At 39.7% G+C, this 72,089-nt stretch overlaps 1 protein-coding gene, 1 long non-coding RNA gene and 3 other non-coding genes across 10 annotated transcripts; 2 read left to right on the top strand and 3 right to left on the bottom strand.

Annotated features, from left to right (window-relative positions):
• The first annotated feature begins 44,477 nt into the window (after window positions 1–44,477).
• On the top strand, window positions 44,478–55,861 carry ZNF311 (zinc finger protein 311). 6 transcript variants are annotated; one of them, XM_063665946.1, is made up of 8 exons: window positions 44,478–44,550; window positions 44,880–45,129; window positions 45,820–46,089; window positions 46,441–46,522; window positions 49,967–50,058; window positions 50,377–50,527; window positions 51,158–51,262; window positions 53,428–55,833. In XM_063665946.1, the coding sequence occupies exons 3-8, from the start codon at window positions 46,081–46,083 to the stop codon at window positions 55,011–55,013; spliced, it is 2,025 nt and encodes a 674-aa protein (XP_063522016.1). In that variant the 5' UTR covers window positions 44,478–44,550; window positions 44,880–45,129; window positions 45,820–46,080; the 3' UTR covers window positions 55,014–55,833. The 6 variants fall into 6 exon arrangements, with proteins under 6 accessions (XP_063522016.1, XP_063522014.1, XP_063522013.1 ...); XM_063665944.1 differs by having other exon boundaries at window positions 44,490–44,550; window positions 45,970–46,137; window positions 53,428–55,861; XM_063665943.1 differs by having other exon boundaries at window positions 44,490–44,550; window positions 45,820–46,137.
• Window positions 55,862–60,937: 5,076 nt separating this feature from the next.
• On the bottom strand, window positions 60,938–61,019 carry TRNAL-AAG (transfer RNA leucine (anticodon AAG)). Its single transcript has one exon. It is a non-coding gene; the product is annotated as a tRNA-Leu (tRNA).
• A 436-nt stretch (window positions 61,020–61,455) lies between these two features.
• LOC129039154 (uncharacterized) lies at window positions 61,456–64,234 on the bottom strand. The gene is made up of 5 exons (XR_008503273.2): window positions 64,194–64,234; window positions 63,846–64,036; window positions 63,552–63,745; window positions 63,179–63,381; window positions 61,456–61,722 (listed from the first exon to the last, which is right to left on the bottom strand). It is a non-coding gene; the product is annotated as an uncharacterized LOC129039154 (long non-coding RNA).
• A 3,573-nt stretch (window positions 64,235–67,807) lies between these two features.
• TRNAE-CUC (transfer RNA glutamic acid (anticodon CUC)) lies at window positions 67,808–67,879 on the bottom strand. Its single transcript has one exon. It is a non-coding gene; the product is annotated as a tRNA-Glu (tRNA).
• A 465-nt stretch (window positions 67,880–68,344) lies between these two features.
• TRNAF-GAA (transfer RNA phenylalanine (anticodon GAA)) lies at window positions 68,345–68,417 on the top strand. The gene has a single exon. It is a non-coding gene; the product is annotated as a tRNA-Phe (tRNA).
• The last annotated feature ends 3,672 nt before the right edge of the window (window positions 68,418–72,089 follow it).

Raw genomic sequence — 72,089 nt, 5'->3', positions numbered from 1 at the left:
GTATATGAAATAATACACAAACAATGTTCATTCTATTGGAGCTTGAGAAAAAATATACATATACATAATAATGATTTTGTACACCCAATCTTTTGTAATGCCACCCAAATATTTATTTGCGTTTGATGCAAACAGTGCAGTTTATAAGACAGTAATTGTCATAAGCCCCATTTAAAACAATTCACTCTTTTTTCAATGAAATTTCAAATCGGTATCTTGAGTAAACGGTCTTTGCTATTTAAGTCTATTACTACTGTATCGTAATATAAAGAAGCCACAAATTAAAGGGTTTTAAAGGTAATGACACAGTCTTATCAATTTCTCTTTCATTCATAAAATGTTTATTCCATGATTGTCTCAACTTAATGGAAAGATAATATGACTAGTTTGAAACCAGTTAGGCTTTTGACATACATCTGTGGAACTGGGGAGTTTACGTGAATTTTTAGAAATGTGGTAATGTTTATATGTAGTGGAAATTCATAACAGAATAAATCTTTTTATTTCTATTTATCATAATATAATATTTAGCTTTTATGGGACAATGTGATTACTTTTTAATTAAACTTTTATTTTTGCCATTATCTGATACCTTTCTCTAAAAGTGCTCATTATTTAATAATAATAGTCAATCTAGACAGATCTAGAAAGATACACTGCTAGAATCTAAAAACACATATTTTCTCTTCCATCATGTCATCTTTAATGATGAGCAGCTGAGCACCAGCATTTTGAGTTGTCCCTTTCTTTGGTGTACCACTGGTTTTCACAACGTGGATGATACATTACAGTAAGATCAGTAGAGATGGTAATTATGCCTTTCTTTTGTGAAGGAGGAGAAGGGATCTTTGAAAGTGAAGGCTGTAAAGAGAACCTGTCTAACTCCTCAACCTGGCATTTCCTCAAGAAAATGTTAGGGAAGAAAACAAAAGAACAAGGAGGATCTGGAAGTTATTTCCTTAAAACTAACTTTATAACCCTACAAAAGTCTCTGCATCCCAGAGTGTGTCCCCCCATTGAAGCCCATTATCTGAGACTATGGTTCTCTTAACAAGCCATACAAATCTCTATGAAGGTTAGAACTGCATTGTTTTGTAAATACTATTTATAGAACTGATAAGCCTCTAGCCAATGTAAATATAAGTTTCTTGAAAGCATAATTTTGTATAGTTCTTTCTCAATTCACCATCATATAATAGGGTTCCATGACTCTTAGTAGGCATTGAATATTTTTAATGATTTGGATGAATTTTTCAGTGTTCATTCAAATGTTTGTAAACAGAGCAAAAATCATCTTGTTATCATTTTTAACTAAAAAACAATACATAAATATGAGCTAAGCAGAATATCCCAAGCCTTCAAAAACATGTCCTAGAAAATTTCGGAAATGTCTTACCTTGACCTGCATCATAATGATGTTTAATTACTGTCGTGGAGCACCAGTCTCAAGCGTTTAACAATATCCAGAAACTAAGTCAGCTCTCTTAGATTTTATATCCATAAATCATCTCTTACCCATCACATTTATCTTTTTCTAAGGTTAGCCCTTGGCCAGGGCAGGAAAATGTTTCTGCCACTCACAAAACACCCAGTAAAAAGGTAATTTTCAAAACCACATATGCCTAGTGTCGGAAAAATGCAATATAATACAATCTAGTTTATTGCCTATTTTCCTTTCATATGGACATCTCCAGATTCTTCCACAAGAAGTTCAACTCTGATTGGTCCCAATTAACCACAGCATGGCAGATGTTGACTAGTTCAGACAAGGAAATTCATAATGATTTATGATTAAAGATAAAAGCAACCCTTCTAAGTGAGTCAACCATCATAACTTGAGGGGTGGTGGACTAAGAAAACCATAGTAGAAAATGGACATAATGACTCCCCTCAGTGCAAATAAATGGCTAATTCTTTCAATATTTCTCTTCTTTAGAAGACTATAATCTAAAAAACACATTATTCAAATTCAGAGAATCCCGAATATCTAGAGAAAATGAAATGCCATTTTTACTGTAACTGTTTATATTCATAACAATTATTAATTTTCTCTCACTTCTTAAACAAAAACTTATCATAAATGGATTCAAGCTGAAGATGCTATGATACTCAATTGTCATATAGTGATGAATTTTGAAGTACAGGAACCTCTAGGGGTCAAATACATATACATGCACTTATTAACCAATTCTAATCCCATTATTTTAATTGATGTGTTTGGGTATCTTTGCAAGTACATACATTTACCTACTTTACAATGAATATTTATATTTTTAAGAAATTTACTGACATGTATTATTGAAGTATGTTGCATAAAAATGATATGGCATATCAAATTTTCAAACATGCTATAAAAATTAAGCTAATTATTAATTGGTAACATTTTTCAAGCAATACCTGGGTATAGATGCTGATAATTTATAAGTCTAAATATGTATCCAACTTACTGAAGTACATTGATTCATTTTATCACTTTTATAGATACCAGTTCATCCAGGTCTCTGGCATTTCTGATATTGTTTTTTGTATTAATACATAAGTTAATTTTTTTTTTTTTTTTTTGAGATGGAGTCTCACTCTGTCGCCCAGGCTGGAGTGCAGTGGCACAATCTCGGCTCACTGCAACCTCCGCCTCCCGGGTTCATGCCATCCTCCTGCCTCAGCCTCCCGAGTAGCTGGGACTACAGGCACCCGCCACCATGCCCAGCTAATTTTTGTATTTTTAGTAGAGACGGGGTTTCACCATATTGGCCAGGCTGGTCTTGAACTCCTGACCACAGGTAATCCACCTGCCTCAGCCTCCCAAAGTGCTGGGATTACAGGCATGAGCCACCGTGCCCAGCCTGCATAAATTAAATTTTAAAACTCTTTCTACTTTCTGAAGAAATTCTGATACTCTCCATTGTATTTCTGAAAATTATTTTCTATGGGAGAAGGATTCTATTATTTTTGAGGATTTTTGTTTAAAATACTGCTCCTGATAAATTTTTAACCTTCTCTCACAGTTGAGTCCCTGTGGCCACTGTCCTTACCAATTTCTACTGTACAAAACAGCTTCTTGTCCACTTAAAGACTATTTCTTGTCCTCTTACCAGTGAACCAAGCCTATTTTCTTTTACTCTCTAAAGTACCACTAACCAAGTGGGGGATGCAGTTAGTAGGATTTTCATAAAGAACTGGGAATAATAAAGGAGGATTATACTGCAGGATAAAATGGAAAACATTGCCTAATGAATATTTGACTTCTTAAAATTCCTTAGCAATCCCTACCACAGAGCTTTGCTCTCTGGATGTCTGTTTTTTTAGGTCCCCCTTGCTCCATGTTTTGGAAGATCTTATTTACTTTAGGTCCCAACTTCTATTCCAATCTGTCTTTGTCTCTGATCTAGGACCTCCAATTCTTTCAATTGTAGTGTCTGTGAAGGAATAATGTCACTATTACTTAGAGAGAAATATTTGTCTGGCTCTAACTATCTTCTATAAACACTAGAATAAGGGGTAAAGATACACTCACCTTGCATTAGAAAACAGAATTTGTTGTTTTAAGTAAAAGAACACCTTTCCTCTGCTGCTGTTGCTCCATTCCTCAGAACACAGATGCAATTAAAACAATTCCAATCTTCTATTTCTCCCCATTACACCCCTTAACTAAAGAGTGTACAATTTTGATCCATGTGATTATAAGGAGCACATATTTGGTATTATTACTAAGAAGCTTTCTGTATTAATAATGCATATTTTTAGCTCACACTTTTAGAATTTAATTTATACAAACCTTTCTACAATTCAGTGATTTCTCTTTATACTGATGTCTTGAATAGAACTGAAAAAGTTTATGTTTCAATGAATAAAATTTTGAAATCGAAAAATAATACACTTTTTGAAACTATCTAGGTGGAGAAGTAACATGGAAAGGATTTTTTAAAAAGAAGCTACTTCCATGTCCTGAAAACCTGGAGTAATATTTAATGTAAAGTAATTGTGTAGAAAATTTTCTAGTACCAATAAGTACCCATTTATGAATATGTGGGTCCGTTCCCAACACTGGAGCAATTCCAGTACCTGTTTTCACTATTTGTACTCCCGAATTCCAAATCACTGTGTAGAAATTAATTCTACTAGGTAATTAACTCCAGGTCAATTTTATTCTCTTTAAAATTAGTTGGATGGAAATGTTCCTTGGTAGTTCTTTTTATTTATGTTTTATTACCAACCTCATTATTCTTCATAGACAAGTGTCTTCAGAGAAACACTTTGTCATGGTAACTGTAGTATACTTTAAAACACTTTGTCAGGCTATTGATATAAGTGCAATTATTCATTCAAATATTACATTCTATGGGCCGGGCGCAGTGGCTCACGCCTGTAATCCCAGCTCTTTGGGAGGCCGAGGCGGCAGATCACGAGGTCAGGAGATCGAGACCATCCCGGCTAACATGATGAAACCCCGTCTCTACTAAAAATATAAAAAATTAGCCGGGCGTGGTGGCGGGCGCCTGTAGTCCCAGCTACTCAGGAGGCTGAGGCAGGAGAATGGCATGAACCTGAGAGGTGGAGCTTGCAGTGAGCCCAGTGAGCCAAGATCATGCCACTGCCCTCCAGCCTGGGAGACAGCGAGACTCTGTCTCAAAAATATATATATATATATATGTTACATTTTATGGACATGAGTGGCTCTAATCAGTAAATGTACACTATCAGATGGGGAGGTCAACTAGTATTTAGCCAGAAAGGCTGCCCTCCAAGGCAGCTACCACAAGCCCTTCAGTTATCCACCTCTTGGTCAACATCTGATGCCTAGCCAACTCACATAATAATTGAGGTTTAAATCAGTTATCATCCTGAAATTAGTGGTACCAAATATGAGGGTCATCTAACATATTTTAGAAACATTCCCTATTCTTCTATGAAGGGCATAAGAACCTAGCAAGATGTGTAGCCTAAACTTTAGAGGTAGTGCCCAAGACTTGTTCCCTAAATGGGCCTGTGTCCAGCCATGGATAAGTTCCACTTTCTCAGTGTTGACATGAAAGTAAAACCCTACCTCTGTTGTCTTATCTTCTTCAAATACACCTTTCTACAAGGTACTTTGGAGTATCTTAAAGGGCAGAGAGCTGAGGATTTATTAAATTTACAGAGCAGATGACATAAACTGTCTTATGCTAATGTCTGGTTAACTAATCTCTATATTCGTGGCAGAATTTGATCAGAGTCATTTTCATCATAACTGGGACATAGGATTGTGGTGGTAAATGCTAACCATACGCCCACCTCGCCTTTTTCAGCCACTATGATTAACTAACAAAAATGACCCTGTTGCTGAGCATGACCAAACTGGGTTAGGCTAGTTCAAAACACACTCTATTTTTCTCATTAGACACTATTCATTACTTCTTAATTTGTTGCACCTTGCTTTTAGTCCCTCTGAACTAAAATGTTTAAGAGCAAATATCAACTAGAGTTTCTACTCTGTTGTTTTACATTAGCTGAAAGATACAGGTATATCCCCCCAAAAATAAGAAGAAAGAAAACTATCGCTATTTTAAGATAACAGAATCCACTCAATTTTTAATACAAAAAAATTATGTTATTAGAAATCCCTATAGATTCAGTGAAAAAGAAATATACAAAATAAATATTTAAAATCTTCTGCACAGCAAAAGAAACTACCAACAGATTAAACAGACAACCTACAAAATGGGAGAAAATATTTGCAAATTAAGCATCCAACAAAGGTCTAACATCCAGAATCTATAAGAAATTTAAACAAATCAACAAGCAAAAACAACCCCATTTAAAAATGAGCAGAGGACATGAACCAACACTTCACAAAAAAAGACACACGCATGTCCAACAAGCATATGAAAACATGCTCAATATCACTAATTGTCACTAATTGTTAGGGAAATGCAAGTCAAAACCACAGTGAAATACCATCTCACACCAGTCAGAATGGACATTATTAAAAAGTCAAAAAATAACAGATGTTAGTGAGGTTGTAGAGAAAATGGAATACTTATACACGGCTGGTGGGAACTGAAATTAGTTTAGCCACTGTGGAAAACAGTTTAGAGATATCTCAAAGAACTCAGAACTGCCATTTGACCTAACAATCCCATTACTGGGTATATACCCAAAGAAATAAAAATTGTTCTACCAAGAAGACACATTCACTCACATGTTCATCACAGCACTATTCACAGTAGCAAAGACACAGAATCAATCTAGATGCCCATCAGCGGTGGACTGGATAAAGAAAATGTGACATATATACACCACAGAATACTATGCAACCATAAAAAGAATGAAATCATGTCCCTTGCAACAGCATGGATGGCAGCTGGAGGCCATTATCCTAAGTGAATTAATGCAAAAACAGAAAACCAAATACCACATGTTCTCACTTATAAGTATGAGCTAAACACTGAGTACACATGGACACAAAGAGGGGAACAACAGACACTTGGGCCTACCTGAGGGTGGCAGGAGGAAGGAGGGTGAGGGTTGAAAAACTACTTACTGGGTACCATGCTATTTGGGTGACAAAATGATTTGAACACCAAACCTTAGCAACACACAATTTACTCAAGTAACAAACCTGCATATGCACCCCAAACCTAAAATAAAAGTTAAAAAAGAAAAAAAAAATTAATTTAAAAATACATATATAGCTCTCCTAACAACAATAAGCAATGAGCAATTAAATAAAATGATATCAATAAAGATGAACTTAACACATGTTGAACATTTTTAAAGTATTATTAATCTTTAGCAAGAAAAAGGGAAAAACAAAATAAGACATGCCACATTCTTCAAAAAATAACTTTTAAATATAAATTTAAATGCAGGCATGTCAAATAATTGTCCGCATTGTGTTTGGATTGTAACAAATTTATTTCAAGACTTATTTGGTCAAATTACAGCTTAGAAGAGTCAAGCCATTTTCATAAACGAATAATAAGCAAGGATTTGCTCTGGCCAGCATTGAAATACTATCAAATATTACTAAGTGTTTGATTTGGGGTCAAGAGCAGTGGCTCCTGCCTGTAATCCCAGCACTTTGGGAGGCCTAGGCAGGAGGATAGCTTGAACTCAGTAGTTGGAGACCAGCCTGGGCAACAGAGACCCCTGTCTCCACAAAAAAACAAAAAAATAGCCGGGCGTGGTGGCCTGTGCCTGTAGTCCCAGCTACTCAGGAGGCTGTAGTGGGAGGATTACGTGAGCCCGGGAGGTCGAGGCTGCAGTGAACAGAGATTGTGCCACTGCACTCCAGTCCGGGTGACAGAGTGAGGCTCTGTCTCAAAAAAGAAAAAGAGTTTGATTTGCAGATGATTGAAACAACATTGCCTCAAAACAGACCCTAGTGCGTTTTACATTAGAATAGTAAATATGAAAAGAATGACATTACAAATTAGTGTGTGATGAAGGCCTATTTGTTGACAGCATGGGAAAACTGATGAAAGATCTAGAAATAAAATTTGTCAGTAAAAACAATACCTAAAAAACATACATTATTATAAATGTTAAATTGATTAAAAAATGTGGAGAGTTCCAGCAGAGATCCCAGGCCTGAAGCAGCGGCGAACCTGTCTTCCCCACCCCACCTCAGTGACCTGGTGGCCGCCGGGACACAGCGCCTTTGGATGGCCGCGGGTGTGCCGGGCGGGAAAAACCACGCAGAGGCTGCTGGGGTGCAGGGCCCGCGAAGGCGAAGCTAGGGACTGGCCTGGCCTCCTCTTTAGGCCACGGCGCCGCGCAGATCGGGTCCTCGGGAGACCTCTCTGTCCCAATTGGGCGAGACCTGCCTGGTCCTGATGACAACAGACAACAGCCTTAACGGCCGGAAGGTCAGCGAAGTCCCGGATGAGGACGGGTAGAATGGTAGCGGCCATGGGGCAGTTGGCCTTCCTTCTACCAGACCTTGATGTGGGAAAAGAGAAATGGAGTAACAGGACACATTTAGCGCTTTGGAGATTCCCATCACTTTGGGAAGGATATACCGGCGTTTATAGGAGGCCTGCGTGTATAATGTGAGAAAGCTGCTCTCAACTTCCCCCAAAACTTTTACAAGGAAACATTTGCCACATCTAGCCCTTCCAGATGTATAGAGGTTACCGACCTATGATAGAGTTAGAAAATCACACATCGTGTAAATTCCCATTTGTTTAAAAAAAAAAAATCACAGAAAATAGATGTCTTCTGGAAATGACTTTGAAATTGAGTTGTTGGACCAGCTCTGCAGTAACAGGAGCGAACACATCCACGTTTGTTCAGTGTGTTAGAGGACATGGAGCAGAACAACTGAGAAGGAAGAGAAGAAGGTTCTATATCAGACTCGTCAGATTTAGAAGACATTTTTACATTCTTTCCATTGTTTTGTGTGCGTTTTATTCCTCGCTACTGTATATGGTTGACAATGCTAAACTTTCTTGAAATGTCTAGTCTTTCTAGATGCTCTGAAGTGCCTGATATATGTTAAAATTAGAGATAGTAAAATAACACATTTATTAAATATCTTTTTGTGAAAATTCATACGAAATGTTGGTGGGGTGGGATAGCCAAACCACCAGTTGAGTAGCAATACATTGTGTTTGTGCACTGCTTCAGGGGAGGAGGAGAAGGAGGCTGTGCAGAAAGCTCTATGCCACCAGTGTGCTTCCAGTGAGGCAAGATTAACCATTATATCTTATGTCCATGCATTTGGCTTATCTGTGTATACAGTGTATATAGAGGAAAAGAAGTCCTAATTTACATCTAGTCTTTCTAGATGTTATAGAGATTGCCAGAATATGACAAAAGTAGAGTTAGTAAACTAATATTTTTATACATTTTGTTTTAAAATTACTAGGAAGATTGTCTTCTGAAAACCTGAGCATTCTTGCCCACTGGGTTGTTGGAGACAGAAAGATTTCAAGGCCAGAATGCTCATATTTGGAAAACTCCTTCAAATTATAACGATTGTTACATGTGTGCAGTTTACTCAAGACTGCTGTGTGCATAGTGGACAAATTAACTCCTTACCTGAAACATCTAGTCTATCCAGATGTTTAGAACGATGTATATTAAATATAGAGGTAGCAAAATATCACTTTGTAAATACCTTTTGGCTCGGATTCGTAGGTAATATTGTCTTTTGGAAATTGAATTGTTAAGCCACCTTTGTGAGCAATATAGTACTGTCTATACTTGTTTGATAGTTTAGAGGAGGTGGAGGGAAGAAATTGCAAAAGGTACTATGCTAGGGTGTTTATACTTGGACATTTTCAGACAGCATTTTTCTGTATGTTTTGTGCATTTAGTTTTGCTCTGTATATAGTGTATAGAATGAACAAATGAGTCCTAATTTTGCAATATCTAGTCCATAGATGTTAAAGAGGTTGCCAGTATATAAGTACTTAATAAAATTAGCACATTTTGTACACTCCGTGTTGAAATTCATAGGAAGCCTTGTCTTCTGTAAATGACTTTTGGATAGATTTGTCCAACATCTGTAAGCATGGCATGTGCCTTTACTGGTCCACTGGATTGAACGCAGAGAGAAAGAAATGAGGGGAATGGTTCAAGGCAAAAATGGTCGTATTTAAAAGTTACCACAGATTATAACCATGTTATGCGTACAATTTTATTTAACAGTGCTCTGTACATAGTGGACAAGTTATATGAAATATCTAGTCTTTCTAGATATTTAGAAGTGCTTGATGTATTTAAAAGTAGAAGTACTAGAATAACACTTTTTGTAAATAGCTTTTAAAAACTAATGGGAAATACTATTTGGAACTGGAATTGTTGAACCACCTCTGTAAACGGTGTACTCTCTCTGTACTTGTTCATTTGGTTGAGGGAGGTGAAATTGCAAAAACTGTTTTGCTAGTGTTTACTAGAAATTTTCAGCTTAATCCACTGCCTATGTGTTACATGAATTTCATTTAACTTTGCTATACTGTATAAATTTTGTATATACTAACAAAGGAGTCCTAATTTTATATCTAGTCTAGTCTCTAGATATTAAAGAGGTTGTCAATGTATGACTGAAGTAGAGTTACGAACTCTACTTATGCAGACTTTGTTAAAATTCATAGAAAGGCTGTCTTTTGAAAAGGACTTTTGGAGGTGAAATGATAACATCAGCTCTAAGTGACATGTGCCTATATTCACCAGGTTGGTGGTGGAGAGACTAGACCAGAATATTCCTATTTAGAAGACACTTTCAGATATAACCATTGTTACATGCGTGTAGTTTATTTGACACTGCTGTGTATATGGTGGACAGACTTAAGTCCTTATTTGAAACACCTTGTCTTTCTAGATGTTTAGAAATGCACAAAGTATGTTAAAAGTAGAGGTAGTAAATAACACATTTTGTAGATATCTTTTTAATTCTTATGAAATACTGTCTTTTGGAAATTGATCAAACCACTTCCCTGAGCAGTACACATTTATTATATTTGTGCTGGTTCGGGAAGGAAGAAGGAGCAGAAAGTGCAAAGGGTAATTGAGATACCAGTATGTTTATGGTGAGGCACACTTGACGATTGTCCCTTGTCTGCATTTTCTTTTACTGTGCTGTATGTAGTGTATATAAGTGGACAAACGAGTCCTAATTTACATTAGAGATTGCAAGTGCATGACAGAAGTGGAGTTAGTAAACTAATACGTTAAGTACACTGTGTTAAAATTCACAGGGAAGACTGTTCTTAAAAACACAAAAATGAAATTGCTAAAATCCTCTGCAAGCATTATGGATGCTTATACCTGTCCACGGGGTTGATTTAGAGATCGGAAGGGGAAGGGTTCTAGGCCAGAACGTTCCTATTCAGAAGACACTTTCAAATTATAGTTTGTGTTATACGTATGCATGATTTATTCAATGCTACTGTGTATATAGTGAAAAACTTACATCCTATTTGAAACATCTAGTCTTTCTAAAACATCTACATATTTGAAAGTGTACAACATAGGTTAAAAGTAGAGGGATAAAGTAACACCCTTTAAGCACTTTTTTTTTTGTTATTTCCTGAGAATGGTTGCATTTTTGAGTGGAATTGTTAAACGATGTTTTGCAGAGTATGCTGATTGTTCATTGGGTGGCAGTGGGTTGAGGGAAGAGGAAGTATGCAGGGAGAAGGATTCTGTGCCCATGCCCATGAGTTAGATTCATTCAATGGTCTAATCATTGTTCTACATGTGAATTTTAGTTAATATTGCTGTGTATTAAAGGATAAACAGGTCCTAATGCTCAAGATATGTTAAAAATAGATATAGAGGTTTGGGGGTACATGTGAAGATTTGTTACATAGGTAAACATTTGTCACAGGGGTTTGTTATACATGTTATTTCATCACCCAGGTATTCAGCCCAGTACCCACTAGTTACTGTTTCTGCTCCTCTCCCTCCTCCCAACGTCCACCCTCAAGTAGACTCCAGAGTCTGTTGCTTCCTTTTTTGTGTTCGTAAGTTCTTATCATTTAGCTCCCACTTATAAGGGAGAACATGCGGTATTTGGCATGTTTTCTGCTCCTGCATTAGTTTGCTAAGGATAACAGCTTTCCAGCTCCATCCATGCTCCTGCAAAAGATATGATCTTGTTCTTTTTTATGGCTGCATAGCATTCCATGGTGTACATGTACCATATTTTCTTTATCCAGTCTGTCACTAATGGGCATTTAGGTTGACTCCATGTCTGCTACTGTGAATAGTTGCTGTAATGAACATAGGCATGCATGCGTGACATGGTATCTCATTGTGGTTTTGATTTGCTTTTCTCTAATAATCAGTGATATTGATCTCTTTTTCATAAGCTTGTGGACCACATGTATGTCTTTTGAGAAGTGCCTGTTCATGTCATTTGCCCACTTTTTAATGGGATTTTTTGTTTTTCTCTTGTAAATTTAAGTTCCTTATAGATGCTAGATATTGGACCTTTGCCAGACGCATAATTTGCAAAAATCCTCCCATTCTGTAGGTTTCCTGTTTACTCTGCTGATAATTTCTTTTGCCATGCAAAAGGTCTTAAGTTTAATTAGATCCCATTTGTCAACTTTTGCTTTTGTTGCGATTGCTTTTGGTGTGTTTGTCATGACATCTTTGCCTGTTCCTAAGTGCAGAATGGTATTGCCTAGGTTGTCTTCCAGGGTTTTTATAATTTTGAGTTTTACATTTAAATCTTTAATCAATCTTGAGTTGATTTTTGAATATGGTGTAAGGAAGGGGTCCAGTTTCAATCTTCTGCATGTAGCTAGCCAGTTACCCTGGCACTACTTATTGAATAGGGAGTGTTTTTACCATTGCTTGTTTTTTCAGCTTTGTCGAAGATCAGATGGTCATAGATGTGCAAGCTTATTTCTGGGCTCTGTAATCTGTTCCATTGGTCTATGTGCCTGTTCTTGTACCAGTACCAAGCTGTTTTGGTTACTGTGGTCTTGTAGTATAGTTTGAAGTTGGGTAGCGTGATGCCTCCAGCTTTGCTCTTTTTGCTTAGGATTGTCTTGGCTATACGGGCTCTTTTTTGGTTCCATATGAATTTTAAAGTAGTTTTTTTCTAGTTCTGTGAAGAATGTCATTAGTAGTTTGATAGAAATAGCATTGAATCTATAAATTGCTTTGGGCAGTATAGCCATTTTAATGATATTTATTCTTCTTATACATGAGCATGGGGTGTTTTTCCATTTGTTTGTGTCTTCTCTGATTTCTTTGAGCAGTGTTTTGTAATCTCATTGTAAAGATCCCTCACCTCCCTGGTTAGCTGCATTCCTAGGTGTTTTATTCTTTTCTGTGGCAGTGGTGAATGGGATTGCCTTTCTGATTTGACTCTCAGTTTGGCTGTTATTGGTGTATAGGAATACTAGTTATTTTTGTAAATTGATTTTGTGTCCTGCAACATTGCTGGAGTTGTTTATCAGCTGAAGGAGCTTTTGGGTTGAGACTACGGAGCTTTTTAGATATAGAATCATGTCATCTGCAAACAGAGATAATTTGACTTCCTCTCTTCCTACTTGGATGCCCTTTCTTTCTTTCTCTTGCCCCATTGCTTTGGCTAGGACTTCAAACAATCCCTTTGTAAATGTCCCTTTGTTCGTTTTTAGGAAGGCCTGTCTCCTGGGAGTGACCTTTGCTAATCCACCTCTTAATTAATTAATCTATGTATAGACATGGTCCTATACTTAGTCACTAGGATGGTGGAAGAGGGAAAACAGTAAAGGTGAAGAGAAGAGCTTTTAGCCAACATCTCCATATCTAGAAGATGGTTTTAGGTGATAATCATAGGTCTATATGAGCATTTTTAGTAAAGTACCTGTGTTTTTGTTGACAGAATTCATACTTTACAACATTTAAGCTTTATGAATGCCTTGAGGTAACAATGTCTGATAAAAAGTAGAGCTAGTAAATTAGCCAATTTTTAAATATCTTTTTGTTATGATTGATGGAAAAGATGCATCTTGGACATGGAATTGTTAAACCGCCTTTGAGCAGTGTATGTCAGGACTTACTTGTTCATCAGGCTGGCAGCAGAGGGGCAGAAGAAAGTAAAAAGGGAGAGGTGAAGGCAGATGTGTTTGTATTTACATTTTGACGATAGCCATTGATGTATGTGTGTCTTTTTTGGCTATACTATAGGAATACATTACGTAATCCAAAGCAAATATACCTTCTTGCTAATATTTTCATGGTACAGATCTGCTAATGAATTCTGTTAGAAACATTATACTTAGTATATTCTGTTGCTTTATGTTTCATTTTAGATTGAGCGTTAAGGGAATGCAGTATTTTAATCAGAATTCTGTCCATACTTTTATTTAGAGGTGTGTTGCCATTTTTGTCTTCTATGAAATTTTTGTCTCAAGAAAGGCAGATACTTTTTTTTCTAACAGGTTGAGTCTGTGTTGTGTATTCTTGGTTATCAAAATACTCACATAGCTTTGGGATTTTAAATTGGTAAATATTCATGATGTGTGGAAAGGCATTATACATACTGTATAATCTCAATCCCATAAAACTGGATGTTTTTTCTACGCACACACAGGACCTAGAAGGACATGTCAAACTGTAAACTGCTTGTGATTGTGGATGACTGTTTTTTCTTCTTGTGTTTTTCAGCTTCCTATAATGCACATATTAACTTTTTTAAAATAAAGGTTATTTTAAAAAAAAACAAAACTAATATATTCATGACGAGTTTTAGCAGAATTGATTTTAATATTAGAAAGTATGGAATTATAGTGTTTAACAAACATTAAATGAATACCTGCTATGTGCCAGTTACTATAACAGATGCTGGAAAGCCTACAGGGAACAAAAGATAATTCCTGCACACAGATCTTTCAGAAAGTATCATTAGATGATTCAACAGACAATTTCATCTAACTTAGTTGAAAGAAACTTTTTAAATTCCATAGTACAGAGTAGGTAATCAGTATGTGATTGTATCAGTGGATTACAAAATCTGGAGATTATATTCTGAGAATCTATTTTTGCCAACACAGTAAGAGCCATATATTACAAGTCCACAGCTAACATCATAATGGTAAAAAGTTGAAAGCTTTCCCTCTAAGATCCAGAACAAGACAAAGATGCCCGCACTCACCACTTCTGTTCAACATAGTGTTGAATGTCCTAGCCAGAGCAGTTAGGCATGAAAAAGAAAAGAAGGCATACAAACTGGAAATGAAGAAGTGAAATTGTCTCTTCTGATGACATGATCCTTTATTTGGAAAACCCTAAGAACTCCAACAACGACAAAAAAACTATTCAAATAAATTCAGTAAAGTTACAGGTTACAAAATCAATATACAAAAATCAGTAGTGTTTCTATGCACTAACAATCATCTGAAAAGAAATTAAGTAAATAATCATTTATAATTAAAAAATAAATTAATTAAAATAACTAGTTGCAAATTTAACCAAGGAGGTGAAAGATTTGTACACTTGAAAACTATAAAACACTGATATTTAAAATTACAAAAGACACAAAAATTGAAAAATACCTCATGCTCATGGATTGGGAAAATTAATATTTTTAAAATACCTGTACTACCCCAAATAATGATTCAATGCAATCTCTATCCAAGTACCAATTTCATTCTTTAGAGAAATAGAAAAAACAATTCTAAAATTTGTATGGATCCACAAAAATCCATAGCCAAAGTAACCCTGAACCAAAAAAAAAAAAAAAAAACAAAATGGGAGGCATCATAATACCTGACTTCAAAATCTACTGTGAACCTATAGTAATCAAAACAGCAGGATACTGGCATAAAAACAGACACAAAAACCAATGGAACAAAATAACCTAAAAATCAATCCATACATTACAATCAATTGATTTTCAACAAAGGTGCCAAGAACACACAATGGGGACAGGGCAGTCTCTTCAATAAATGGTGTTGAAAAATTGAATATCCACATGTAGAAGAACAAAATCACACGCATACCTCAAACCATATACAAAAATCAACTCAAAATGCATTAAAGACTTAAACATAAGACTATAAAACTACTAAAAGAAATCATAGAAATGCTCCATGACATTGATCTGGTCAATGATTTTTTGGATATGACCCCAAAAGCACAGTCAACAAAAGCAAATATAAATAAATGAGATTATATCAAATTAAAGAGCTTCTGCACAGTCAGGGAAACAAACAAAATAATGAAAAAACAACCTATGGAGTGGGAGAAAATATTTGCAAATGATAAGTATCTAATAAGGGGCTAATATCTAAAATATATAAGAAACTCAAACAAGAAAACATAATTCTATTTTAAAATGGAGCTGGCTGTGTTGGCTCACACCTGTAATCTCAGCACTTTGTGAGAGGCCAAGATGGGTGGATCACTTGAGGTCAGGAGTTCGAGACCGGCCTGGCCAACACGGTGAAATGCCATCTCTACTAAAAATAGAAAAATTAGCCAGGCATGGTGGTACATGCCTCTAGTCCCAGCTACTCAGGAGGCTGAGGCACAAGAATCACTTGAACCTGGAAGGTGGAGGCTGCAGTGAGCTGAGATTGTGTCACTGCACTCCAGCCTGGGAGACAGAGAGAGACTCCATCTCAAAAATAAAAATAAAAAATAAAATAAAATAATTTAAAAATTTTAAAAATGAAAATCAAAATGGGCAAAAGACCCAAATACACATTTCTCAAAAGAAGACCTACAAATGGCCAACAGGTATATGAAAAATGCTCAACATCACTAATCAATGGGGAGATGTAAATTAAATGCACAATGAGATATCACTTCATACTCTTAGAATGGCTATTGTCATAAAAAGCAAAGATAACAACTCGGTGAGAATGTGGGGAAAAAAAGGAAACCTTGCACACTGTTAGTGGGAATGTACATTAATACAGCCACTATAGAAAACAGTGTGGAGGTTACTCCAAAAATTAAAAACAGAACTACCATATGATCCAGCCATCCCACCACTGGGTATATATCCAAGGAATTGAAATCAGTATGTTAAAGAGATGTCTGCACTCCCATGTTTACGGCAGCATTATTCACAATAGCAAAGATATGGAATCAAACTTAGTGTTCATCAATGAATGAATAAATCAAGAAAATGTGGTGTACTATTCACTCGTAACAAAAAAAGGAAACCCTGTCATTTCCAACATGGATGAACCTAGAAGCTATGATGTTAAGTTAAATGAGTCAGTTACAGAAAGGCAAATACTACACGATCTCATTTAAATGAGGATCTGAAAAACTTAAAACTCATAGAAGCAGAGAGTGGAATGGTAATTACCAGAAGCTGGGGGTGGTGGTAAGTTTCCAGACCATAAACTGAGGGATAAGCTCCAGAGTGTTCATACTATTTTTAATTTGCTGAAAATAGAATGATGATAATATGGTTCATAAACCTAGAATTAAGATTATCCCACAAATTTTTTAAAACTAAATATTTTCTGTTCTATAGACACAACACCTAATTTATCCAATTTTCATCTTACCAATTGAATAAACCAAATTTCAAGTAAATGTGTTCATTTTTATATAGTTTACATCATATATTCATTTTTCAGTGTAAATTTAATATATAATTAATCTCCAAATTTTTAAATTTAAAAACTTAAAAAGAAAAGATGAGACCCAACGTCTTTTTTTTTTTTTTTTTGAGACAGAGTTTCGCTCGTTTCATAGGATGGAGTGCAATGGCGCAATCTCGGCTCACTGCAACCTTTGTCTCCCAGGTTCAAGTGATTCTCCTGCCTCAGCCTCCTGAGTAGCTGGGATTACAGGCATGTGCCACCATGCCAGGCTAATTTTTTGTGTTTTTAGTAGAGATGGGGTTTCTCCACGTTGGTCAGGCTGGTCTTGAACTCCTGACCTCAGGTGATCCACCTGCTTTGGCCTCCCAAAGTGCTGGGATTACAGGCATGAACCACCGCGCCCGGCCGAAACCTAATGTCTTAAGAGAACTTTTCATAAAATTATTATTTGGATATGCCTCTGACCACAGTCACAGCTTTACTTAATCACCTCTGTGGGGCATCAGTCCCCAAGGTCTAAACCATATTAACAAAGGTAGCCTTTAGAGCTGTAAATAAATACATCCCTGCTACATGTTAATGATTCTTGGAATATACATTGACCAACATAGTGCTCTCCTTGTTTAATTAGGCAAAAATCTAGCTGTAAATATGAATAACAAGAGTATACATTAAAAAGACATCAAATAGGCAACCAAAAATATATTTAACCAAACCTAATTCATTATTAGGGATTTTCACCAGTCCCACATCTAGTTTACTTCCAATATCCACATTAAATAGAGACTTCTATTAAATCTTACTTCAGCTGTTGCATTTAAGTGTGAATGGCACTGTAGTGTCAGTATGACCAGTGGTTAATCCAATTCTTCAGGGCATTAGTAACTCACCCAACAAGAATTTTTTTCTAATTTATTAATTAAATGAAGGAACATCATAATGGGAACATGGGTATGTTTGGACTACATGAGAACATGACAGCTGTGAATTCTTCCTTCATTAAAATATATTCTAATCTTTTCGGCTTCTGGTAAGTATTCTCTGCTATCTCTAACAGGATGACTCCAGGTAGAAAACAGATCCTAGCTAGCGTAAGACTCAGTCTAACACGAAAGCAAAAATGTGAAAGGTATGTGAGATATAAATAATACTAACATTCTGAGGATTAAGTATAAATTTAATCCTCAGGAGTGAGCATTAAACTTCCACAAGAGCAGTTAGTGGATTTTGAAGTTACTGAATGCTCTCTATGCACCAAGCATCATGCTAAATATTAGCATAGCATGTAATCCTCCTCATAGCCATCCTACAAAGCAGGTGCTATTAGAATAACTATTTTACAGATGAGGAATCAGAGACTAAAGAAGTTAATTAGCCTGCTCAAGTTCACACAGTAAGGAAATGGCTGAGATCAATTGTAACAAAAATCACAGGCGGTCTGAACCAATCTAGGGTCTTACCTATTTTTATTTCGTCCTTTCATCTTGAATTTTGTATGACTACAGCAATGTACCTCTTGCTTTATAATAAAAGATCCATATATTTTTACTTTTTATAAAATTTTAGACAGTTTTGAAATTTTGTGCTCCTAATTTTCTCTCCATATCATAAATTATGTTGAAATATGTTTGGTTCATTTGTCTCAGATTTCACTGAAGAAAGCAAAATGTTAAGTTATGCTCTGAAGTCCATACTATGAAAAATGAAAAACTGAGTTTCGATTAAAATGTAGCATGCCTCTTTTTTACCATCTATTTCTTCAGCTTAAGTGTTTTAAGTCTCATTTTAAATAGCACAATCACTTTTAAATTGAAATTAAAATATCTGGTTTGAGATCCAAAGCTTAAATCAATATGAAAATGTTAAAAAGTATTAAATGAAAAGTCCTGTATTTGAGTTCACAACATTAAACTACATTAATTATCATGCCTGACTTGGCAGCATTTCTAATAAGAATGCCTAGGGCATTACGTGATCCAAAGTTTAGAGAGCCAGTAATGTTTTATACCTGCTAAAAATAACCAACGTATATTTTGGAAAATTATGCAGATCATAGACATTCACTATACTCTTCAGTAGTGTTGCATAAGTGGAGTATCGTGCTTACTTTTATACTTACTAATTTGCAGCACTTGACAAATCATGGTGTGTCCAGGGGAGAGCAACGAGAAAAGCATGGTAATAAAAGACCATGTAGTGGTAGGAACAGCTAACAATGTGCTTTGTCTGGGAAGAGAAATCTAAGCATATATTTGGTAATAGATTCTAATATTAAAAGAGAGGTAAAAGGTATATAAAAAATTTTTAGTAAGCCAAACTATACAATATTGTCTAGAGGTGCACATTTGGGTAATTAACCTACTAACATGCAAAGAGGGGATTACTATAAATAGCAGCATAGTGGATACTTCAGGGGATAGGGAAGAGTTATCATTGGTAAAAGGCACAAAGAAAAGCTCCTAGGGTAATTATCAATGTTTTATTTATTGACTTAGGTGATAGTTACAAGAATATACACTGAAACTCACCAAGCTTTACTTTTTATTTGTTGTATCCATGCATTGTTCATATAATAATACTGGGGTTTTTATGAGGCCATGTTAAATTGACTTACTCTGTGTTATTTTCAGAATAAAGAAAACCAGCCAGGGCTGGGCAAGGAACCATCTCTGAGTTCAATATAAGCAGCATTGACTAAAGGAGAGAGGCTGCTTCAAGTGTAATTGAATTCCCTGTCACTGAAGTTATGCCAGTAGCAGCTGTATAGAGATTCTGTTGAAGGATCTCCTATGCAGAGCAGAAGGCTAGATTCATGACTTCTGAGGTTTTTTTCCACTTTGAAATTCATGACCTTTTAATTCCCAACACAAACCCAACAGCAGTCAAAGGAATTTGAGTGAATTTTGTAATCGAAGCATTTGGAGACCTCAAGTCATCTCCTGCTCCTGAAGGTTTTCAGTTCAATGTGCATATTGTGATTCTGCATATTTTTGTGTACATAAAAATGTTTCTAAATTTTAAAGTTACACAAATTTTTTTAAAAACATTCCAGTTTAGTTCTAGCTCATTGCGGTAAAATCACTAGTGTGAAAAATTAATGGACTAAGTGGTAGACAGAATAACAATGATAGGTGAATATAGGTTATCATTTTCAGAATTAAAGATGAACCAAGCTCAGTTCCAAGTGCTTTTATAAATACTAACCCTCACAACATCCCTTTGAGGAAGGAAATTTTACTATATTTTCTTCATGTATAAAGAACCTCCTACACAAACAAGTTAAATAATTGCCCAAGGATACAGCTTCGAAGTGGTGAAGCTGGAATTTGATGCCAGGGACTTTGAGTTCAGAATCTGTGCAATGAAGCACTATCATTCCTTAGTTGACTACCTATTGCAAAAAATAACAAATAAAATAAAAAATAAAAAATAAAACTGGACACTCATTAGATTTCCATTTTTGTGCTGTGAAAAACTATACCTCTATCTCATACTACTTGATAACATTTCCTTCTTTATGATTATAACATTATTATGTTCTAACTGAAACACTTATAACCATGACATACTATAAATGATCTATCTTCCCCTTATTTTACTATATACCAGAAACAAATGAGGTTTCCATTCCACGGCCTCAAGGACACTATAAATGTAAAGTATGGTAGGTCTGAATTTTGTAGTCAGAAATTATCAGCAGAAAAGGTGTTTAAACTAATTCAGCCATTAGCTCGACACCAGGGCTCAGGCCGAAGCAGGAGGTTTGCTTGAGCCAAGGAGTTCCAAACCAGCCTGAACAACATGGGGAGACCTCATTACTACAAAAACATTTAAAAATTACCTGGACACAGTGGCGTGCATCTGTGGTCCCAGCTACTTAGGAGGCTCAGTTGGGAGGATCACTTGAGCACCAGAGGTCCAGGCTACAATGAGCTGTCATTGTGTCACTGCACTCCAGCCAAGGCAACAGAGCAAGATTTTTGTTTTGTTTGGTTTGGTTTTTTTGAGACAAGAGTCTCGTTCTGTCGCCCAGGCTGGAGTGCAGCGGTGTGATCTCGGCTCACTGTAGCCTCCGACCCCAGGTTCAAGCAATTGTCCTGCCTTAGCCTCCCAAGTAGCTGGGACTACAGGCACGCACCACAGCGCCCAGCTAATTTTTGTATTTTTAGTAGAAAATACAAAATTTTTCCCCACGTAGGCCATGCTGGTCTGGAACTCCTGATATTAAGTGATCCGCCCACCTCAACCTCCCATAGTGCTGGGATTACAGGCATGAGCCACTGCATCCGGCCAACAGAGCAAGATTCTATCTTAAAAAAAAAAAAAAAAAAAAAAAAAAAAAAAAAAACTAAGTCAGTCATTAAATATTTTGTCTACTTAGGGATATGATGCAATAATCAGAAATGGTGAGACTGATGACATTTTTATCTGTATCTGTATTCTTTTAGAGCCCAATGGGGTGATGGTTTTACCTAAAGGATTTCAAAGCAATCAGAACATCCACTCATGTTGGATTGGTAAATTCCATAGATTAAAACAACTCTGGCTATTTAATGAACTGCTTTTTGTTTGAATTACCTGCCCAGCTAATTCTGCTGAATGGCTGGTAAGTAGGATTGGACACAGATCGTTGTATGTGGTGGCCAAATAGTTCTGGAATTACCTTAATATTTAACTGCAACCAATCAGTAAGGCTATTTAGATGGTGTAATATTAGTCATTAAAGCTGTTCAAAAAACATATAAGCCTTTATACATGTAAGTAAAGATTAATAAGAAAGATAATTATTTCCTGGCAACAAAAAACACACTCACGAAAAAAGGCAGTGTAGTAGGGAACACCAAAATTGATAGAATAACAACAGTGCCTGCAATGTTGAGGAGTAAAAAAAATATAAGGAGGAGGAGTAAGTTGGTGGTGAGGATAATTATAATTATAATGGCTGGAATGTAGATATTTGCAAGTAAATATTGAAAGTGATTCTGCTATCAAATGGTGGAGTTTATTCCAAAAAAAAAGATGTCATTTAACTTTTTACCTCAAGCTTAACTCCTTCAATAATGCAAGGATTTATCATGATCAAGTGATGCTTATGTCATAGCTTCAAAGCGGAACAACTCCTCAATACATATGCCTCTCTTAAAATCACATAATTGACTTCATGATTTTATTACTTAATTTAAATACATAGAACAATGAATGACATAGCAAATTAAGTTTTTTCAGTGATTTATAATTCAGCCTGATTGGATTTAGCATATTATTAGATTCATTTTGGATTAAATATGAACAAGTTGTCGGCACTGGGCCATAGGGAAATGTTAAAAGAGATGTTCCAAATGAGAGAAAGCATGCAAATAAGAGTTTTGGATACCCTTGACAAACTTCAGAGATTTTCAGTTCTACCTAAAGCTGACACTATTTTTGGTTACCATGATATTGTCTCCTAGCTTTTCTTAAGGAACAATGGAAACAAGCAATGGAAGTTCTGGAACAGATTTCATCCTTCTGGGGTTTTCTGATCGACCCCAATTAGAGTACATCATCTCAGTGGTTGTCTTCATCATCTGTATTGTGACTCTGGTAGGAAATACAACCATCATTCTTGTATCTTATCTAGACACTCAGCTCCATACCCTCATGTATTTTTTCTTATCCAATTTGTCTTTTTTGGACCTCTGTTATACAACTAGCATTATCCCCCAGATGCTGGCAAATCAATGGGGTCCAAAAAAATCCATTACTTGTAGAGGGTGTGTACCCCAATTCTTTGTCCTTGACTTGGGAACCACAGAATGTCTTCTGTTGGCTGTGATGGCCTATGATCGTTATGCTGCTGTCTGTCAACCTTTTCACTACACCTTAATAATGCACCCTCAGCTTTGCCACTGCCTGGTTGAGTGGTCTTGCCAGTGCCTTACTTGTTTGCTCCTTGACTTTGAAGTTGCCAAGATGTGGGCACTGGGAAGTGGATAATTTTTTCTGTGAGATGCCAGCATTGATCAAGATGGCTTGTGTTTATTCAAAAGTAATTGAGATTGTTGTCTTTGCTTTTGGAGTGGTATTTCTTTTCGTACCTCTATCACTAATTCTTATCTCATATGGAGTTATCACTCAAGCTGTAATGAGGATGAAGTCAGCAACAAGGCTGCAAAAGATCTTTAATACATGTGGCTCCCACCTCACAGTAGTAATTGTTTTATGGAACAATCATTAGAAGCCACAGAATACCATATCCCAAGATGAAGGGAAGTTCTTCACTCTCTTTTACACAATCATCACACCCAGCCTTAACCCTCCGATCTACACTTTAAGAAACAAAGATGTAAAGAGTGCACTGAAAAGAATACTGTGGATGAAAAAATGTTCAGCAGAATCATGAATTAGATGGAAAAAAGTAGAATGTAGAGCACTAAAGAAATATTGGCATTTATCAAGAGAAGTGAAATCAATTCATTTATCCAAAGCACATTCATGCTCAAAGCTTGGTGCTCTTAAATGACAAAAGAAAATTTAGCAAGCTTATGTTTTTACTTTGCTTTACTTTGTTTTTACTTTGTTTTACTGGTAAATACATTCAAAATCTGGAAATCCCTGTGCTAGAGAATAAACGACTCCACTTCTCTGCAAATCAGCCATTTCAGAGATTGAAAATCCTCTCTGCAAGTGAAAGATTCCCCACATCTACAGTGCTCTTGCTATGTCATTTCAAAGACAGAGTAAGCCACAGCCTACATGAAGTAATTGAGTAGGAAGATGAGAGTAATAGGGCTTATGATGTCTCTACAATCCTTAAACCCTGTGGCTTCTAAATTTCCACAGCAAGAACATCATACCTTTATTTCAAGGTTTTGATTCCTCTTTTACTTTTATTTTAGGTTTGGGGTTACATGTGAAGGTTATATAAACACGTGTCATGGGGGGTTATTATACATCTTATTGCATCACCCAGGTGTTAAGCCCAGTACCTAATAGTTATCTTTTCTTTAGAGGTGACTCTAAAATTGTCAGTTGTACATACCTTGGTAAACATAAAAAAATATGAGAGAGGACAGTGAAATCAGGATAAGGAAAGCATGAAGACACTGTAAACTTCATGGTATCATAAGGACTATGGAAGAAAGACAAAAGTATAGAATGACAAAATTGTGGCCACTGAAAAAGAGTATCAATTTTCCTTTGTTAAAAATGAGTGACCCTAAATCTTGCTAGGCATTTATCACTTAAAAACCTTCTATTCAACCTTCTATACCCTGCTGAAATCTTGTCTCAACTGAAAAGTATTTATAAATCTCATCAGTCTATGGTCTATAGTCCTTGAAAACCCTTACCATATGAGTATATGGCATTATCCCACTTTTGTTTAGTTATTTGTTTGTATGTGTGTTTGAAGAAGATGCATTGGTAAGCTTTTCAACAATATAGACCTTCTTATTCATGTGATTTTGCTGTGTCTAATCAGTTTCTGACATGAATTACATAGCCAATAAATGTCTGTAGAATGAATATGTCAATGTTTTTTATTAAACCTCCATGAAAATGTTATCCAATCTGCAGAATATCACAAATTCTCATTGGGTGATGAATATTAGAGCAATATCTTCAGTTTGTGTTAACACTGAAGATACATAAATCATTTAACACCTAAAATTTAATATATTTAAACATCTGAGTTAGCAAAGGAAAAGATAGTTTTTCTTTCACATACATATTATAGAATACATACATAATATTATAGAATCTTTACAGCATCCCCTAGAGGTATATATAAGTATATAATGGAAACTAGAAAATAAGAGAAATAAAGAAATTGCTCATTATCTCATATCCCAGAAATAACTAAATTTTTTAATTAATTTTCTTTTAAAGTACTGTCATCTATGTTAAAATTTGGTTTAATATTTTGTCTTATTTCTCTCAATGTATGCCTTCATATCAGGGATGATATCACCCCCACAGGCGCAAAATTGATTCAAGGGGAGGCAGCAAAAATCTTTGGTATTACAATGGTTGGTGATCCTCCAAAGAGCCTCTGTACATAAGCAGTTACACAATATAACTGTGGCACTAAAATTTTGTTAGAAATGAGAACTATCATGAAAAAGTTTGAGAAAACAGTTAATTTGGGGCTTTTTCCTGTTTGAAAAGATGATTAAAAGACTCCCTTAGGCCAAACTCATTGACAAGGATATGCACATCCAACACACAGAATTAGTAAACTTCTAGATTGGCAATTGAAACCTGCATTCAATGATGGTCTTCAGTTTCAGGTTAAAATGCTAGAAATTCCCTGTTATATTGGGGATTTTTTTTTAAGTTTGATGAAAAAATCATGCCCCAAAGAGTTTTTTTAATGATAAAATTCTTGAGTTTATAAGATAGTATATAAAAAAAGAAACAACTTGCTGAAAAGTTGAAACTGAAATTGTGCCCCAAAGAATAGGAAACCAACAACTAACAGAAATTCTTGAGTTTGCCAGATAGCAGATAAGAAAATAAATAACTTGCTGAAACGCTGAAATTCCCTCCATTTGTGAAATAACAAGAGTGTCCAAAATTAGTTGGAACCAACATGACCAAATGGAGTTTGCACAGAACAAGCTTGTTAATATCACAGCCCGAATTTCCACTGCATGTTTCATACTAACTCCCTTTGAATTTGCACGTGGGACCCATGAAGAGGAATGGAGAGGTAACCGCATTTGAGGACTTTCTAGACCTCCCTTTTCCTTCCACCAATCACCTGCTAATCCCAGAATCCACCCACAAACCTTTTCTAATAAAATTTGTATCTTAAAGCCAGCACAGGGAGATAGAGTTGAGCTAGATTCCTGTCTCCTTATTGGTCAACCTATAATAAAGAGCTTTTCTCTTAGAAATCCAGTGTCATTGTATTGGCTTCTAGCACATCCAGCAGTGAGCCCCTTTTGCCTGGTAATAATAACATACTATAGTATCAAGAATTTGTGGCCGGGCACGGTGGCTCATGCCTGTAATCCCAACACTTTGGGAGTCTGAGGTGGGCGGATCACAAGGTCAGGAGTTCAAGACCAGCCTGGCCAATATGGTGAAACCCTATCTCTACTAAAAATACAAAAAGTAAGCTGGGCGTGGTGGTGGGCACCTGTAGTCCCAGCTACTCTGGAGGCTGAGGCAGGAGAATGGCTTGAACCCAGGAAGTGGAGGTTGCGGTGAGCAGAGATCGCACCACTACACTCCAGCCTGGGCAACAGAGCAAGACTCCATCTTAAAAAAAAAAAAAAAAAAAAAAAAAAGAATTTGGGGAAACAATATCTCATTTATTTCTGGTTGTATTAGTTACCTGCTGCTACATGAACTTTTTTTTTAAAGAGACAAAGAGAACTTCTAGACATGATCGGTATAGGTTGAAAATCCCTCATCCATAATTCTGAATCTAAAATGATCAGAAATGCAAAGGCATAAGAACGATACATTGGACTTTGGGGACTGGGGGAAAAGGGTGGGGGCTGGTGAGGGATAAAACACTACACACTGGGTACAGTGTATACTGCTCAAATGATGGGTGCACCAAAATCTCAGAAATCGCCACTAAAGAACTTATTCATGTAACGAAACACCACCTGTCCCTCCAAAACCCTATTGAAATAAAAAAATTAAAAACTAAAATAAACAAAAATAAAATGGTCAGAAAACTAAAAGCTTTCCTTTTTTCTTTGAGACAGGGTCTCACTATGTTGCCCAAGCTAGTCTCAAACTCCTGGCCTCAAGCGGTTCTCTCAAGTAGCTAGTATTACTGGTGAGAGCTACCATGCCCAGGTAGAAAACTAAAAGTTTTCATAACTCTGTTGGCAACAAAACCTGACCTGAACTGAGGTAGGACTATTTCTATCTATTCTTTACTTTCAGTTTTATTAAACAAGAGAAACTGTATGTTAAAAGAATAGAGTTCCTTTTAAGAAAAAATAATATGAGCTATTTGTCATTTGTCAGAAATAGCAGATATTTTTTAAGGAGGACACTCACTGTTATCACTAATTTATAAAACCATAGTTTCTTTCGAGTTGAAGATTCAAGAGCAATTAGAACATGTCTGTTTTAAAATATGGTAATCACTAGGTGTAGCATCAAAAGAAAAACTATCAAAGAATAATAAAACTTTAAACTATTCTTTTTAACTTAAGTGGATGTGTATTTTAAACTATTTTTATCTAAGATATTAAGTTAACATTTAAAGTTGGCCACATGAAAAGATAGGTCACATGTGAGTCAACTGAAATACTGAAGAAAAAAAAAAAAGTTTGTTTCCTTGCTAGTCATTGTACCTTGCTGGCTAGAAATGTTCCATGGAGAGTTTGGTTCCAAAATGGCTGCATAGAAGGAAGCTGGCTTTACTTTTCCTCCACAGAAAACCTAAAACAAATACACGGTGCTGAGATTATCACCAGCAATATCCCAGAACTCAAATATGAGGATGGAACTGTGCCTGTGGCAACAGAGAAGTAAAAAACTTCAAGCAGACGCTGTAAGAATCAGACTTCCAAATCCGTGACATCCCTCTCCCAAATCTGCCTAGCACCAAGCATGTGGAAAACTTCCCCCACCTCACCCACAGTTTCTACACTGGAAAAAGTGAGATTGAAGTGGATAATCAGTTTCCCCACCATCTTGGGTTCCCTGGCAAGAGATCTGTCCCTAAGTACCTAAAGGGAGAAATATTCCCAAAGACAACCAGAGAAAAAGTGGGGAGGTGGGACTTCCGTCCCCAACCCTAGAAACACTCTTCTTTAACTCAGCCAAAGGAGATGCCAAATCAGCGAAGCTGGTCAGCAGCACCACACCATAATGAGGTATGTTCCACAGGTTCCCTGAGCACAAAATTCTAGCCAGACTTCCCATCCTATTGGGATATCCCCTGTAAGACCTTCTACATTTGGGCTGGGCAGTGCTCCAATCATTCACTAGGGCCAAGGAAAACCTGGACTTCAGACTCCATGTAATGTCAAAAAGGCAAGACCAAGAGGGAAAAAAAAAGCAGATGCTGTCATGCTTTCTGTACAGCCTGCAGAACCATGAGCTAAGTAAACCTCTTTTCTTTATAAATTACCCAGTCTCATGTGTTTCTGTATAGCAGTGTGAGAACAAACTAATATACGACTTCCCCAAACAAAGCAAGGAACCAGTGACTTACCCTAGCAAGGCAGTGGTATGTGAGCTCTCTCACCAAGAATTCAAAATAGCAGTTTTAAAGAAACTCAGTGAACTCAAGGATAACACACAAAAGCAATTCAAAAATTTATCAGAGAAATTTAACAGAGATTAAAATAATTTTTTAAAATCAAACAAAAATCTTGGAACTGAGAAATATACTTGTCAAACTGAAAAATTTATTAGAGACTTTCAACAGCAGAATGGATCAGAGACAGTGGAAGGAATTAGTAAACTCAAAGACAGACTATTTGAAAATACAGTTAGAGGACAAAAAAGGGAAAAGAATACAAAGGAATGAAGATCACCTAAATATTATAGAAAAGTACCTCAAAAGGACAAATCTAAGAATGATTGGTGCTCAAGAGGGAATTCAGCAAGAGCAAAAGTTAGAAAGCTTATCCAAAGAAATAACTCAAAACTTTCCAAACTTAAGAAATATATAAGTATCTAGGTAAAAGATCAGAGAACATGAAACAGATTCAACCCAAATAAGACCACCCCAAGACATACAATAATCAAATTCTCAAAGGTCAAGGACAAAGAGAGGATTACAAAAGTTGCCTGGGCGCCGTGACTCATGCCTGTAATCCCAGCACTTTGGGAGGCCAAGGCAGGTGGATCACCTGAGGTCAGGAGTTCGAGATCAGCCTGGCCAACATGGTGAAACCCTGTCTCTACTAAAAATACGATAATTAGTGGGGCATGGTAGTGGGTGCCTGTAATCCCAGCTCCTCGGGAGGCTGAGGCAGGAGAATTGCTTGAACCTGGGAGGCGGAGGTTGCAGTGAGCTGAGATAGCACCATTGCACTCCAGCCTGGGTGACAAGAGTAAAACTCAGTCTCAAAAAAATAAATAAACAAATAAAAGCAGCAAGAGAAAAGAAGTAAATAACATACAAAGAGCTCCAATTATTCTGGCAACAGACTCCTCAATGCAAACTATAGAGGCCAGGCAGATGTGGGATGACATTTTCAAAGTGCTAAAAGAAATAAAACTGCCATCCAAGATTAATGTACCAGAAATGCTATTCTTCAAATATGAAGAGATAAAGTCTTTCCCTGACAAACAAAAGCTGAGAATTCACTACCACCAGGCCCATCTTAAAATAAATGGCAAATGAAGTCCTTCAATCTAAGAGAAAAAGACGCTAACATGCATAAAGAAAATATTTGAAGGAAAAAAACCACTGGTAAAATTAAGTACAAGACATACCCAGGATACTCTAATACTCTAATTGTGGTGTGCAATTCATTTATAAATGTAGTATGAAATCTAAAAGACAAACCTATCAAAAACAATAATTGCTACAGTGACCTGCTAAGAGATAGACAATATAAAAATATGTAAACCGAGACAACAAAAAGTCAAGATCTAGAGGTATAGAGTTAAAGGGCAGGGTTTTGTGGGGGTTTTTTAAGTTTTTTGTTTGTTTCTAGTCTTTTCTTTGGGATCAAAGTTAAATTGTCATCTTTGTAAAATATCAGCTGGGTGCCATGGCTCATGCCTGTAATCCCAGCACTTTGGGAGGCCAAGGCTAGCTAATCACTTGAGCTCAGAAGTTCAAAACCAGTCTGGGCAACATGGCAAAACCTCATCTCTACAAAAAATACAAAACTTAGCTGGCTATGGTGGCATGTGTCTATGGTATCAGCTACTCAGGAGGCTGAGGTAGGAGGATTGCTTGAGTTCAATAAGGTAGAGGCTGCGGTAAGCCGAGATCTCGCCACTGCACTCCAGCCTGGGTGACAGAGACCCTGTCTCAGAATAATAATAATAAAACAAAACAGCTATAAGATGTGTTTTGTAAGCCTCATGGTAACCCCAATGCAAAAATCTACACTAAAAATAAAAGGCAATGAATTAAAGCATTCTACCAGAGAAAATAACTTAACCACAAAGGAATACAGTAGGAAAAGAAAGGAAGAGAGACATAACAACCAGAAAACAAGCAACAAAATGGCAGTCATAAGTCCTTACTTATTAATAACACTGAATATAAATGGACTAAATTCTCCAATTAAAAATGTATAGTAGTTAAATGGGTAAAGAAACGAGACCCAACTACGTGGTGCTACGAGAAACCCACCTTGCCTATAGGGACATACATAAGCTGAAAGTCAATTTATGGAAAAAGATATTCCATGCAAGTGGAAATCAAAGAGAACAGGATTAGCTATACTTATATCAGATAAAATAGACAAGTCAAGGAATGTAAAAAGTGACAAAAGGTCACTATATAATGAAAGGGTCAATTCATCAAGAGGATATATAAAAATTATAAATATCTGTGCACCCAACACCAGAGCATCCAAATATGTAAGACAAACATTAATAAATCTCAAGGGAGAGATAGGCTCCAATATAATAATAGTAGGGACTTCAACACCTCACTTTCAGTAACAGATTATCCAGGGAGAAAATCAATAAAGAAACATTGGAATTAAGCTACACACTAGACCAAGTAGGCCTGACATTTATAGAACATTTCACCTAGCTGCTACAGAGTACACATTCTTTTCAATTGCACATGACACATTCTCCAGAATATACCATTATCTTAAGACACAAAAGAAGTCTCAGCAAATTCAAAAAAGTAAAAATTGTATCAAGTATCTTTTCTGATCACAATGGAATAAAACCAGAAATCAACAAGAGGAACCTTGGAAACTATACAAACACATGGAAATCAACATGCTCCTACACATCAACATGCTCCTAAACAACCAATGGGTCAATGAATAAGCTAAGAAAATTTAAAAAATTTCATGAAACAAGTGAAAATAGAAATACAACATACCAAAGCCTACAGAATACAGCATAACAATAACTTTATAGCAGTAAACACCTACATCAAAAAAGGGAAAAGACTTCAAATAATCAACCTAAGAATGCATCTCAAGGAACTCAAAAAAGCAAGGATAAACCAAACCCAAAATTAGTAGAAGGAAAGAAATAACATCAAAGCAGAAATAAATGAAATTGAAACTAAAAAATAAATACATCTAATCAATGAAATGAAAAGTTGATTTTTTGAAGATAGACAAAATTAACAAACCTTTTCCTAGACTAAAAAAGAGAGAAACAACCCAAATAAATCAGAAAAAAAAAAGAGATATAACTGAGACCACAAAAATACAAAGAATCATTAGAGAATATGAACAACTATACACCAACAAATTGGAAAACATAGAAAAAATGGATAAATTATTAAACATATACAACATACTAAGATTGAACCATGAATAGAAACCTCAACAATCCAATAATGAGTAATGAAATTGAAGCCTTAATAAAAAGTCTCTCATCAAAGAAAAAGCCCAGGACATTATGGCCTCACTGCTAAATTCTAGCAAATATTTAGAGAACTAATACCAATTCTACTCAAACTCTTTAAAAAAAAAAATTGAAGAGGAGGGTATTCCTCTAAACTCATTCTACAAGGCCAGCATTTCCCTGATGCGAAAACCAGACAAGTATACAGCAAAATCTGTGTCAGAAATCAAATCAAAAAGAAAACTACAGGCCAAAATCCCTGATGAACACAGATGCAAAAATTCTCAACAAAATAACTAGCAACCCCAATTCAACAACCCACTAAGAATATCGCTCATCATGAGTGGGATTCATGAATACTGCATGTTCTCACTCCTATGTGGCAGCTAAAACAGAAGATCTCATGAAGCTAGGGAGTACAATGGTGGTTATCAGAGCCTGGAAAGGGGAGGGAAGAGGTGGGATTAAGAGAGGTTGGTTAAATGGTATAAGTATACAATTAGGTAGAAGAAAAACAACCAGAGTTCAATAGATCAGTAGGGTGACTATAATCCATTAGACATTTCTGGCTGGGCGCGGTGGTTCACGCCTGTAATCCCAGCACTTTGGGAGGCAGAGGCGGCCGATCACGAGGTCAGGAGTTCCAGAACAGCCTGACCAACATGGTGAAACCCCGCCTCAACTAAAAATACAAAAATTGGCCCGGTGTGGTGGCGTGTGCCTGTAATCCCAGCTACTTGGGAGGCTGAGGCAGGAGAATCGCTTGAACCCAGGAGGCAGTGGTTGCAATGAGTCGAGATCACGCCATTGCACCCCAGTCTGGGTGACAGTGCTAGACTCTGTCTCAAAATAATGTTAGACATTTCAAAATACCTAAAAGATTGCTTAATAGAGATATATTTAGATATAGCTAGAAAAGAATTTGAACGTTCCAAGCAAAAAGGACATTTAAGTTTATATATATACATATACACACACACATATATACAAATTATCCTTATCTTTGACCTTTATACATTATATGAATGTATCAAAATATATGAATGTATCAAAATATTACATGTACCCTCAAAATACACACATTAAAAAAGAGAAACGGAAAAATCAACAAAAATTCCACGAATTCTGAACACAAATGTGGCCCATTGCTTGCTATTTGTCTATTCGTCATCCCCCACTTGCAGTATTAAAATATCAGTTTCCATTTAGGGATCCCCTTCTGCCTGAATAATCCCCAAACCTCTGATTCAAAAAATGAGTTCTTATCAGTTTACATACTCAAGAAGGCACCTGAGCCCAAGTCCACTACGGCCATTTTGTCACTGCCACAAGGTGGCGCTATTGAAAAATGGTCCACATTATTAGCACTCACCGTCCCCACTGTAATGAGAACAAACTTCGGATCTCTGCACAGGCCACAGTGGTCCTTCTAAGGAGGTAGACAGATCTCTCACCCTGCACCCACTTCTTCACGGCAGTTGCATCTCAGTGAGCCTTGAGTTCATTCATGAGTAGCTGATCTTTGTTTTCACGTCTTAAGTCTGAAAGCACCCATCTCCCATCAGAGAGTCTGCCGCTCAGTAACTCCGGCCGAATTTGTTCGGGTGTGAAGTTTAAGGCCCTAACCGCTGTTCTCTTCCTCCTCGGGCATCCCCCATCTCCGAAACGTCAGTTTTCCTTTCATCCATCCGCAACATAAAAAAGTGTAACTAATAACACTCCTTGCTCAGAAGACGGCGCTCCCAGCCTGCACACGCTGGTGTCTCCCGCGAGCCTGGACTACAGGGCCACTTAAGCCTCGGTGTTCGTTTTAGCTCTTAACAGCGACCAAGACGACTTCCTCTGCGACCGTGTGGGGAAGGGAGAACAAGGATAACTCAAGTTTGGCCAGGAAAAGCTCCCCCTCTATGTAACTTGTGAGGAGCCTCCGAGCAAGTGGAGTGCACCCGGGTCTCCGTTCCCCGAGACGCGGGATCCCAGGCAAGAGGACCAGTCGATCCCATTTGCTTCCACTCCTCTCGGCATACCTCGGACTCTTCCTTTCTGGTGTCTCCAACCTCACAGTAACTTAGAGGTGTCTCTCTGATGAGGGTGTAGCCCTGGGTGTGGTTCTGACCACCTCTCAGGCACCATCCTGACCCTTCCTTGTACGTCTTCTCGCAACCTCCTGTGAAAAAGCAACGTGTCAGAAATTTGTGGGTTCTTGACATGACTTCTAGAACAAAGCTGCAGACCCTCAGGGTGAGTTCTTAAAAATGCTGTGTCTGGACTTTGTTCCTTTATGATAGTCAGACGTGTTTGGAGTTTCTTTCTTCTGGTGGGTTCGTTGTCTGGCTGGCTTGCAAAAACGAAACTGCAGACCTTTGCAGTGAGTGTTACAGCTCTTAACGCAGTGTGTGCTGAGTTGTTCATTTCTCCAGGTGGGTTCGTGATCTCGCTGGCCTCAGGAGTGAAACTACATAAAACCTTGTGGTATTACACCTCATAATAGAAAGTGCAGACCCAAGCAGGGAAGCAGTAAAGAATAAGACCCACCACGACACTAAACGGGACCGAACAAAGTACCTCCGCGAGCTCCAGCAGCCTGCTTTTATTCCTGTATCTGGCCCCACCCACATCCTGCTGATTGGTCCATTTTACAGAGAGCTGATTGGTCCGTTTCGACAGGATGCTGATTGGTGCATTTACAATCCCTGAGCTAGACACAAAAGTTCTCCAAGTCCCCACTAGATTAGCTAGACACAGAGCACTGATTGGTGCATTTACAAACCTTGAGCTAGACACAGAGGGCTGATTAGTGTATTTACAATCCCTTAGCTAGACATAAAAGTTCTCCAAGCCCCCACCAGATTAGCTAGATACAGAGTGCTGATTGGTTTGTTTACAAACCTTGAGCTACACACAGAGTGCTGATTGGTGTATTTACAATCCCTTAGCTAGACATAAAGGTTCTCCAAGTCCCCACCAAATTAGCTAGATACAGAGTGCTGACTGGTGTATTTATAATCCCTTAGCGAAACATAAAGGTTCTCCAAGTCCCCACCAGATTAGCTAGATACAGAGTGCTAATTGGTGTATTTACAATCCCTTAGCTAGACATGAAGGTTGTCCAAGTCGCCACTAGACTCAAGTCCAGCTGGCTTCACCTGGTGGATCCTGCACCGGGGCCGCAGGCGAGGCTGCCTGCCAGTCCCGCGCGCCGTGTGCCCGCCCTCCTCAGCCTTTGGGCGGTGGATGGGCAGGGCGCCGTGAAGTAGGGGCCGGCACTCGTCAGGGAGACTCCGGCGGCGCAGGAGCCCACCGCGGGGTTCTCTGGCATGGCGGGCTGCAGGTCCCGAGCCCTGCCCCGCGGGGAGGTGGCTGAGGCCCGCGAGCGCGGCGCGGGTGGGCCGGCAGCGGTGGGGGACCCAGCGCCCCCTCCGCAGCTGCTGGCCCGGGTGCTAAGCCCCTCACTGTCCGTGGCGGTGGCGCCGGCCGGCGGCTCCGAGTGTGGGGCCCCCGGAACCCGCGCTGGCCCGCGAGCGCAGCGGGTAGCCCCGGTTCCCGCCTATCCCTCCACACCTCCCAGCAAACAGGGAGCCGGCCTCGGCCAGCCCAGAGGGGCCCCCACAGTGCAGCGGCGGGCTGAAGGGCTCCTCGAGCGCGGCGAGAGTGGGCGCCGAGGCCGAGGAAGCGCGGAGAGCGAGCGAGGGCTGCCACCACGCTGTCACCTCTCAGCAAGGCGAGATTCCGCGCGGAGGAAAGATGAGGCGCGCCGTCCAGGGACGGGAGGCTGGGGGCAACCGCTACAGGGTGGTAACAAAGCAAGTCCCCAGAGGAACTGAGTGGAATTGCGTCCTTTAGCTGTCCAGAGCTCTCTAAGCTCCTTGAAGGTCCAGAGGCTGAGCCCACTCTGGGACATAATTAGTAAGCCTGACTCAGTGAGATGGCCCTGCCAAAACAAAATGTTCCCTGAAGGAACAACCTTCTCGCGCATTCTGATGCCTAAGGAGGCGCAGCCTGAATGTGAGAGACTGAATTAGGACAGAACTGAAGGCCCCTTGAGCCACACTGGTATTGAGAGGGTATAAGGGACAGCAGGAAAAAGGGATGTCAGAGAGAAAGAATCCCATGTACAAAAGCGTTACCATGTAGGCAGGGTTTAGCTTTGGGTAATGAATGACTCAGTTGTGTGGCTGGAAAAATAAAGAGGATTATTAGAAAAGTTTCTGATTATTTGGTTCATCAAAAGGACGTTTCTGCCTACTTCCTGGTTATGGTGTGAGTTTATGAAATTTGGGATCATAGAAGAAACTAAAAATTCTATTAGAGAACAGACACAAGGGCTGACAGTTCTTTGTGACACCTCAGAAACTGTTATTCCAAAATCCTATTTGCAATCAGTTGGGTTACAGCCTCCTGAGATTCACCCTCCTGATTCTGGCCCTGAACTACGTTTGTCCAGAGATTAATAAGTTTGTAATCCTTCTGTCCTTCAGCTTTGGTTTAACTGGAATAATAAGTGAGATGAGGAAATGACTAATAGAGCTCATCTTGAGTGTATGTTTTTTTAAAAAAACCCATTCTTCCAGTGGGCTGGAAGGAGTAGTGGGACACATTCAACAACATCTGCCCACACCAGGCCTGACTCAACTTAATCCTTTCTGAGCTACTCTTCCCAGGTAGAGCCATCATTAATCTGATTAATCATGTTCTAGGACATCAACAAGTTCTTGATATCTGGTGGAAAGTTTAAGACTTTGTCTTGCTTTTCCTCTCCTCTGGGCCCAAAGAGCATGAGACAGCTAAGCTTGGATCTTCTCTGTAGACCCAGCCATGTTGCTGCCTGCCTTTTCTCAACTTATTTCCTCCATGTAGCTGGCCAGCAGTTGACACAGGTCTAAGACTTAGAAAGTTAAAGGCACCACTGGAGGTTAAATCTAGGCTACATGCTCCAACAGAGATCTGAACTTCTGCAAGAGATTTGAACTTCTCTATGGGTGATTCTTTGATTATCTGAGCACTCACTTAGCTCTTTATAAATTAGTAGTTCCATTTAATTAACAAAGTTTTTGAGATCATAGGCTCAGGAACCAGATGACTTGGTTTCAAATCCTACCATCTACCTGCTATGTGACTTTTTCTGTGTCTCATATTCCTCATCTCTAAGGTAGAAATAGTAATTTCTAAGTCATAAATTTGCTGCAAGGATGTGGTACAATGGGCCTTGCAATAAATTCAACAACATCACATAGTATGAACTAAGGAACGGGAATAAGATTTACTGGGGAAACTTAGAAAGCAAGAGTCAGGCACAAGAGGCATAGAGTTCTCAATCCTTTCATAAACCCATGGAGAGGTGAACCAGGGGCAAGAACAAGCCATTTGACATGCAATAGGTTGGGGCTCTGGTCCCGACCCAATTATTCTATCTTCTCAAGGATAAACTTGAACACCACTTTTCAGTAAGACAACAAGCAGACTAGTTGATTGCCAGGCAGTCTGGGTTTAGATGCTAGCAGAGCTGAGGAAGCATCTGAGGAAGACCAGATGCCCAACACCTGGAGACCATGCATCCTGTGGACAGTTGCAGCCCCTTCCTGTTAGGGAGTGTAAGCAGCTGGTCTCATGCAAAGCTATACGTAGGTGCAGCCCATCTTTCCAAGAGGAACAGGAAACTCCAGTTCTAGCTAGCTCATTTCCTGGGCAATCTAGAGTGAGATCCCAGGATCATTTCTGAATAGTTCTGCTTATTGCCCCATAGAAGATTAAGTAAAATGTAGCACACAATATGTTTAGTACAGTATTAATAAGTGCTCAATAAATATTAGCTATTATAGTTAGTCCCATTTGGCTATCGCTCCTTTTGTTCAACAACTTTCTTAGGAACATGATATGGGTAGAGTGTCAGAAGTGATTGACAGGGATAAATTTAGTCATTTCTGCCTTCTTTAGCAAAAATAATAATCTAAAACCACCTCAAACCTCACCCTGAACTCTTTTAACAGAGACTTATAATCACATCAACATCTACATTAGCCCACAGCTTTAAAACTCATGTGTATCTTTGTTTCCAAACCGCTTTCTAACTGGTCTCCCCAGTTCCAGTTTCTCTACTATCTAGTTTGAATTTCACGGTTGTCAGTGTTTTCTTCCTGAAATATATTATCACATAATTAAAAAGTTTTGCTAATTATGTTGGCAAAGCTGGGGAAAAACAGGCTGCCATTTCTGTGTAATATAGAATAAGGTAGGACCAGTAGATCCCATGATCATGTGCCCTTTGTAACACATCCTTCACAGTAAAGTGAGTCCCTTGGTCTGAGATGTAAGGCAAGGTTACACGTCAGTACATCAGACATTGTGAGTCCTTGGGTAGTATTAGCAGGGGCATTGGAGACAGAGAAGGCAAAATTATATCTGGAATACATACAAATCCCTATAAGGATGAGTCTCTGCCCACTGCAAGGTATTAATAGAAAGGGTTCAAAGTGATCAATCTGCTACCAAATGGCTGCTTAATCTTCTCAAGAGATCATGCCATGTTGAGGGTTCAATGTCAGTGCTAACTGTCCTTTTCTGTCTAATAAAATGAAAAGGATCCCAATCCTTAGAGAACATAAAAAGAAAATATATGTGTTAGGCCAGGGTTTCCCACCCTCAACTTACCAGCTGTGACACTGTTGGCAAGTTTATTATCTTCTCCAGGCCTATCTAAAAATTGGGATAATGATAATACCTACCCCATTGGATTGTTTGAGAATTAAATGAGTTAGCACACATAAAGCATTTAAAACGACACCTGACCCAGAATAAGAGCGCTCTATTCAAATGTTTGCCAAATATATTTTTTAATGTTTAATATTAAAGGATGGCTTAAAGGAGGAGGAGCAAATGGACGAGAGAAAAACAGCCAAGAAGAGGTTAAAAATAAGATGCCTCTGCTGGCGGGACCCTCTCTACCCACCTCCCCGCCCCGCCCCGCCCCAGAGTTCCCGCAAAGGGGCTTCCCCGCCCGGACTCCAAAGCCGCCACGCGGACCTGCCCCGCGGCCTCAGCTTCCCGGCTGTGTGGCCGAAGTATAGCCCGAAGCCCTCCGGCCCCTTTCTCCCCAGGCGAGGTCGAAGGAACCACGACCCCATTCGCGGCTAGGCAACAAGAAACCGAACGCTTTTCCATTCCGCAGTCTCCATGGTAACGCGTGCTTCGCTCTTCTAGCACCCGCGGAAGACTCTTCTTTTTGGTCCAGCCCTGCAGACCCCGGGAAGCTGTGCTGTCTGAATCAGCTTGACCAGTGTTGGACTGTTACCATTTGGGAGGAACAGATTAGCTTGAATATGAAATTCATCCTCTTCAGTATACAAAGAGAAAAACAAAGAAAATGAAAGCACGAGTCAATTAGAATTACTTGAATGTAAGCTCCACGGGACAGAGATCTTTAACCGTTTTGTACATTCATGTTATTCCAAGCTCTTAGTACAGTTGCTTTTAGAAATATTTGTTGAAGAATGAATTGAAATGAGTCTGAACAGAATGGACGCAAAGCAGCTTTGACTGATATATCACCATTTGGCTGTTCTCAGTAGCTTTATTTTAAAAAGAACCATGAGTCACATACATTTAAATGTGCTATAACTTTTAGGATCATGAGGGCCAACAAGCGTACGTTATAAGTAATGTATTCTGTATTTTCAAAAACATATTTCCAATATATGGTATTTTTCTATAATATACTTTTATCATGTTATGTTTCAATATAATGATTATGAGCAGAACCTTGAACAGAAAATTGTTCCATATATGTAAGTAATAAGGTTAAACACAAAAGATATATTTAAAAGTTTGGGGAAGTAATAAATACTTTTTTTACTAGATTTTATCTTTTAGAGCAGTTTTAGGTTCATAGCAAAATTGAGCTGAAAGTACAGAGATGTCCCATACTCCTTGCCCCCACACATGTGTAGCTCTCTCACTCTCAGCATCCCCAACCAGAGGGGTGAACCTACATTGACAATCACCTGGAGTCCGGACAAATGTATAGTGACTTGTATCCACCATTACATAATCATACGTAGTATTTTCACTGCCCTAAAAATCTCCTTTGTGCTCAGCCTGGTCATCCTTCTCCACTTCCAACCCCTGACGACCACTGATATTTTTTTTCTTTGTTTAAGATGCTACATATATGATCTTTTTACTGTCTCCATAGTTTTGCCTTTTCCAGAATGTCATATAGTTGAAATCATACAGAATGTAGCCTTTTCAAATTGGCTTCCTTCACTTAATAATATGCATTTAAGTTTCCTCTATGTACCATAGTAAATACTTTTTAGATTGTTCTTTCCCACATTAGAATATAAACTTTCTACCAAAAATTACGGGAAATTACCCTTTTAGAAGGGAAAATTCCAAGAAAACAATTATTTCAAAAAGATTGCCAATATTTTTTAAATGAAATATCAAAGACAAAAAAATACTTGCTAGCAAGTTCTGAGTTGAACTGAAAAACAATCAGGTTAATTAAAAAGATTATTGGAAGGAAAATGGAAAGACCTGTCTATGGCAGTTAAAATGGATGAGCTACAGCCACATTTTTCATGAAGGATAAATCTCAAAACTACATGTAAAGTTGAGTACAAATTACATAGTAACCCCTATAATGTATTCTTGCCAAAAATATTGAACCAAAAGGAAATCAAGTATTTAGAGCTCAAAGGATATGTACAAAGTGAAACTGTTTGTATAAAATTTGTAAAACATGTAAATTACACTATATAATATTTGTGGCTACTCACATATGTACTAAAAATATGTGAACATGCATGGGAATAAGAACATCAAAATCAAGATAGTAGTTAACCTGGGAAGGAAGGGGGAAGGAATTGGTGAGGAGTAGACATGATGATTTAATTGTGTGTATAATCTTTTATGTCTTAAGCTAGATGTTGAGTGTTCTTTATATTACTCTTTAGTATGCCTGAAATATTTGCTATTTTTTTCAAAAGCCCCAGGAAATGAATTTTGTAATTTCGACAGATGGCAGAAGGGCCATAGAATTACTTAACATTATCAGGCTTTCATATCTCCATCAAGTGTCATGACCTTCAAGCTGAGAATGACAGGACAAACATTTATGTAAGGAAGGTAGTAAAACAGTAACTACAAGTTTTCATGCCCAGCTTAACACATCCTAAAGTTCAGGAGGATTGGCCACAGGACCCCTGAAGTCCATTTTTGAGTAGTGCAACAAATGCCCAAGTTTGACAAATATCCAAATTTTCAAAAAGTAAGAAGGTGAACTGTGGAATTAACAGGGTGAAAAATTTGACATGGATCCCTGGTAAAATTCCAGTATTAATTATTTTAGGAGATGTTTTATGAGCGATTGTGGTTAGCCTAGAACAAATAATGTAAATAAATGTCTCTCAATCCAACTAGATTATTAAAGTATATGCTAACAGTCTACTGTGGAAGTATCTTTATAACAGCAAAGGGTATAGCAGTCTTTCATGAATGTATCACACAAAAATATGTGAACTGGACATTATTACTGTTAAGTAGATTAATATTGGGAAGAAAGACTGTACCCAGTCAGCCTGGAAGGTAGATGACCATGCATAGCATCTCTCCTGTAGCTCCTTGCACAGTGCCTTTGCACAGTATTCACTGCAGTCCTTTACAAAATTATAGACTTAGTATCCTTAGGGATCATTCTACTTAAAATGCCAATTTCCATTAGATGAGAATAAAATTTTATAAAATTGGGGGATTGAAGAAATTATTTTTGTATAATGATTTTTATTCAGCAAGTAATATGGCCAGGCATTTTCATATACAATATGTGTATATTAACCCTCTCACAATGAATTTGTGCATAAGGGATTTGTTTTCACTATTTTACAGATGCAGCAATTAAGACACAGAGAAATTAAGTAACTTGCTCACAGTATTATAGCTAACAAGTTGCAGAATCAGGAACAAGATCTTCTCAATATAAAGTTTCTGCACTTCCCATAATACCACTTTATTGCTACTGTGCCAAGTGTTTTCTTATCTCCTTTGTCTTTGAATAAATAGAAGACCCGACTGGGCTGGAAAGGCTGCATTTATATCCAAAGTAGTCTAGGTATGAGATCCAAGAGTCTGAAATCATTAGATTCTCTTCTAATTTTATCCTCCTTTGTATGTTCAAACAAGTTTTTAATCTCTTGGGCCTCAATTTTCTCGTGTAAAATGAAGAAAGTATACCTCATTACCATTATAGTATCTTCTAGGTTTGCAATTATTCTGATCATGAAATTTGATGCCAGGCAATGTGTTAAGTGATTTCCACATATTAACTAATTTATCCTTATAACAGCTCTGAAATTCAGGTATTTACACTGGACCCATTTTGCAGATAGACAAACTAGGGTGTGTCTAAGGTATGATATACACACATTGTGAGTGGGGTAGCCTGGATTTAATCTCATAATTAAGCAAATTTTATTTCATTTTGATACATTTTTAAAGCAGCTAACCATGACTATTCACAAAGGTATGCAATCCTTGCCCCCACTGAAAGCACCAGAACACCTTGAAAAAATGGCTGATTCCAGGTCTGAGGCAGGAAATGTACATGTGTCTGAAACATTTATCTTGCCATAAAGGAAAAAGCAAAGACGCTTAGAGTTGGATGAAAAGGACACAAGAGATAAAATAAAGGGACTCCCACTGACCAAAGATGAAATAATTTGAACATTAAAAAGAATAACGACTGCAATTGATTGAGACGCATTGAATGTATTTTTTAAATCCATGTGTTCATATTGATATGCAAAAAGAGAAAACAAAATTTTGCATTAGTTGTCAACTGATGTAGAACACTTGATGTTGTACACAAAAAGAGAAAAAAAAGTTTTGCATTAGTTGCACAAAAAGATTTTACATTAGTGCACATTAGATGCGCTAAAAGAAAACAAAATTTTGCATCAGTTATAAAACTTAGAACCAAATATCTGTTGCAGTTTCCTCCTTCAAAGCCATTCCCCAGCTTCTGAAGACCAGAAATCTGGGAGCAGCTTGGCTGGTGGTCCTGCGTATATCATAAGGTTGCCCCCAAGACATCAACCAGGGCTGCAGTCATCTGAAAGCTTGACTAACATAGAAAGATCGACTTCCAAACTCACTCATGTGTCTGCTGGCAGGAGGCTTCAGTTCCTCACCACATGGGCCTCTCCTTACAACATGGCATTTGGCTTTCCCAAGGGTGTGGATCTAAGAAAGAAAAAGAGACCAAAACAGAAGCCGTAGATTATTTTATAACCTAATATTAGAGATAATGTAGCATCGGCCAGGTGCGGTGGCTCATGGCTGTAATCCCAGCACTTTGGGAGGCCAAGGCGGGGAGATCACTTGAGGCCAGGAGTTTAAGACCAGTCTGGCCAACATGGTGAAACTCTATCTCTACTAAAATATAAAAATTAGCTGGGCATGCTAGTGCATGCCTGTAGTCCCAGCTACTTGGGAAACCGAGGCAGGAGACTCACTTGAACCTGGGAGGTGGAGATTTCAGTGAGCCAAGATCGCACCACTGCACTCCAGCCTGGGCAACAGAGCAAGACTCTGTCTCAAAAAACAAAACAAACAAACAAACAAAAACATAATATCACTTTTACCAGATCATTCAGTCACACAAACCAACCCTGGTACAATGTGGAAGGGGGCTACACAAGGATGTGAATGCTGGGTAGTAGGGCCCAGCCAGCCATTTTATAGGATGGCTATCACATTTTGTAAGATGGTTACCATTGATGGCACCTAAGGCACAACTGCTTTTTCTGAAAATTGGCAATTATGTCGAAAATTAAACAGTCTGTCTTTCCTGTACAAACTACATTTCAGGATAACCAAATAGCCCTAAATTGCTAAATTGATGAAGGAAAGTTTTTCTTTATAGAGGAATTCTAACTAATAAATGTGAAAAAATGATTGAATTAGAAAAATTACAATTTTACAACCTCTAATGAAATGGGGTGGCTGAATCTATCAGATTAAAAGCCAGTGGGAAAGTTTACATGGAAGGATTCAGCTATCAAGTATTAAACCCACTGTTCAATCTTAGCATCAAAAACATGATATGCTTCCTGATGTGTGGCAAAAAGTACATAGCACCACCTAAGGATTCTTACCAACAAAGTTAAACCTAACTCTAATCAAACCTTTAGAGGTAACATCAAGTTTTACAGGAAATATAAGGCTAGAGAAACTGATAAAATGGGGACACAAATAGACAAAGCCAGCATGTAGAACATTCAGGACAAATGTCCCAATTTGTTCAATTAGTTGACTATATGAAGGGCAGAGGAAGAGGAGGATGGAAGGAGGAACTAGTTCAGATGTGAATTTTAAAAGAATTAAGACACATGCCCAAATTAACTAAAGGGACTTTAGATCGTGAATGAAATAGAAAACAAAATGTAAGAAGCATATGTATATATTTAGGGAAATATAATATGGACCTGGTATTAGATGATAACCAGGAATTATTTTGTTAAATGGGATCATGATATTGTGATTCTGTAGGAAAATATCCTTTTTAAAATAAATGCATAATGAAGTTGAAAGTAAGATATTTGCGGTTTGCTTTAAAACGTTTCAGCAAGAAAAAATGGAGATGGATGAAACAAGTGTGGCAGAATTTTATGTATTTTTAAATGTAAATGATGGTTATATGTGGGTTAATTATACTCTTCTTTCGACTTCTGCATAGCCTTAAAATAGTCTTTACTTTTGAAAAAGACATTCAATTATTTGTCTTCTTAGTTAATATTTAAAAGTAACTTTTTCATATATTTGTCACAAAACTCCTGTGCATTCCTATCTAGAGGTTCCTCTACATGGGAAAAAAGGAGCAAAAGGGTAACATTTCTGCAACCCCTTTGCACCGGCCATAAATGCACGCAAACTCCTAGAAGGCTGAGCCGGGAGGAGGAGGGCGGAGAGTTTGAGGGAACGCCTAGACCAGAGAGTTGACGCCTTTCCTAGAAAATCACCGGAAATAATAATTGGCGGACTAGGAAGTGGAGCTTCTGTATATTTCTGTTTCTCATTTCTTGGGGAGAGTACCGGCGGGAAGGTCTGTACCTTGGTCCGACGTGGGTCGGGATTTGCAGCTGAGAGGAGAGGAGTCCGGTGCCGCCGCCCCCCTCACCTAAATACCCAGGCCCCTGGGATTGCAGGCAGGGGTGGGGCTTTGGGGCCAGATTTGAGGAGGGGGGTCTGCTGCGGTTTCCTCCCTCGAAGCCATTCCCCAAAATGAGCTTTTCCCGCCCATTTGCCCTACCTTCTCCCCTCCCCTCCTCTTGTTCCCAGGGGCCCGTGACCCATTTTTTTTTTTTTTTTTTTTTGAGACCGGAGTCTTGCTCTTGTCGCCCCCTGACCCATTCTTTTTATTCTTCTCTATAGCATCCATTCATATATTCATTCAGTGAGCGAATTTTTAATCCAGCACATACTATTGCAAGCGCTGTTTTAGGCGTTGAGAATACAACAGTGAACAAGACGACAAAAATTCCTGCCCTCACGGAGCTAAGAGCCTACATTTTAGCGAGGGTAGAACGACCATAAACAATGTATATATTAATAAGTAACTTATGCACCATACTGGAAAGTGATAAAGTGCTATAGAGTAAAAGAAGAATTCATGTAAAGCAAGGTAAGGCACATCAGGATTGGAAGGAGGGGATAGGCTGCAATTTTAAATAAGGCACTTAGAGTAGACCTCCTTGGGAAGATGACGTATAAGAAAACACTTGAAGGAGGCAAGATTATTAGCCATGGAGATCGCTTGAGGTGAAGGGAGCAGCCAATGGAAAGGCCCTAAGATGGAAGAGAAGGAAGGTTGGTGTAGCTGAAGATTGAGGGAGTGGGAGAAGAGTAGAAGGTGTTGAGAATGACACATCCGAAACTTGTATGCCACTCTTAAGACTTCAGCTCTTATTTTGGGTGAGCAGGAGAGGAAGTTAGAAGTCATGGGCACATTCAATAGGGCCTTGTATACCTCGGTAAGGACTTCAGGTTTTATTTTAAGTAAGGTTGAGCCACTAGAGAGTTTTCAGCAGAGCGATGAAATGATCCAACTGAAGTTGTAAACGGACTACTCAGACTGTCCTATTAAGAAAGGAGGAAGGCAAGGTTTGAAGAAAGGAGACCAGTTAGAAGGCTACCGCAGTAATGGAAAGGAGGGGAGATAGCAGGTGATGGTGGCTCAGACAAGGGTGGTAGCAGTTGAGATTGTATTCTGGATATGTTCACATTTTCAGTTTGTCTTCCTGCCTCAGGTTCTCAATGACTCCCTATTTTTTCCTGTGGTCACATTCCTCTTTTCCCTTCACCAAATATGCAGGGAAACAAGATGTGAGATCACAGCTGGTTTAGTGTTGCTAATGAACCCCAAATCCAGGGCAGTGTTTGACACATTAAGCCAAACAGTAGCTGCACTGTGGGTCAAGAAGGGCCCTTTGGCTGGCACCACCAAAACATGTGTTCTCCAAAGGAGGCTGGCATCAACTGGAGCCACTTCACAGCTTGTTTGAGAACTGGATCTGACCAGTAGGAAGAAACCAGGACAGCAGTGGAAGACTGTTAAAGAAACCTGAGTAAAAAGATGCAGGAGGTAAGAAGAGGAGGGTCTGTGATACATCACAAGGAGGAAGAAGGAGAAGTAAGTCCAAGAAAGAAGGAAAGCCGTGTGAGTGGTGGTGTGTCTGACTCTAGATACTGTTGGAGGTGTCTCCTCCTAGGTACTGTTTTTCCTACTTGACCTGGTGATCATTAAAGCTTTGTAGTTGTAGATGCCATTTCTAGTTTTCATAAGGTATTAGGAACTGAGTCCATTGTTTTCTCCCCTCTTTTGGTATTTCTGGAAGACAGGTTCTGTGGATAGACCTGTATGGTTGCTTGCATCTTCCTATGTATTTTTCTCACCTTCATAACTTCCCTGAATTCATTCTGTGCCTTGCAATAGGTTGTGCTGTTGGATGAGAGTTCAGGACCACCAAGCCAGCTGCTTTGGACCCCCCAGGATACCCAGCTCCCTCAGGAAAGAGGTGAGGTACACAGGAGATTGTGGCAGGAGTCATGGCGGCTGAGAATGTAGTAAGGACACACAGAGTGGGTGGAAAATGCCACACTGGGGCCCAAAAATCTGTTCATTAATGAGCATTTATAGAAAGTCTTATTTTGTTTCTATACTAGGCTTGGATCAATATCTAGAGGAACTAAATATTCAGTTTTTGTTAGTATCTTAAATTTTGAAAAAAATCAATGTATAAAAGATTCTACAAAGCAATTTATCAGAAAGAATCAATGCAGTCAGACATTTACTATTTGTATAACTTGAGATATATGGTAAATAGCATACATATTTGCACATATTTTACACTTATAAAACTTGTGGTATAATTCAGTAATTCCTACCCAAACATAATTTTGCCAACATGTAAAATTTGAGTATATACAATTTTACTTCTGCAGAAATTTTTGGAGCCCTGATACTTTTAAATGATGTATAGGTATCTCCAAAATATAAAATAAAGCAGTGACAAAAGAAGAAGCAAAAGTTTTCCCATTGAAGCCTTGTGCTCTTTGGTGGCGTATGTGATGAGGAAAAGTGGTTAAGATTTGTATAAAAGCTGATGGTGGGCGGGGCGCGGTGACTCATGCCTATAATCCTGGCACTTTGGGAGGCCTAGGTGGGTGGATCACTTAAGGTCAGGAGTTCATGACCGGCCTGGCCAATATGGTAAAACCCCATCTCTACTAAAAATACAAAAATTAGCCAGGCGTGGTATAATGCACCTGTAACCCCAGTTACTCAGGAGGCTGAGGCAGAAGAATCTCTTGAACACAGGAGGCGGAGGTTGCAGTGAGCTGAGATCATGCCACTGCACTCCAGCCTGGGCAACAGAGTGAGACTCTGTCTAAAAAAAAAAAATGCTATTGGAGGTGCAACCTAGGAGATGGTATATAGCAATTCAGGAGTCATCAAATCAGACCCAGAAAGGCACAGACTTTTGGACAGAGGAGTAGGCACATTCAAAAGTAAGCTTTTTAGTATATGCTACCTGCAAAAAATAAAAATAAAATGTGTTTCTAGATATAGTGTTGAAACATCCAGAGGAGGAATCCTGAGATGTCTGCTGTACAAGGGACCATAAATGAGAATTAATAATATAGAACATAAATTTTTTATAGATTTAGAAATAAAAAATAATAGCTATCGCTAAACTCGGATGCACGAGTCTCCCAGTCTTCTTTTTCTCAAATGGTCTTGAAATCTGCTGTGGTGGATTTTCAGGGTCAGAAATTCTATAGCCACTTGTCATATAATGCAATACAAATGTATTAATCTCATCCCACAAGACATCTGTATACTGCTTTAATAAAAAGTTTTATGTTGTTTTTTCATGTAGCCTATTTCCTAAATTCATTTTTAACTTAAGAGGAATAACCTTTCAATTTCTAAAGCTAAAGCTAAAAAATAAAGCTTATGAATCACTATGAGTGACAGACTTTCCCAGATGTGAAGAAGATATGGTAAAAACCAGTAGGGAATGAGTTACATAGGGGTATGCTTTTGTCAAAGTTTCTCTAAGGGTACATTTAAGACATGTGCATTTCATTATATGTAAATTTTACCTCAAAAAAGAAGGTAAACAAATGTTGAACTTCCAGTTAATGATATACATGTTAAAGTGTTTAGGGGTGAGGTGTACTGATGCTTTCAACTTACTTTGAAATGATTCAAAAAATAAAATACATTAATGAACAGATAGAGGAATAGATAAATGGATAAGTATGTGATAAAGCAAATATTGCAGAATGTAAATTGTGGAATGTAAGTGATTGGTATATGGATATTTACTATATAATTTTTTCAACTTTTCTATAACTTGAAAATATTCATAATAAAATAATGGTTGAAAACATCCAATTGAGAGCTTTAAGTATGTTAATGTTATAAGGAAAAGAACTGTTATGTAACATTAACAAGGCACAAACGTGTTTGCTGTGAGTTGTGTGCCATCCAGGTGAGTTTAGACTTTTTGAGACAGTTATAAAGGAACTCGGAGCTTTTAGCGTGAGACAGTGGAAAAACTGTGTGGAACCACCACGATTGAGATGCAGCCTTGGTCTTGGTCAAAAGCTATAAGTAGCTGAAACTAAAGAAGAGTCTTCTTGGGCAATTTCAGTGAAAAGAAATCAGCTTGGTTCTAAATCGGGTTTTGGTAAAAATGGAATGATAGTTTTGGAGGTCTAAAGCCAAAGGGTGATTCTAAAATCTTACCAATAGATTACTTTGACCCTGCTGGTGTCTTAATAGCAGAAAGCAATTATTCAGATTTGGACTTGGGGATGTGTAGGCACCTTAAACAGTGAGGCTACAGAAAGATTGAGCTGGCCTGCAAGGAATAAAGTCAGGCGCTATTAATTAGTAATATGAACTACTTCTCAGCCAGGTGTGGTGGCTCATGCCTGTAATCCCAGCACTTTGGGAGGCCGAGGCGGGCGGATCACGAGGTCAGGAGATCGAGACCATCCTGGCTAACGTGGTGAAACCCCATCTCTACTAAAAATACAAAAAATTAGCCAGGCGTGGTGGTGGGCGCCTGTAGTCCCAGCTACTTGGGAGGCTGAGGCAGGAGAATGGCGTGAACCCAGGAGGTAGAGCTTGCAGTGAGGCGAGATCACGCCACTGCACTCCAGCCTGGGAGACAGAGTGAGACTCTTAAGTCTCAAAAAAAAAAAAAAAAAAGGGAACTACTTCTCACCCAATCATATGGATTATACCTGAACACTTGGACACTCTTAATAAAGTTTATTTTGCATTTTAAGATGCTGTGTGCACTATACTATATTGATGCAGGGAGGATAACTCAGTACTAGGGAATTAGTAGGAAAAAGGTGCAAAATTGGGAAGAATGATTCTTCTCTAAGAGGAGTAAGGAAAAAAATTTGTAACTAACTGGAGGTAGACCAGCCTAAGTTACCTGAAAAAATAAACTTTGGTCCTATCTCTGGATGCTTCTGTTCAACACATACGCACTCACACACACACACGCGTGCACACGCACACACACTCTTTTTCACCCTCCTTCTACCCCAAGTAGTTTGGAAGAAATGACTTCAGTATTCAAATACAGGAAGAAGGTCTATTCAAAACCAGGGAGTAAGTGATTTGGGCCTTTTTACCAGATTTGTTTGGGGAGGGGGAAAGTTTATTCCAGGACAAAGACCACAGGAAAACAGTAGGTGAGAGAGGAGAAGAGTGCATTTCCAAGAGCTGTCTTGGCTGCTGTGCCAGGGCCTGATGCCCAACACTGGAAGTTGAGACTAGAAAAATAATGAAGAGGAAGGATACTGTAAGGCAGTAGCCTAAAGCCCTAGGTTAGAGCTGCAGAAGCTTCTACATTTGAGGAAGAGAAGACAAATGCAGGAGATTTTATTAATACTGTGCTATATTGACTCTTGGCTTACTTATCTTCCCTCAGCTCTATTACCTGCTCCATATCCTGCCTTCACTAAAGATGGAAGCCAAGGAGACCTGCCACAAGCAGATATCACACTAATGAGCCAGGCCCAAGTGAGCTGAGGCCCCTTTCCTCCTCCTTGAAAATACATCACTACCTCCAAAATATGGCCTTGTTTTCACTGCGTTCTCTGGCTGTGCAACTCCTAAATCAATGTTCTCCCTCTCATAAGGAACATTTTGTTGCATGATAAACCACTTGTGGGTTGTTTTCTCTTTCATTATTTTTTGCTATCAAAACCCCATGCTCCCTTTCATCTCATTTGTAAATATCCACCAAAAGGGAAGAGCCTTTCACTTCTATAAACCTCCTCCTTGCAAATTCCTTTCTTCTGCCTCTGTTTCCTGAGGAAACTATGGCGTTTTCTCCAGGATAGCAGGAGCATATTATTTCAAGAGTCAGTGTCATTTGAGGATGTAGCTGTGAACTTCACTAACAGGGAGTGGCAGTGTCTGACCTACGCTCAAAGGCATCTCTATAAGGATGTGATGTTGGAAAATTATGGGAACATGGTATCACTTGGTAAGGACCTTCCCTACACTTGACTTAATGCTTTCTACCTTCTTTTTTAAATATTTAATTGATTTATTTATTGATGTATATGAGGTCTCATATTGAAAGAGTCCTTATTCTTTATCATCAGGATCTTGCCCAAAAATTAAGAGTTTTGAGTTGCCTCTGTTACATAGCAAGATAATTTTTTGGCTAACCTAGTTGGCTGTTTTCTGATTTGGAATGAGTTATAGGAGACACTTAGCTTCTGTTTTCCCTGGGTTCTTGCTTCCTCAAGCCTCTCATTTTTTTATGGGGTGTTCTATATTCCGCTCCTAGTCATGAACTGCCTTCTATGTGCCTGAAACTGATAGTCTTCCTATACCAGACTCCCATTCTCCTAAAGAAAAACAAAATAAAATTTTTAAAAAAACAGGAGAGCACACCCAAATGACTGTTTCCCAGAACTTCTCTTTCCTTCTGAGTGTGACTTTTCTGAGAAAGTCCCCAAACATGTTCTTTTACATGTTACTAGACCCCTGAAAAACCCTTTTCTCTATCTAAATTAACATGTCTTTCCTGTTTCCATATACAAGCAGAAGGATCAGGGCTAAGCATTAATTTATATGTTACTCTACACACTTACTTCTCTGCAACCAGGATTTCCATTTCCTAAACCTCCTTTAATCTCTCATCTGGAGCGAGAAGTAGACCCCTGTGTGCAGGATCCACAGGACAGGGAGTCCCTAAGCTGCTCCTACCCAGGTGAGTAATAGGGAAACTTTCAGTTCCCTCTGATCTTCCATGTGGCATAATGGTTATGGAACATTCTCAGTGGTAGATCATCCAGCCAAAGGGCCCAGAAAGGAAACCCATTTAGGAAACTTAAGGAAAAGAAAATTGAAACAATGACAAACTATTTGGGCAATTATTCTGTTATTATCTAATTGGTTCTTTGCAACCTATCTAATAGATTTTTGCAGTTTGGCCCTCAAAAAAAGCTCAGAGGCTGGGCACAGTAGCTCACGCCTGTAATCCTAGCACTTTGGGAGGCCAAGATGGGCAGATCACCTGAGGTCAGGAGTTTGAGACCAGCCTGGCCAATATAGTGAGGCTAAAAATACTCTACTAAAAATACAAAAATTAGCTGGGTGTGGTGGTGCATGCTGGGTGTAATCCCAGCTACTTGGGAGGTCTGAGGCCGGAGAATATCATTTGAACCCAGGGGACAGAGGTTGCAGTGAGCTGAGATCACACCACAGCACTCTAACCCGGGGGACACAGTGAGACTCCACCTCAAAAAAAAAAAAAAAATCTCAGAATATTTATTACCCTTCTGTGTATCAGTTACTGCAGTGCTCATAAATTGAGACAGGTGAGAGGCATTCTAGGCAGAAGGAATAACATGTGAGAAAGTATTGAGGAATAAAAGAATATGAACTATGAATTGTTCAGTGTGAGTAGAGCAAGGGACTTAGAATAGCTTTGGGGAGGTTCATAAGTAGTAGAAAGGGGCAAGATCATGATATGAGGTCTGTTTTTTGGGAGTTTTCTTAAGGAATTTGAACTACAAAACTTGAATTTACAATAACAGCTAATATTGATTAAAGTACTTCAGTGTGGCATGTGCTTTACATACATTAACTCATTTAATTATAGGTAGTCTAGAGCTCATGTTATAGATGAAGCAACTGAGGCAAAGGAGAAGTGAAGTCATCCTCCCAAGTTCACACAGGTATTAAGAGTTATTAAGTGTCATACCAGGATTTGAACCCAGGCAGTCACACTCTAGAGCCAGGACTCTTGACCGTATGCTTTACTTTCTTCCTGTCTGGTTAACTATGGAGTGCCACTCAAGTATTTTAAGCTAAAAAGTGACATGATTAGACCTGATTTTCAGAGAGAATAATCTGGAAGCAGTGCAGAGGATGGATTAGAAGCGATTCAGGTTAAAGGATGTTTGAGGGATATAGCAATTAGTGAGTGAGAATGCACTGGCAGTGGAAATAAAGAGGAAGAGATAGAGTTCAGAGATAATATTAATAAGATGTATTTGGAGTCTTTGGTTGACAGCAATAGAAGTTAACCCAAGCTAGCTTAAGCAGAAAAACATGAATGTATTTATTATTCAGGATGTGTCATGGGACCTAAGGGCAGCTACGTGTCAGGCCCTAGAAGAGACTCGAAACCATCAGGTTTCCAACTGTATTTCCTGCTTCTTTGTGAGTCAGCTTCATTCTTCTTTCTAGGCAAATTGACCTTCTCTGCTTCTCAGACCAGATGGCAGAACATGCCCTCCTCTGTACCAAATACCATCCCACCACCACTAGTTCTCAAATTTAAGTGCTAAAGACTGAGCTACTCTTAGAGCTGGCCTTACCTTCCATCAGATCGCAATTCTAAAGTCCAGGATTACAGAATCTGACCTGGTTTGGGTCAGGTATTGCGCAGATCTAATCTGCCCCAACCAGATGGGCTGAGACACATAACAGAAATATGGCTCTCCAGGGCCCACCCTTGGGAGCAAAGCAGACAGTTCCTTGAAAAGGGACTGCATCAGCATTTCAGCACCTCCTCTGTAACTCTCTTCACAGGTAGAATTTGTAAAATGTTAGCTGGGTAAATACAAGGGAGATAGAGTTGAAGATTATTTTGTTTTGTGGCTTAGATGACTAGGTGTATAGAGTTTACACTCACTAAACTAGGAGACTATAGAGGAGGAGTAGGTTTTTAAGGATTTTTATAAAGTGTGCTGAGTGTAAAATATATCAATACTTTTCATTATTTCAGCCTGTTCTGACTTTTGGCCACAACGTTAGTAATTTTTCCAGCATGGAAAAGTTATTTACTCTTCAAACAGCTTAACATTGCTTCACCCCTCCCATCTCACTTATTTCCTTTCCTCTGACATTTGTATTTTCTTGTTTAAGTGTCAGCTGACAAGATGTGGCCTGAGAATGAAAAGGCAAGTTCACAACAAGAGATTTTTGAAAATGGAGAAGCCTACTGGATGAAATTTAACAGTCTCCTAAAAGTTGATTCCCGGGATCCTAAGGTTAGAGAAGTTTGTGTTCAGGATGTCAAATTAGAGAATCAATGGGAAACACCTATAAGGGAGAAACTGAGAGAAGAGAAAGAAGGCTCTGAGGAAGTGACCTGCAAAAAAGGAAAGAACCAGAAAGTGCTTAGTAAAAACTTGAATCCAAACTCAAAACATAGTCAATGTAATAAAGTTCTTATAGCACAGAAACTCCATGAATGTGCCAGGTGTGGCAAAAACTTAAGTTGGCACTCAGATCTAATTCTCCATGAGCAAATTCATTCTGGTGAGAAACCCCATGTGTGTAATGAGTGTGGGAAAGCATTCAAGACCAGAAATCAGCTTTCTGTGCACCAGATAATCCACACAGGGGAGAAACCTTTTAACTGCACCCAGTGTGGGAAGGCTTTCAACAGTAGATCAGCTCTTTGCCGACATAAAAAAACCCACAGTGGGGAGAAGCCTCACGAGTGCAGGGACTGTGGGAAGGCCTTCAAGACCAGGAACCATCTCTGTATGCATCAGCTCATCCACACTGGGGAGAAGCCTTACGAATGTAACTGCTGTGGGAAGGCCTTCCAGTTTAAGCATTCCCTTACCATCCATGGCAGAATCCACACTGGGGAGAAGCCATATGAATGTGAGGAGTGCGGGAAGGCCTTCAGTGGGAGTTCAGACCTCACCAAACACATAAGAATCCATACTGGGGAACGACCTTATGAGTGCAGCAAGTGTGGAAGGGCCTTCAGTCGGAGCTCAGATCTAAGCAAACACAAACGAATCCATACTCGGGAGAAACACTATGGGTGCCCCCAGTGTGGAAAAGACTTCAGCATCAAGGCAGAACTCACCAAACACAGAAGGATCCACACTGAAGAGAAACGTTACAAGTGTGAGGAGTGTGGGAAAGCCTTTCATCATAACTGTAAGCGCAGGGCTCATGAACGAGAGCACACAGGGGAGAAGCCCTATCAATGCAGGAATTGTGGGAAAACCTTCCAAGATCAGCATTGCCTTACCATCCATCAGAGAATCCACACTGGAGAGAAACCTTACAAATGTTTAGAGTGTGGGAAAGCTTTCAGTGGGAAGTCAAACTTGACCAATCATCAAAGAATTCACACTGGAGAGAAGCCTCACAAATGTGAGGTATGTGGAATGGCCTTCCATCATAGTTCAGTCCTGAGGCAGCACAAAAGAATCCACACTGGTGAGAAGCCATACACCTGCAGTGAGTGTGGCATGTCCTTCCGTCAGGGCTCAGCTCTGATTGGACATAAGCGAGTTCATACTGGGGAGAAACCTTATGAATGTGAGGAGTGTGGAAAAGCTTTTAGAGTGAGCTCAAATCTTACTGGACATAAGAAAAGAAAACATCAAGTATGGAGAACCCATGAACTTGATGGGAGTAGGAAATCCCTCTCTCCAGTGACTGTTTCTCAGACCTCAGTAGTCAGTATTTTGACCAGTGCCTGAGTATAATGATTCTGGTGTTACTTTCTGTTTTTCCTACCTCTTAGGCTGGTCCTTCTGTCTCTTATATTAGTTATTCCTGATTTCCTGACCCTTAATTGTGAGATTCCCCAAAGACATTGTCCTTTACCTTCTTATTCAGTATTTTTTCAGTGAGCACATTTACTTCCAAGAGTTTATCGATCACTTCCTAATAATAATAAACACTTATTAGTGCTTGCTGTGTTCCAGGCACTGTTCTAAGGGATTTACACATTTAAGCTTTTTAAATCCATACAACATCCCTATGAGATCAGGAATTTGAGGCACAGAAAGATTAACAAACTTGCCCAGGATCACATAACTAGTAAATTCTGTGCTCAGGCTTTCCTAGGCAATTCCTATATGCGTGCACCACATCTTTCCAACATGAAGTTATACCTCAGTTCAGCACAAAACACCTCAGTTCAGCACAAAACAAGTTTGTAATTTATAAACACCAATCATTTTTAGCAATTTTTTAACATAAAGCTAGAATGGTACTTCTCCATATTGTATCAGGATTGCCAAGATTCAAAGTGAAAAGGGAGGCAGGGAGAGAACAGGTTTAGAAATCACGGGTAAGAGCCAGGCATGGGGGCTCACGCCTGTAATCCCAGCACTTTAGGAGGCTGAGGAGGAAGGATCACGAGGTCAGGAGTTCGAGACCAGCGTGGCCAATACCGTGAAACCCTGTCTCTACTAAAAATACAAAAATTAGCCAGGCATGGTGGTGCATGCCTGTAGTCCCAGCTACTCGGGAGGTGGAGGTTGCAGTGAGCCAAGATCGTGTCACTGCACTCCAGCCTGGGCAACAGAGCAAGACTTCTCTCAAAAAAAAAAAAAAAAAAAAAGAAATTACTAGTCTGACCTCTAGAAGTCTTTTGATGTTTCCTAAACACATAAAATGAACATTTTGAGAGCGTATTTGAATAAATTTTAGATTTTTACCTGGTGAAAAAGATATGTCTTGAAAATTTTGAAGGACTACTTTATGAACAGTGGGTTAATCTTGTTCTGCAACTATCCCAGAATAGAATTACAATCCACAAGTAGAAGCTACAGGACATCTGTACATTTAGGAGATACTCAACTGGAACAGATTCTGCCATAAGGTAATAAGTTTGGTAAGAATAATACTGAAGGAATTAGAAGGTCAGGTGCATAGTTGAATGATAAAACATGTTGCTTGAAACCCTAAGATATCTGTAGTTCTAATTCTGAAGAGTTACCAAACAAGAGTTAGTCTAAGTTATAATTTACATACAAAAATCACCAGGTAAAACTCACTTTTTAAATCAAATTACATTCTACATGCAAACACAAAATTTTTACTAGAACACTGATATGAGATTATTTTTACTTTACCTTCACAAAAGAAATGGAGAATGCCAATTTCATTTAAGTTTAAGAAAGATAATAAGATACTTCTTGGTAAGAATTGTAGCTTGACTACGTTTATCTGGTATTGCTCCTCCTCAGAACTACACTAATGCTACAGTAAAACCATTCATAATCAGGAAGAATGGCAGAAGAGACAACTACAAAATTTTGGAAACTGAAAAATCGATAAGTAATAATGACATTGAATTTGAGAAAGCCAAATTTTAGCCTGAAGGGGGCAAGTAAAGGACAAATCTGACCGGGCACGGTGGTTGACACGTGTAATCCTAGCACTTTGGGTGGCCAAGATGGGCAGATCACTTGGGATCAGCAATTTGAGACCAGCCTGGCCAACATGGTGAAACCCTGTCTCTCTATTAAAAATACAAAAATTAGCTGGGCTTGGTGGTGCGCACCTGTAGTCCCAGCTACTGGGGAGTGGGAGGGGGAGGTGGCAGTTAGCCGAGATTGCACCACTGCACTCCAGTCTGGGCACCAGAGTGAGACTCCTTCTAAAAAAAAAAAAAAGACAAGTCTATTTTACATCATAGAATCTTTAAGCGACTCAAGAATTTGTAGCACCATGTACCCCTGGAAATGAGGATGAATAGACTAAAACGAGGAGAGTCTGTCAAAAGCTATTTAGGAAGCAAGCAGAGTCCTATGTCCTCAAGCCCAAAGACTGGAGATTTATTTTCTGAAGAAGGTTAAACAAGGGATATGTGGGCTAGACACATGGAGGACAGGAATTCCATTTTGAAAAAGGAGCATACTGAATGTCAATGCCTCCAGCCTACTTTCCTTATCTCCCAGAAAGATGAGGGTCTGGCTTTCACCTCCCAGACAAAAGACACAGTTTTCAGTGAGAAATTCAACCAGAATAGACTTGAAGATACATCAGGAGTTTCTCAGCAAGTGGCCTAGTCAGATAACCTGTAGTGAACATCAGCAAGTCATAGTTGTGCCATCAGAGCTTCCCATAGGTTTTATAGTCCTCCTCTATTAAAAAAAATAAAATTTATTGGCTGGGCGCAGTGGCTCCCACCTGTAATCCCAGCACTTTGGGAGGCTGAGGTGGGCAGATCATCTGAGGTCAGGAGTTCAAGACCAGCCTGACCAATATGGAGAAACCCTGTCTCTATTAAAAATGCAAAAATTAGCCAGGCATGGTGGCGCTTGCCTGTAATCCCAGCTACTCAGAGACTGAGGCAGGAGAATCGCTTGAACCCAGGAGGCAGAGGTTGCGGTGAGCCAAGATATGCCATTGCACTCCAGCCTGGGCAATAAGAGCGAAACTCCATCTCAAAAAAATAAATAAATAAAAAATAAAGTTTATTATAGAACATTTCAAACCCATGCAAGAGTAAAGGCAATAGAAAAATGAACTCCATAGACACATCATTCAGCTTCAACAATTATTACGTCAGGGTTAATCTTGTTTCATCTGTATCCCCACCCATTCCCTCTGCTTAAGATTATTTTCAAGCAAATGACAGAACTTGTGTTTCATCCATAAGTATTTAATTGCCTATAGGAGATAATGACTGTTTAAAAAAACTAATAATATGGGCCGGGCGCGGTGGCTCACATCTGTAATCCCAGCACTTTTGGGAGGCTGAGGTGGACGGATTGCCTGAGGTCAGGAGTTCGAAACCAGCCTGGCCAACATGGTGAAACCCCGCCTCTACTAAAAATACAAAAATTAGCCAGGCGTGGTGGCAGGCGCCTGTAATCCCAGCTACTCGGGAGGCTGAGGCAGGAGAATTGCTTGAACCCGGGAGGCAGAAGTTGCAGTGAGCCGAGATCACACCACTGCCCTCCAGCCTGGGCGACAGAGTGTGACTCAGTCTCTAAATAAATAAATAAATAAACAAACTAACAAACTAATAATAGAGCCAGGGGCACGATGGCCTATGCTGTAGTCCCAGCTACTTAACAGGCTGAAGTGGGAGGACTCCTTGAGCCCTAAAGTTTGAGGTTAGCCTGGGCAATATTGCAAGACCCCATCTCTAAAAAACAAACCAAAAATATAAGTAAACTAACACTAGTACAGTTATCACACCTAAACAAAATTATCTATTTGGCAACATCATCAAAGATTCATTCACTGTTCAAATTTTTCTCTAATGCCATTTTTTCTTAACATTAAAAAAAAAAACAGGCCAGGCACCATGGCTCACACCTGTAATCCCAGTACTGTGGGAGGCCAAGGCAAGAGGATCACTTGGGCTCAGGAGTTCAAGACCAGCCTGGGCAACATAGCAAGACCCTGTCTCTACAAAAAATTCAAAAATTAGCCAGGCATGGTGGTGCATGACTGTGGTCCCAGGTACTCGGGAGATGAGCTTGGGAGGTCAAAGCTGCAGTGAGCCGTGATCGTGCCACCACACTCCAGCCTGGGCGACAGAGTGAGACCCTGTCTCAGAAAAAAAAAAAAAAAGTATTCAAATAAGGTCAATACATTGTGATTAGTTGGTATGTATCTCAAGTATTTTAATATATAAGTTCTCCCCATATCTCTTTTTTCTTGAAATTTATTTAATGATTAACTAGGTTGCTGGTGCTGTGGGGTTTCACAGTTTGGATTTTATTATTGCACACCTTTGGTAGTATTTAACACGTTCCTCTGCCCCTGTATGTCCTAAAAATTACTAGTTAGATCTAAGGGCTTTATCAAATTCTATATTTAGATTTGATTTGGGTAAGACTACTTCATAGGTGTCAGCACAAGCCTTTTTTGTTTAACATGACTAAAGTAGTCTCAGTAGCCTCCTTGCTTTCTGGTGAAAAGATTTTCCAGGTTCATCTAGTATATTTCCTTAGGAAGACTCTTCTTTCTAAAACTAGTACAGGAAAAAATATAAGATCTGAATAGTCTGATACCAATTATTTAAATAGATCCTATTATATATATTCCCAGAAAGAAAACTCCAGGCTCAGATGGTTTCACCAGTTAATTCTACTAAACATGCAAGGAAAAATAATCCCAATGTTAAACTCATTTTATGAGGCCTGTATAACCTTAATACCAAACCATTAGGGAACGATGAGGAAAAACAAACAACACAAGGAAATTTTTTTAAAAAAAATTACAGGCTATTATCATTCATGAATGTAGTGAGAAAAATCTTGAGATAGTAACAAACAGAATCCAGGAATATACATTTTTTAAAAGATGACATGTCTTGAACAAGTTAAGATTATTCTAGCATGGAGAAGTTGGATTAGCATTCAAAAATCAATAAAGGTGGCCAGGCGTGGTGGCTCACACCTGTAATCCCAGCACTTTGGGAGTCCCAGGCGGGAGGATCACTTGAGGTCAGGAGTTTGAGACCAGCCTGGCCAACATGGCAAAACGCCCCTCTCTACTAAAAATACAAAAATTAGCCGGACCTAGTGGCCCGCACCTGTAATCCCAGTTGGGAACAATTCTGTGACAGTCCTTCTTTCTAACATACAATTCATATTATTTTATTTTTATTCTCTTAAATCTGGAACATCATTCAAAATCTACACATAGAAAGCTATCTCCTTTTTAGTAGAGTTTGCCCCATATTAGGGCAATAACTTACCTAATCCTTGTGAACCCCCACGCGAACTCCGCTAAACTCTTTGAGTTCCGTGGGGCAAGGACGTTCTGTGCTGTTCCCTTCCATATCCTCTCCATACCCTCCCAAACTTTATGAAGCTGGAAAGAGGAAGAGAAGGAGATTAGGGAAGGCTTCCAAGGAGAAACAACTTACAAGCTGAGGTCTAGAGAATGAGAGACAGACCGGAAGTATGCAGAGAGAACTGCTCCGAGGAGAGAGAGGGCTCCCCCGGAAACCACAGAGATATGGGGTACCGAGAAGCCCACAGAGAAGGTACCTGGCTGGGTGTGTCTGGCAGTTGTAGGGTAAGGCAAGGCACTGGCACTTTCCCTAGAGTTGTCTCTTCTCTAGACCATATAACTATGGTTCCAAGTGTGAAGTGAGCACACTACAGAGAGGCTGGAGGAAGAACAGCAGCTGATTCCAAACATAAATTAATCCTTCAGGCTGCCCGCGGTGGCCCACGCCTGTAATTCCAGCACTGTGGGAGGCCGAGGATGGAGGATCACTTGAGCCCAGGAGTTCGAGACCAGCCTGACCAACATGGCGAAACCCCGTCTCTACTAAAAATACAAAAATTAGCCAGGGCGTGGTGGCGCGCACCTGTAATCCCAGCCACTCGGGAGACTGAGGCAGGAGAATCGCTTGAACCGGTAAGGCGGAGGTTACAGTGAGCCGAGATCGTGCCACTGCACTAAGTATGTGCCATTAAGGTTTTTTTTTTGCTTGTGGCACTCATTGCTATATCTGAGGCGCCTGGAGTACACCGTCCTCTAAATAATGGGGGAACATAGTTCTGGGTGTGGTTATCTCTGGCTCCGCGGTAAACAGAAGTCGAAGAGGATAAGAATGGGATTGATACGTAAGAACCATTCATACTGAACATTTGGAAAGTGATTCTCCTAAAAAAAGTCCCTAGTGAGAATGAAAAGCACTTGGCAGCGGTGGGATTCGAACCCACGCCCCCGAAGAGACTGGAGCCTTAATCCAGCGCCTTAGACCGCTCGGCCACGCTACCATGGAGTGTGAGTGTGTTCTTCCGCATTTTCCCTAGTAGAGAATGTCGCCCCCTACGGTGTTTAAGGTGTGTCTTTTTTCCCATTAGGGAATGTCGCCCCCTACGGCGTTTAAGGTGTGCCTTCTCCCCATGACCTCTTCTCTGAGCTCCCTCCAGCGCCATCAGAGGACTTCAGGCAGAGCTGTTCAGCCGCCACACACCCCGACCCCCCAACACGTTGCTTTCGCACTGATGGGAGCAGTGAGGAAGGAAACCGGCGGATCCTAGACGCCCTTCCCTTGTGTCACCGATGTAAGAGGAAGCGGCCACGCGGACGGAAAGCCCCAGGGAAAGAACCCAGGAAAGCTGTGGTTCGCAGGTTCGCCGTGGAAGGTGACGCCTGGCTGGAGCCCCGACGCCGCTGAGCGAGTTTCAAGTGGTTTTGGCCGAGGGAACGCTACGAAAAAACCGGGCGCCGTGCGAAAGAGCGCAGTCGTTGCTGTTTATGAAGGTAAAATTCAGAAGGTGACCCGCGGTCTCCGCAGAAATGCCCCCCAGGCAAAAGGCACAAGACGGTTCAGTTTGAAACCTCAAGATTCGAATCATTTAAACGTATAATTGCTGCTATAGTATAATGCAATGCATTGATAAAGTTGTTCGTTGCGTTTCTCTTAGTGCAGGCGACAGCGCGTCGGTCTCCTTGGCCCAAAATTTTGACTGAGTCCTAAAATAAAAACGCATTGTGCAAAAAATTATGACAAATAAGATCATAATAAAGAAAGTTAACTAGCGCTGGAGTTTCTTATTGTTTTGTCATTCATCGTCATTAAAATCACTGCTGACAGAAGTTTTTATCCAATATGCCAGTGGAAACTAGGCTGTCTTACAAATTCTTTTTTTTTTTTTTTTTTTTGGAGACGGAGTTTCGCTCTTGTTGCCCAGACTGGAGTCCAATATCGCGATCTCGGCTCACCGCAACCTCCGCCTCCCAGGTTCAAGCAATTCTCCCGCCTCTGCCTCCCGAGTAGCTGGGATCACAGGCATGCGCTACCAAGCCCGGCTAATTTTGTATTTTTAGTAGAGATGGGGGTTTCTCCATGTTGGTCAGGCTGGTCTGGAACTCCCGACCTCAGGTAATCCGCCCGCCTCAGCCTCCCAAAGTGCTGGGATTACAGGCGTGAGCCACCGCGCCCGGCTGTCTTACAAATTCTTATACTTGAGTTGTTCATACGGAATTTACTGCATAGTGCCTGGTGTTAATTTCCTGTGGCTACTGTAACAAATTATCAGAAACTGTCTGTCTAAAAACAACAGATATGTATTCTTTTACAAGTCCGAAGGCCAGAAATCCACAATCAGTATGTGGGCCAAAATCAAGGTGTGGGCTGGGTCCAGCTCCCTCTAGAAACTTTAGAGTAAAACCCTATCCTGGCCTTTTCCAGCTTCTGGTGGTTGTTTGTTGACTTATAGCCACATCTCTCCAGCCTTCAAGGTCAGCACCTACAAATATCCCTCTGCTTTGTCTTCATATGGCCTTCACCACAAAAAAAAAAAAAAAAATCAAAAATGGGCTGATTCAGTAAAAGCACCTCGTCAATACTAAAAGTTGCAATACTCTTAGCAATACATTATTTCCTAAGGAAATTACTTTAGGAAAATTACTAAGAAAAAAGACTTCCAAGAAAGCAAAAGCAACATAGTCACTCCCTTTTTTGAGACGAAGTCTCAGTCCGTCGCCCAGGCTAGAGTGCAATGGCGCCATCTCGGCTCACCGCAACCTCTGCCTCCCGGGTTCCGGGTTCAAGCGATTCTCCTGCCTCAGCCTTCCGAGTAGCTGGGACTACAGGCACCTGCCACCACGCCCAGCTAATTTTTGTATTTTTAGTAGAGACAGGGTTTCACCATATTGGCCAGGCTGGTCTCGAACTCCTGACCTTGTGATCCGCCTGCCTGGGCCTCCCAAAGTGCTGGGATTACAGGCGTGAGCCACGGCGCCCGGCCTGCTCACCCGCCCCCCTGCTCTTTCTCCTGGTCTCACCTTCCTCCGTTCCTCCGTATTCCCCAAGATAGGCGCGCCTCTTTTCTCACCTGCTGTGTCAATCTGGGCTCTCTGCCTGGTTCTCTCAGTCCCTCACAACAGCAATAGTCTCCTCTCCACTATCAAGGCTATATTCTCCTACCAGTTCTAGATCTCTGAGAGCAAGATGGCCGAACTTGAGGGAGACCACTTTTTGACAGCTTTAACCTTCAAGGACACAGACCAAGGGTGCCCTCCTGCTAGGTGCTAATTGGTTCAATGCTTCATCAGCTGCATCTTGGTCCATCAAAGGCATCAATCCAGAGACTGATTTTCTCTCTGGTGTTTGCAATCCTGCACAGTAAACTAGGAGGGTGAAAACAAAATAGAAAAATGGCAGAAATTATTTGAAAGTGACGATATCAACCAGTGAACATCAGGAATTCATTAACCCGTTCAACAAGTATTGACTGAATGCCTACTCTGTGCCTGAGCACTGAGTATTCAGAACGAACGCTGACACCGGCGGTCCTCACCCTCACAGCTAGGAGGAAAGGCAAACTGATTAAGCAATCGCAAGTCATCATCGTGACTGAATTGGTGCTGGGTCACACAGCTCGGGATTGGAACTTAGTGTCGATCTGGAAAGGCCTGCTTGGAGAAATTCACGAATGCACTGAGGAATGGGGTGGGGGTAGGAGGTTGGAGCGAGACAAGACTGGAGAAAAGTCTGAAAAGAGAAAGACAATTTGGGTTGTAGGGGGGCCGCGGGAGGGATTGAACCCGCAACAGAACCACCCCCACAACCCCTCTCTCTATAGAATCCCTACCTCCCGGAGGGAAGCCTGAGAATCCTGAAGGGGTCAGGAATGAGAAGGACAAAGGAGAAAGAAAAGAGTAGGAGGGTTTCTCCCACGGATCAATCGCGTAGGTAGTGGTGGTACCTGACAGCTGCAGCTGCCTGATCACAGCTGGATCTGTGATTCTAAAATTCTGAGCAGTAACGAGCCCAAGCGTGCACCTGAGGAAAGAGTAAGGGCACACAAAGTCTGAACAAAGTATGTATGTATTTGAGCCAGGGCCTCGCTCTGCCACGATCAGAGCTCATTGCGGCCTCGAACTTCGGGGCTCAAGAGATCCTCCCGCCTCAGCCTCCGAGCAGCTGGAACTACAAGTACACGTGACCGCGCCTAGCTTTTCTTTCTTTCTTTTCTTTCTCTTTCTTTTCCTTTCTCTCTCTCTTCCCCCCTACTCCCCCCCACTTTTTGGTAGAAACGGGGATCTCGCTTTTTTGTCCTGGCTGATCTCGAAATCCGAGGCTTCAAGCGACCCTCCCTCCTCGGCCAGAGGAGGAATGTAAACCGGACAGGAATGTGTCCCTGCTCCCCCGCCCTGGCGAGGCACTTGCTAGTACGCTCTATCCAACTGCCGGCTGAATGTGTTCTCTCTAGGAATCGAGGAGGACTGCCTTTCTCGCTGGTTCTATTTCAGTCCGGATCCCACAGCTTCAGTCCAACCGGTTTGCTTTGTTTGATAGGCTGGGCATGAGAGTGAGATTTGGAGCTATCCTCACAGATTTCTGGAAGTTGAACAGATCTCTGATGAGTCCTCTCTTTAGAACTAAACTGATTCCCTAGGACCTACCAACTTGAGGAATTTTCTGGGAAGCACTTCCGTACCTGTACGGACTTGTCAGCAACTGCCATAAGTAAGGAACTCTAATTCCAGCTTTACTGTGCATGACCAGAAAGCTTGAAATTGAAATCTTGATGCCATCCCATAGTTAACCGGGATTTTCCAGGTTTATATATAGTTCACAATTCAAAGTTCTGAACAATCTAAGAGCTTTCACAACTCCGCGCTTTTGCTTCTCCTGATCGCTTGTTCTGGAATGCTGGTTTCCATTTTGTTCCCTAATAAAAATCTTGTTCATTCTTCAAAGCCCACTTCAAATAGGGTCTTCCCCACCCCACCTCCAAATCTCCCTCTCTGTCACACACACACACACACCCCATTGTATTTTTCCACACTTCATTTTAGCAGGTGACTCTTTGTGCCCAATAGAAAACTTACTCACTTGGCGGGGCGCGGTGGCTCACGCCTGTAATCCCAGCACTTTGGGAGGCCGAGGCGGGCGGATCACCAGGTCAGGAGATCGAGACCATCCTGGCTAACACGGTGAAACCCCGTCTCTACTAAAAATACAAAAAATTAGCCGGGCGTGGTGGTGGGCGCCGGTAGGCCCAGCTACCTGGAGGCTGAAACAGGAGAATGGCGTGAACCCAGGATGCAGAGCTTGCAGTGAGCCGAGATAGCGCCACTGCACTCCAGCCTGGGCGACAGAGCGAGACTCTGTCTCAAAAAAAAAAAAAAAAAGAAAAGGAAAACTTACTCACAGTGTCTGCCTCCTTCATTCCCCAAGTACGGTGAGAAGAATGATGATGATGATAATATTAATAACACGGATTTGGATAATTGGCTGACTGCTTTTGTGTATTATGTTATTGACTCATCGCAACTTTATATAGTAAATACTGTAATACTTTTATTCCCATTTTACAATTGAGAAAATTGGGATTTGGGGGGTGTTAAGAGGTGAGATTTCTGTCTTGGTCGTTTTTCATTTTCCATAGTGACTAGTGTAGTACAAGCCTACTGGCTCTGAATATTTACAGATTGATTCCTTGACCCTAGCTGTTGACTTTTTTTTTTTTTTTAGTAGTCATTCACATTCTCTTTCCTCCTCTTGTCTTGATGCATATTTTGGTTTTGTTATATTTTTTCGACGTTCTTTCTGAGCTGACAAGTAAACAGTAGCAAGTCTGGTGAATAAACAGAACTTACCGTGCCAAAATTAGGGAATTTTTTTTCCTATGGACAATGAATAATAGCTCATATGAGAAGGAAAGAAAATGGTAGCATTCGAAGAAGAGTTCCTCATCTCTAATCCAATTAGCTTTATGTGGAAAATGAAAGAAAAGAAAAGAAAAAAAAAAAGAGGCATTAATCAAGATAAGTTAACCCAGACAGTTCCTTTCACAGGGGTCCCAACCAGACTGTTTTCTGAAAGCAGAGGCATAAAAACTAATGAAGCAAGAGATTCTTGCTGCACATAGAGGAGACAACGTGTGATATCATGAGAAGAGGGTGCTTTTCAAGAACTGATCACCAGCAGGCCTAGAGGGTTGAATTCCTATGAAACATTAGATTAAAAGGCTTCCGTATATACAGGAATTTTACAAACCATATTACTTTTATGTCTATGACAAAATAAAATTTCTTAGGCAAATTGATCTTATGTATGTGTCAAAGTTTATTAATTCAAGGACAGAACTGACAAGATGACAAAAGAGTGTCCCATCTCAAGGAAGTTTTGGAAACTGTGAATATATGGAGCAAGGGAAGAGAAGAGAAAGTGCAATTAATTAGAAAAGGTCCTGCTTCATTTAACTTGAGCATAAAAACATCACATCCTGACTGGAAGCGGTGGCTCACGCCTGTAATCGCAGCACTTCGGGAAGCTGAGGCGGGTGGGTCACTTGAGGTCAGGAGTTCGAGACCAGCCTGGCCAACATGGTGAAACCCCGTCTCTACTAAAAATACAAAAATTAACCTGGAGTGGTGGCACGTGCCTTTAATCCCAGCTACTCGGGAGGCCGAGACAGGAGAATTGCTTGAACCCGGGAAACGGAGGTTGCAGTGAGCTGAGATCGGGCCACTGCACTCCAGCCTGGGGGACAGAGAGAGACTCCATTTCAAAAAACAAACAAAAAAATCACATATTCCATTTGTTGGTGAAATAAGATCAGGAGCACCATGATCTTTGTTTGGAAACTTGTAGAGAAGTCATACGTGCCCCAAACTCTTATCAGATATAAGAAAGAAATAATAAGCATAATAAGCAATAGCTGCTCTTTAGACAGACCAAGAAACAAAGATTCGTGCCTCAATACTGTCAGACAGGAATCAGTTAGCACAGAGTCACCAAACCTTGTCAGGAGAGAAACAAAAAGTCTGCTTTTTCTCCAGTAGCTATCGGTAAATTTATCAAATGTGCATTCAGAGATGATGCTGAATGCATTGTTTGCCTGTTTCTCAGTTTTGTGACAGCAGGTTTTAATTTCATGTTTATAACCTTCTCCTATCCTCTCTTAGGAAAAGAACATAATTTTTACCTTCATAGGGGAAGAAAGGTAGAAGCGCTGGAGAGATGAAGCAGTCCCGAAACTGCTTTGGCCCAGAATATTAAACTACTGTGTAGGTATTTCTAGGGCTATCCCCTAGCGCCCAGTTGGAGCAGCGTGAAACTTACGGAAAAATCCGAGGAAGACAGAGTAGGTGTCTAAACCACCGAGGCTCTAGCAGCTTCAGAAGCTTGAACACAGCGATCAAATCTCCCAGAAACGACTTCCCCATTTCTTCTCTGTCATCTTCATAACTGTCTTTTCAAAAGGTTATGCTAATCTCAACTAGCTCCTAATGGATTGTCTCCGGAATTTCCCGCTGACTGAATCACCCAATTGAAAGAGTTAAAAATGTTAAAGCGCTTAGTTAGAACAATGCCGGACACTCGGTCTACGCTAGATTAAGTATTCATTAATAAGTGTTTTAAAATAATTGAAAATTACATTGGTTGTCATTTTGTACCTGGAATACTAAAACAGGAACAGGCGTTTTCTATGCAGAAAACGCCTCATATGAAAATTGAAAGTTAACTTATCCACAATTTGCTGTTTACTCATAGATTTCGTTCCTGGATGAAAGAATTTGGAGGTTAAAATAGAAAAACCCGTTCCCTGACCGGGAATCGAACCCGGGCCGCGGCGGTGAGAGCGCCGAATCCTAACCACTAGACCACCAGGGAAGTTACAACGCTGTTACTAAAATCTTTTGATGAAGCGAGAACTCAACACATATGCACACAGTTGACTTCTACTTTTCCGACGAGTTAGTGCAAGGTCATGCTCTCGTATTCACTGACCTCCTGTTTTGCACCAACCCATAAAATCTGGACGGCAGAGGGCGTGGCAATGCCATCAGAGTAATTTGGGAAGTTCGTAACAGGATGATGGAACGTGCTCTGTTTCGATGTGTGCATTCAACTGGGAATAAATTGTAGCATTAATTTGTAATTGTCTTCTTGCTTTTCTTTGCATAAAGTGGTGAGCCATTTGAAGAACAAAGTAATTTTTTAATTTGTCTTTGGTTCCTTCGGAGAATATGTCATTGTGGGTTTTTTTGTTTTGTTTCTTTTAATAAATACCTAATAGTAAATAAAAAACATAAGTAATAAATTCATTAAGCCCTGTTTTTAAGCGACGTGGGCGGAGCCGAAATAGCTCAGTTGGGAGAGCGTTAGACTGAAGATCTAAAGGTCCCTGGTTCGATCCCGGGTTTCGGCATGAGAGCCCATGCTTTTTGAGCCCACGGCAATACAAACACTGAATTTTCCTTCTACAATACAGAAACCCTCCTTGGAACCTAAAATGGGGGCACATTTTCCTCAAATTCATAAAGGAAATCGCAAGAACACTGTGGGATACGTTTATTTCTGTAGCAGAACTCTAGGTATGGGTTTCAACGTCTCACTAGATAAAAGAGGAAAAGGCAAACGTACTGAAAGAAGTTTAATCTTGAGCGATACCAATTACATTTTATTTTCGACCTACGTTCCCTCAATAAATATTTATTAAGTGAATTGTTAGTGTTATGCGCGCGTCTAACTGGAGACAACCTGAACAAGCTAAGTGTGAGCAACAAGGCTGTTTATTCACTCGGGTCCGAGCGGGCTGAGTCCGAAAAGGGAGTCCCACCACTGGAGGGTGGTGGGATTGGAGCTAGTTTTATGGCTTAGGAGTAAGCAGTGGAAAGATACAGTAAGGGCCCGTTTATTGCGGGCAGGGGAAGAATGTCACAAGGTACATTATCACAAGGTGGGAGGCGTCACAGAGCACAGTGTCACGAAGTTGATTGATCAGTTAGGGTAGAGCATGTTACAATGGTAGACGGTCGCAAGGTTGGCTAATCAGCTAAGACAGGAACTGTTTTTCTTCTTTTGTGGTTTTCCTGTTGTCTCAGACCTTCTGGCTCCAGGAGACCTGGATGTGTACGTGTGGGTCACAGGGGTCAAACAATGCCTTGATCATAGCACAGCGTGCTCCGAGGAAAAGGATAGAGAGAGGCACGGCCGGTGAACTGAAGGGAAGTTTCCTGGAAGAAGGAGCCTCCTAAGCTGTTGAAAAAGTGGCTACTTGCTAGAGGTGGGGGAGGGGCGGGATGGCTGCTGAGCTGTGAAAGGGAGACAGCTGGCATATTCCCTCAGCCACCTTTTTCCTAACCTCCTAATTTGCTAGCTCTTGGCATATTCAACCCCTGTCTTCCTACTCGGAGGAATGGTCTCTCATTTCCAAGTCTACTTAATATTCCATCTGAGCTTTTGAACCCTCTACCTATTGTATTTTGCTCTATGCTTGTGTCTTTCATCTCTCTCCTCCTTACGTGCCTCTCTTCAAATTACAGAATGTCTAAACCTCCATCTTTGGACAACAAAAATGGAACACATGACCTTATGCATTATCCTCAGACTCTTTCCTTCCACTCCGCACCAAACCTGTTGAAAGAACAATGTTTACCTCATTATTTGCTCATCAGCGGAGGAGGTCTGCCTTCCAATCCCAGGAAACCATTACCATCAACTTTCCAACTTTCAAATGTCTTGGCTCTTTTTGGTCCTATACTTAATTTTGCACAGTATACCAACCTATAAACAATCCTTCCCTTATGAAGCAGTCCTCCTTTGGACTTTGGGATTTTGAAGCAGCCTCGTTGTCTGGGGTGACACCCAAGGTTCATCGTCTCACAGCCACAGAGATCAAGGACCTGGACACACAAAGAGTGAGGTTAAGAGTGGAAATTTAATAGGGGAAAGAAAGAAAATATCTCTGCTACAGAGAGGGGTCCTGGAAAAATGGGTTGCCGAAATGCGGTGAAATGCAGGGGGTTTTACAGATGAGCTAGTGGGGAGATGGTGTCTGATCTACATAGGGCACGAAAAACCCAGTTAGGACCAGGTGTGCCAACAGCATAGGGGGTGAATCTCTGGCAACCCTCACCCCAATCTGTTATTATGCAGGTGGGTTCTCTGCCTGAACTTCTCCATGTTGCCCATTTCTTTCTTACTGTACACATGCTAACAAAAAAGGGAAGGTGGAGCCTCGTGGTGGACATGCCTCGCCCCCAGGTAGACCTTTTCTATCGGTGCAGCTGCCAGCCTTCCCCGATGCAAGTTTCCAGCTTCCTTATCTATGTCTGCAGCTCCATCTTTCAAGCTGCTCTTTGTTAGAAAAGGAATAATTTCTAGGGCTGCTTTTTGTTAGAAGAGAAGTTCTGCCGAGGACTCTTTTGCCCTATCTACCTAAGCAATTTCTTTGTATCTCCTGTATCAACTTGACTCTCCATTATTTTTCTCCATACTCGCTTGCTGTTCCCTTTCAGCTCCCTATCCCTCCAATTTTAATGACTTTGGTCTTTTTTAAAATTAAATGTTTAATTTTTAGGTAGTCGTAGATTCACATGCAGTTTATAAGAAATAATACGGAGAGATCCCATGTCACCTTTACCTGCTTGCCCTCGATGGTAACATCTTGCAAAACTATAGTACAAAATCACAATCAGGATATTGATATTGATATTGATAAAGTCAAGATGCAAAACATTTCCATCACCACAAGGATTCCTTTTTGCCCTTTTACAGCCACACCCACTTCCCTTCTGTCCCTGCCTCAACCTCTGGCAACTAGTAATCTGTTTTTCACTTTTATGATTTTGTCGTTTCAAGAATGTTATGAAAATGGAATCATACATTATGTAACCTATTAGGATTGGCTTTTTGCACTCAGTGTAATTCTCTAGAGAGTCATCTAGGTTGTTCAGCATCAATAGTTCATTCTTATTTCTTGCTCACCAGTATTCCATGGTATGAGTTTACCAGTTTGAACATTCACCTGCTGAAGGACATTTGAGTCATTTTCAGCTTTTGACTTTTACAAATAAAGCTACCATAAACATTTGCATACTGGTTTTGTGTTAATATAAATCTTCGTTTATCCAAGATAAATGTCCAGGAGTGCAGCTGCCGGGTGGTATGGTACTTGCACATTTCACTTTTTAAGAAACTGCCAACTGTTTTCCAGAACAGCTACATTTCACATTCCCACCTACATGTATACAGCCTCATCAGCATTTGGTTGTTGCCACTATTTTTATTTGAGTCATTCTGATAGATGTATAGTGATATCTCATTGTGGTTGTAATTTGTATTTCCCTAGTGCTAAGCATGTTGAAAACATTTTTATGTGCTCGTTTGCCATCTGTATATCTTCTTCGGTGAAATGTCTCTTTAGGTGTTTTATCCAATCCGATAAGAATAGTTGTGTACAGGTTTTTATGTGGGAAGTTCCTGAAAAAGCTGGAAGTTCAAACCTTTTCCAAATCTGTCTTAGATTATGAAGTTGTCATGCCATGCAATTTGTTTTTTAAAAGAATTATTTAGTGATACTTCTTAAAGCAATATAAGGAAGACTATTCAGGACCATCGTGATAGGCACAGGGACCATCGCAAGGTCTTGCAGTGAGGGAAAGAGATCGGCCTCAGTTCTGAATATAGCATGGGCAAGTGGGAATTTATAGCCAAGGGGCAGTGTGTGGTGGTCAGTGGACAGGAAATTACCAAGAGAAAACCTCAGAGGTAAGGGGAATTCTGGCTAAACAAACCTAACAGGATTATTGCTGAAGACAGGACAAGGTAATCGGACATCAATCATCTGGGGGATGGTGGAGAATGAGGAGCCTGATCAGAAATGGAGGTTAAACATAGATGATATGGGGGTTCTTGCTAAACTGACTTGGCAGGGTTCTTTGCTAAAACTGGACGTTACAAGGAAGTGCACAGATGGGCCTAGCAGAAGATTCAGAAGCCTGACTAAAGTTTGGCCTAGCGAATAATCTTTGTTAAATTCTTATGCAACTGCATTTGCAAAGTGCAATACAGACTACCGTCTTGTTGTTTGGGGAAA

Source organism: Pongo pygmaeus, chromosome 5 (assembly GCF_028885625.2).
Source record: "Pongo pygmaeus isolate AG05252 chromosome 5, NHGRI_mPonPyg2-v2.0_pri, whole genome shotgun sequence".
NCBI classification, from domain to species: domain Eukaryota; kingdom Metazoa; phylum Chordata; class Mammalia; order Primates; family Hominidae; genus Pongo; species Pongo pygmaeus.
Note: the sequence above shows the minus strand (reverse complement) of the source record. Positions and strands in the feature narration are given on the sequence as shown.

Excerpts from the sequence above, each read along its gene's own strand:
- ZNF311 (XM_054493027.2), top strand. The coding sequence starts at position 46,081 with ATGCAGGAGGTAAGAAGAGGAGGGTCTGTGATACATCACAAGGAGGAA. Across the intron at positions 46,523-49,966 it reads CCAGCTCCCTCAGGAAAGAG|CTCTATTACCTGCTCCATAT; the intron begins GTGAGGTACACA and ends ATCTTCCCTCAG. Across the intron at positions 50,528-51,157 it reads TGGGAACATGGTATCACTTG|GATTTCCATTTCCTAAACCT; the intron begins GTAAGGACCTTC and ends CTCTGCAACCAG.